The following is a 72089-nucleotide window of genomic DNA, read 5'->3' as shown; positions in this document are numbered from 1 at the left end:
ATGTATTTCTATAGTTTTGTTCAAAGTGTATGGAAAATAACACTGGGCATAATTCATATATTCCAGAATTCGTTGGACCCTCTGCTCATGAGATTCTTTTTATGGTATGTCACAGCAAATTTGGACTTCCATCCCCAATAAACTTTGGGGTTGGAGGACACAAAAAGCTTTTGCTCACACCTAAATTATGTCTGAAAGAAAAGGGTAAATATTATAAGCCCTTTCTAACCTCTCCAAGAGCAGAAATGATTTACAGCTGTGGCATTGAACCCTAATTCCTCGATCTCATTTGAGGAGAGTTCAGTAAGAAACAATGTCTTGATTTTTGTTTGTTTGGTTTCTTCCCTGTTTTCTCATCTTGCTTACCAACAATCCATTGTAATTCCTGAGTTAGTATGGCAGCAGGCTGAGTGTTCCCTGGAGCTCATTAAATGATCTTTTTTTCCTAAAATAACTTTTGTGTCCTTGTTTTCAGCCCCTCTTCTTTCCTCTGCCCTTTACTACAACCAGAGCTCAGCAAAAGCTGACTGGCGTTGTGCAGACCTTACTTAGGGTTAGTCTTTTCTTCATTATTTTATTCATGGCTCCTCCATTTCATTGTTTGCCTTCTCGAAATGTGTTGAAATCTTTCTGTGGTGGATGACTTCCAAAATGTCTTGGCTTTGATTGGTTGATTAAGTTTGGTATTTCTACAGTATTGTTTAAATATGGTTTCAGGAGGAACAGAAAGTGAATATGTTTCCTTGTCTGCCATCTTGAGCTGAAAATCCCTGTGGATTTTAGCATCCAATGTTCCCATGGGAAAAAAACCCAACCTTGGCCTTAATAGATGTGACACTCAAGATTTCAGCTTTTCGTGGGCAATCACTGAGGATTGGAATATGTGGTCATTTCTAAAGGGAAAATAATAACTACCTCATGGAGTAGATTTGAGGATTAAATTAGAGAATGAACATGAAAATGCTTTGTAAGGCTTAAAAGTTTATAAAAATGTTTTTTGTTTTTATTTGATTTGTTGCTATTTCAACTTTACTCGACAGTTGCTTATGACCTTACTTATGTGATAAAATGGCCCCTGGTTTATTGTTTTGAAAGCCAGAATATATTTTTCAATATCTCGATGGAAATGGCATCATTTGTGAAGGTTAAGGGTGAAGGGATAAATGTTTCTTGACACCTATCACTTTACAGTGTTTTCAGGAACTAATTGACACTTGTATTCCTCTTCCAAATTTTGTTGAGCACCTCCTACGAGCCACATGCTTTACATCAGGTGTTGGAAAGCATTTTCTGGATTTTAAATATCTTAGGCTTTGTGGGCCATATACAGCTTCTGTAGCTTCTCCTCTTTCTTCTTCAACAAGCTTTCTAAACGTGAGAACCATTATTAGCTCACAGTCCCACAGATCCAGGCTGAGAGCCTGATTTGATTTGTGGCCATGATTTGCCGATTCCTGCTCTGCGTCCTCACTGAGGAGGGGGACCATGTTTGAGTAATCACTTCTTTGAATCAACTCTTGGTCTTCTGGGGCTTGTCCTTACTCTCCTACACTCTCTAATCAACATGGCATCCAGAGAGATCCTGTTAAAACATAAGTCAGATCATGTCACTGAAATCTCTTCAATGGCTTCTTCACAGAAGAATCAAAGTCCTCAAAGTGCCTCCAGAGCCCTAGAAATGTGGACCTCTGTTTCGTGTCTGACTGTTTCCTTCTCCTCTCCACTTTGCTTGCTCTGTTTTCCACACACTGCCATCCTTTCTGCTCCTTGGGTACTCCAGCCTACTCTAGCCTCATTGACTTTCCATCGGACTGTTCCCTCTACCTGTACTATTCACTTCCCAGATATGCTCCTTGCTCCCTCTTAAATTTTATCTTCCCCAGAAAGTCCTCAGGGATCACTTAGTTTCAGCTAGCAGCCTCCTCCTAGCATCTAGCCATCTCCATCTCCCTTCCCTGCTTGCTGTTTTTCTCCAGCACTTCCCTTATATATTCCCGCACTGTCGCAGCTCAGATTCAGCAAGTGATCATTGCCGCAGCATGGCCTCGGGAACCCTGGCTGCGAACACGATGTCCACACCTGCCTGGTGGCCCCTGCTCGCCTCACGGCCCCTCAGGTGCAGCATGCGCAGGACCCACATTGCAGGCAGAAGACACAGGGCCACTGGCCCCAGCTAGGCAGGCCCCTCGATGCCATGCTCATGTTGGCTCAGACCTCTTTGCTCTCTGCGCTGCGGTTCAAACCTGTGTGCAGCGCTGTGTGGGCGGGGATCGAAGACCTCCGCCCGCTCCTCAGTGTGTCAGCATGCAGCCCCGCCTCCCATGGGGACCCAGCCTGAGGAGCAGGGGCAGGAGATTCGAGACTAGGGTGGCGCGAAAGGTAGGAGGTGTGGAGAGTATGGGGTTTACAAAAAGTGTTTGCTGACTGATCCAAACAAAAGTGAGACATGGTTGTATCAACGCATTTAAAAAGTCATTAAACTGCCGCTAAGTGTCTGTGATCACCCCGCCTAGGAGAGAGCGTGCACTCCGTGAGGGACACATGAAAGGCTGAGTGAACGTCTACCTGTGGTCCGTTACCTGGTGCACGGGTGTGTGAATTTTTGCGGAGAGCTCTTAATTTCTGTTGTCTCTGCTGACTTGACACAGTGGTTGGCAAACAGTGACGTGTTCAGTGTATTCAGGACATGATCATGGATACTAATAATCACTTTGTTTTGCACTGACACCTCCACAGAGAATTTACTACTGAATGTCCACTTTACAGAAGAGAAACTGAGGCGTAGGAAGTGAAGTGACTGAGCAAGAGGAATGACTCAGACAATTGGTGTTAGTAAATTAACCCTGCAGGGGGCCGTTAGACTGTGGTGGCTCTAGTGATGCGGCCGCCTATGTAAAGCAAGGAAAATCTAAGCCTGTCAACGGCTCAGGGTGACGGACACCGCTGAGGACAGCCAGTCACAAACCACCAACTAGGCTTTAAAGCTATAGCAAATCAGTCATTTCCTTGCTTTGCTTCTGCTCTTTTAAAATAAGCATCTCTGCAGCTCCTGTGGCTGGAGTGCTCCTCACCGCTTCCACTTTGGTGGTGCCTGAATTGAATCTAATTTTGCTCACATAAAGTCTTAAAATTTTAAATATGCCTCAGTTTGTCTTTTAGGGCTGGCCGTAGAAGTTGGATTTGTGTCCAGTTTCTAGAACAGTGGTTGTCCTCTGGTCAGGCCTTAGGCGTTCTGTGTACAACGTTCCTCTTCTACCACCACCTTCTGGATGCCTCCGCCCTCTACCATCTCCCGCACATGAGATCCCCTAGATGCTCACATTATAACATCGCAGACACTCCTCTGTCTTCCAGCCAGCGTGTGAACTGAAACATTTCCATTCCTGTTGAAGAGTCTGGTGTGACCACTTTCCCAAACACAGCCACTCCCCAGCTGACCCTGGGTAACCACTCTTCTGAACTTGGTCTCCATCACTGACATGGACATCTTTCTATTTATGCTACATTTTTAAGTATTCATAAACCGCATATAGTATTCTATATTTTGTCTTCTTACTTGCTTTATTTAGTGTTATCTTTGCTAGGTTCATCCATGCTGACACGTAAAGATCTGTCTAGTTCACGTACTTTCCTCGCTATGTAGGATTCCCATGTACGGAAATACAATAATTTATATGTGCTTTTTCCTGTTGATGGATATTTAAATTGTTTCCAATTTTCAGTATGATTTCTTTTAAAAACATGTTTATATACTTTTTAAAGGTTACTTTACATTTACAGTTATTACAAAATATTGCCTATATTCCCTGTGTTGTACAATACATCCTTGAGCCTATTGTGGACCTAGTAGTTTACATCTCTCACTTCCCGACCCCTGTATTGCCCCCTCCTCCCCCTCTGCGCTGGCAACCATTAGTTTGTTCTCTATATCTGTAACTCTCCTTCTGTTTTGTTATATTTGCTAGATAGTTGTATTTTTGAGATTCCATTTATAGGTGATATCCTACAGTATTTGTTTCTGTTTGACTTATTTCACTTACCACAATGCCCTCCAAGGCCATCTATGTTGCTGCAAATGGCAAAGTTTTGTTCTTTTGTAAGGCTGAGTAGTATGCCATTGGTTATATGTACCACATCTTCTTTATCTATTCATCTCTTGATGACACTTAGGTTGCTTCCATATCTTGGTAATTGTACACAAGGATGCTGCGAACATTGGGGTGCATGTATCCTTTCCAGTACATGTTATTGAGAACACGTGTTTTTGGTTTTTTCAGATTTATACCTAAGAGTGGAGTTGCGAGGTCATATAGTAGTTCTCTTTTTAGGTTTTGGAGAACCCTCCATACTGTTTTCCACAGTGGCTGCACCAGTTTACATCCCTACCAACAGTGTACCAGGGTTCCCTTTTCTCTCAAACATTGTAACTTTTCTTCCTAGGGGTAATTGAGATGATAGTTCAATAATAACATAAGATCAGGTGAAGTCTAAAGAAATTTTAGAAAACCTGGATAAAGTAAGAACACATGTGTTCTCTGGCATCTGAATGTTGGAGAGACACCAAGACATGTGGGCCAAGTTGTGGAGAGAAGGGAAACACAGACGCAAGCTTGACATTTGCTGCAGCTTTTCTCCTTGGGGCATTTGCTGATTCAAACGTTACAGCCTAGGAGCTGAAAAGCCAAAGAGTTCAAAAGACTCTAACCACAGAAGCCAAAGAGCAAGAGCCGATTTACATGGATAAAAAGCATTTTAACTATGCCAAAGCAGAAAATGAAAAGAAAGAACTTTGCATTGCATTTAATAAAAGTTTAGGGAGATCTTTGTGGTATATTAGTGAACTTACTGGCGGAAATTTAGCCATGTACATTGTGTTGGAGAGGCACCAAGAGTTCAAGAATTCTCACATTTTGAGTACACAATTACCTTACATGTAGGCCTGGTGGCAGCCATTTACATAACAATGATTTGGAGGATGTGGTGTTAGTCAGCTCTTGCTGTGATAATGCTTTGGAAGAAATCGCCCCAAAACTCAGTTACATAAACAAGAATTTATTTTCCTTGGACCTATGGGCTAGTAGCTGCAGTGGCTCTCTTTTAGACCTCTAGATGGCTGGTTTTGCTCCATGTTTTGGGTCAGTTTGAGGTCTGTCACACACATCTTCCTCTGGAGCCCGAGTGTGAGGCCGCAGCTCCCAGGCCCTGCCTTCTCACAAAGTTCAGTGAAACATAAGAGGTGCATGCAAATAGCAACCATAAGCATGCTGAAGTGGCTATAATAATACCAGAAAATATAGACTTTAAAACAAACAAAAGAGTTACTAGATATGAAAAGGGACATTTTATGATAAAAAAGGGAAGATACCAAAATTTTTAACATATTTGCCCTGAATAAGATAAAACCAAAGTACATGAAGAAGAAAATACCAACACCCATGAAGAATTGAAGGAAGAAATAGATAATTGCACAATATTAGGTAGAGGCTTCAGTACTCCATGGTCAATAATGGATAGAACAATTAGGCAGAAGATCAACAACGTTATAGAAGACTTGGACAAGACTATGAATTAACAAGACCTACTAAACGTCTAGAGAATACTCAACCGAACAGTAAAATGCTCATCCTGCTCAACTACATGTGAAACGTTTCCCAGCATAGACGACATGCTAGGCTGTAAGAAAAGAGATTAAAAGCCACATACATTGCTGGTGGGAATGTAAAATGGCGCGGCCATTTTACAAAACAGCTTGAGAGTTCCTGCAAGTGTTAAACATCGAGTTACCCTATGACCCAGCAGTTCCATTACTAAATATATACCTAAGAGAAATGAAAACTTATGTCTGCACAAAAGCTTGTACGTGAATGTTCAGGGAAACCTATTTCTAAAAACAAAAGGTGGAAATAATTCAAATGTCAATCTGATAAATGAAGAAACAAAATGTGGAATAGCCGTACAATAGAATAGCATTCAGCTCTAAAAAGGCATGAAATATTGATTCATGTTACAACATGAATGAACCATGAAAGCATTATGTAAAGTTAAAGCAGCCAATCACAAAAGATCACATATTGTATGGTGCCATTTATATGAAGTGCCCAGAATAGCCAATCTGTAGAGACAGGAAGTCGATTAGTTGTTGCCTAGGGCTGAGAGGGTTGAGGAGAATGAAAAAACCTTGTTAATGTGTAATGGGTTTTTTGTGAGGGGACACAAATCTACAATTGGACTGTCGTGATGGTTCCACAAGTCTTTTAGTGGTTACACTAAGAACCACTGAATTGTATACATAAAAGAGTTGAAATTATGGTATGTAAATTACATCCCAATAAAGCTGTTAAAATTATGATAATTTTATAGTTATAAATTTGAAAATTCATCCCAAATTACACATTCTTAACAAATGCAACCTAACAAGACTAACCCAACAAAGAAAAAATATCTAAAACACCTGTATCTACTCAAAAAGTTGTTTGTATAGTTAAGTACCTTTACAGAAAATGATTTCCAGGGATAAATGGGTTTCCACGTAACTTCTTCCAAATATTTAGGGAAGAAGTATTGGTAATCTTACATAAAAATCTTCCAGGAAACAGAAAACTATATATTGCTCAAAGTATTTATAAGGCCAACATAAGCTTCAGATCAAAAGTAAAAAGAAGGGCTTCCCTGATGGTGCAGTGGTTAAGAATCCACCTCCCAATGCAGGGGACACGGGTTCGAGCCCTTGTGGGGGAAGATCCCACATGCCGTGGAGCAGCTACGCCCACGTGCCACAACTGCTGAGCCTGCACTCTGGAGCCTGCGGGCCACAACTGCTGAGCCCGTGTGCCGCAACTACTGAAGCCTGCATGCCTAGAACCCGTGCTCCACAACAAGACAGGCCACCGCAAGGAGAAGCCTACTCACCACAACAAAGAATAGCCCCCCGCTCACCACAACTACAGAAAGCTCGCGTGCAACAATGAAGACCCAATGCAGCCACAAATAAATAAATAAAAAATAAAGTATAGGATCTTAAAAACAAAACAAAACAAAATCTATAAAGAATATTACAAGAATAGAATCACAGGCCAGTTTCTCTTTTGAAAATGCATGCAAAATGTGTAAACAGAAGCACAAACTGTACCCATGGTATGTAAAACAATCATATATCAGAATCAAAGTAGCTTTATTTTGGTAATGCCAGGTTGCTTTAATGTTCAAACATGAAATCCATCCCAGGAATGAATTAGAGTGGGAAAAGAAGTCATTTTAAACGAAGCCTTGGGAATTCCCTGGTTTTCCAGTGGTTAGAACTTGGCGCTTTCACTGCTGGGGCCCTGGGGTCCAATCCAAGGTCAGGGAAATAAGATCCTCCAAGACATGAGGCAGGGCCCCGAAAAAAAAAAATAATGAAGTCTTAACCAGGAGAAGCACAAGATCGAATAAACATAACAGATAACACCTTATGAAAAGTAGGTGAAGATTATGGAATATTCTAAAATTTAAAACAAAAAGAAACTTTTAAAGATTCAAAAGGATGTGACTAATATTGTACATAGGCAAAAAATAAAATGAAATAAAATATACAAATGATGGGAGCCCCAGAATCCAGAAGCCCAAGTCATGTCTCTGAAGATTCTCATTCAGTGGGTTCTGGATTTCCTCTGTGTGTCAAAACCTACAGGTGATTCTGATACGACTCACAGACACAATGTAAAGCTTCTGCTTTGCAGGAGAGAATACCAGATTATTCTGTTATTTTATAGTTACACTAACAGGTTGTACTATTGACGGATAAGTCTGATGTCAAAATGCACTCCCCACTAGGGATAAAAAAGGAACTAGTAGTCTCTACTGCTACTTGGTGGCAGCATGCATGTATTGCAAGAGCAATTATTGTAGGAATCCAAATTAGTGGAACATTTTAGAATTGGAAAACTACATACAGATCATCTAGTCAAGCTTCCAACTGTTATAGTTGTAAAAACTAAGGCCCATATAAATGAAATGATTTATCTCCAAAGAGTGTTAGTGAAAGAGTATGAAATAAAAAATATCTCTGAACTTTTAATTTAGTGCTGTTTTTATTAATCTCAAGCACTAGCTTAAACTTCGGTGTGACAGATTTGGGATTGAATTCTTGCTCAGATTTACTGATTGTGTGCCTTTTAGTAAGTTACTAAAACACGCTTTATTTTTTAACAGGTTTATTTATTTATTTATTTTTGGCTGCATAGGCTCTTCATTGCTGTGTGCGGGCTTTCTCTAGTTGCAGTGAGCGGGGGCTACTCTTTGTTGCAGTGCGCAGGCTTCTCATTGGGGTGGCTTCTCGTTGTTGCTGAGCATGGAGTGTAGGTGTGTGGGCTTCAGTAGTTTTGGTTCACGGGCTCTAGAGCGCAGGCTCGGTAGTTGTGGCGCACGGTCTTAGTTGCTCCGTGGCATGTGCAGTCTCATTTGCAGGTTCTGGGGAGGATTAAATGAGCTCATATGATATCCAATTGACTGAGGCAGAGTAGGCTTGGGATGAATCTTTGCTTGGTTTTCATTAGCTGCGGAGAAGAGGATGACAGCTTGGTGCCTCTCCAAATTTCACATGGGTGTGCCTCCCTTGGGGATCTTGTTAAATGCAGGCTGGTATTCAGTAGTTCTGGGTGGGGCCTGGATTCTGTCCTGCTAAGAAGCTCCTAGGTGACGGTGATGCTGAGGGCAAGGGTCCAGCTCCTGCATTTCTCCATTTCCAGAAGAGCAGGACGTCTGCCCCCCGGGAGGAGAAAACATCCACAAAGTGACTACTAGGCCCTACCAGCTTCCCTTACAGGCAAGGGACCTTTACCACTGCTCCCAACCATTGTGTCTGAGGCGCAGCAAGCCAAAACACTGAGATGCTGAGGTTTGCAGCAAAGAGGAGGTTTATTCACAGGGCAGCCATGCGAGGAAGTGATGTGAAAATAGGTCTCCAATCCTCCTTCCCGAAAGCAAGGGGCTTGGGGTATCTGTGGGATAAAGAATAAAGAAGCAGGGCAGTATGGGTCATGGGGAGCTTGAGGCAAGGTGATTGGACAAAGATGTGCTCCTCATTGTTCTGAGCTGGTGTAATAGGCTACAGGGCTCAGCACATTCTCAGGCTGGAGTTTTTGGCCCTCTGATGGCAGAAGGCCAAAAGGCACTTGCCCAGGTGGAAGATCCGTGGTCCTCTCCACTCTAAACCAGCTCCGCCTACCTAGGCACAGCTGATTCCAAGGTCCTGGACAATACCGGGGCAAACATCTTTTTGCTTATGCTACATGCTACTTGGAGGACATGCAAGTGTTCAAGGTACCTTGATGAGTGAAGACAGGATTTCACTAATCATGACGCATGGTTTCACTTCCAGGTGAGCAGAAGAGACCTGTAGGCTGAGTCTGGCTCCTGGCACCTGGAATTGGAGGCAGATGGTTTAAAAACGGGCTCCCCCACCCTCTGTGTGATCTGAGGTAAATAGACTATTGATCCTTTTCTCCAATTAAAATGTGTGACTGGAAACACACTTAGTGGCATGTCTGACACACAGTAGTTATGCTACCGTAGGTCATTCTTGGTAACTGAAGCCGTGGTTTTGAGGGATCATCAAAACGAGTACAATGCTTGCCATGTTTCTCCTTGTTCATCCTGGTGACAAACCTGGTAGACAGAGCTCCATCCTTTCCCACAGGACCACACCCCTAGTACTTAGAGTGAAGTGGTTATGTCTCACTTAAGGCACCTTTTCCTTTTCCTTCCTTCTTTTTTCTTCATTAATCTTCATCCAACTGGCCTTTCTAAATTTTACACAAAACAAAACCATTTCTCAATGGATTCAGATACTACCCCAAGTTAGTATTCCAACCAAGTTCTTGATCTTCCGGGTCTCATCATCAGAAATTTCTGAGCCTAAATCTTCTCTAGTTTCTAGGATCACTCATTTTCTCATTTCTCCCTTCTCCTTTGAGTTCAGAGTCTTGCCAATTTAGTCCCTTCCCTAACCACAACTGATAATAAGGTGACACAGCAAAGTGATGAAAGTCTACACGGTCTGGTTTTACTCCTGGGTTTTTGCCACCTACTTACTGTGTGGCATTAGGCAAGCTATTCAATGTCTCCTGGCCTCAGTTTCCCCCCAAACGTGAATATTATGAATATTACCTGCCGGGCTTCCATAGTGGTGCAGTGGTTGGGAGTCCGCCTGCTGATGCAGGGGGCACGGGTTCATGCCCCGGTCTGGGAGGATCCCACATGCCGTGGAGCGGTTGGGCCCGTGAGCCATGGCCGCTGAGCCCGCGCGTCCAGAGCCTGTGATCGGCAGCGGGAGAGGCCACGACAGTGAGAGGCCTGCGTACCACAAAAAAAAAAAGAACATTACCTGCCTATAGGGTTGCCATTATGAGGAATATGTGGGTTAATATTTGTTAAGAACTTAGAATAGTACTTGTTATAGTCTAAGCACTACAGTTGTGCTTTTTAATAATAATAAATGAAATTGCAAATGTATACCTTACTCAACTTTCTGTCATAACTTTGAAGTGTTGGTCTATCTGTTGGGTCTTGTCAGCCTGTAAAGGAGGTGAGGTGTCCGTAGCTTTGGTGTGAGACGTGCTGCCTGCCGAAGCACAGATGCCCGTCAACGCCGTGACCGCCAGAGCCGTGAACGGGTGCTGGAGAAAGCAGGAGCAGAATGGAAGATGACGGCGTGGGAAGGAGGTGTGGTGTCCATAGGTTCGGGGTCTGAGGTGCTGCCTGCTGAACCACCGATGCCTGCCAAAGCCGTAAATGGGGTGCTGGAGAAAACAGGAGCAGAACGGAAGATGACGGCGTGGGAAGGAGGCGTGGTGTCCATAGGTTCGGGGTCAGACGTGCTGCCTGCTGAAGCACCGATGCCCGGCAAAGGCGTAAATGGGGTGCTGGGGAAAACAGGAGCAGAATGGGAGATGATGGCGTGAGAAGGAGGTGTGATGTCCATGGGTTCCATATCAGAGCTGCTGCGTGCCTGATCTGAGAGCAGAGAGTGACAGTGGGAGAGCTTCTCACTCCTTTTATATCTGACGGCTCCGCCTGCCTCTGTGACATGTCCATTGTACGTGTCACAGAGAAAGGGCGGGCGGGGCAGGGGGTGAGTCAGGGGGCACATGCGAGCCCAGCTGGTGGAGAAACCCCAGCCGAAAGGCAAAAGGCGGGGCCCCTTCTGGACTTTCTAGTGGCTGGGTCTTCTCGCTGTGGGTGGCAGGTGTTTGGCACGGGATGGGCCACCATGCAGAGATTGTTGGGGACTGTGAAGGCCTTCTCCTTCAGAGATCACCCTGCCTGGGCACCGGCTCTGCAGGCCCCTCAGCTGTGCGTATGTATCGGCCAGCCCTTCCCCACTACGGGGCCCAGAGGCCAGAGGCTGCTCAGAGCTGAGGGCAGGAGGCACCCAGAGCTTGCCAGGGTGTGGGCCACCTCCTCCGGGGACCTCCCCAGCTTCTCTGCGAGGCCTGGAGACAGGATCGCCTTCTCCAGGGCTGCTCAGCTGCCAGCATCACCGTGAGCCAGGTGGCGAAGGTTTCTGAGCAGGAGATGCAGAGCCCTGATCCGACTGCATGCTGCACCCCACGATGTCCCTTCCTGGCAGGTAGGTTCTTTCTTCACTTCTTTTTTGAAATTTGGTCAGACAACATTTAAACCTTGCACTGTTCTTCAGGGTATACAGATGGTAGTGGCTTAGCCGGGATTCGAAGCAAGCCTGTGTGATTCCAGAGCTCGTGTTCTGGACTGTGGTGCCCCCTTATCATATATGCTTCATGTGTTCCTTGTTTTTCATTTTTTCTTGTAGTCCTTATGGTACTTAGCCCTAAGTGCCATACCTGTAACGAACAGCTACACTGCCCTGTGGGAGGTCTTCTTCTGTTCAACACGTGAATTGGTCATCCACCGCACTGTGTTCTAATCTCAGAAGATACAGGTCAGGGACCACCAGTTGTCAGCTGGTGCTACCATTGGTGCTGCCATTCCACATGTCTAACTGAGGCTTGAAGGCCGGATTTTCCCTTTGTCTAGTTTGAAGGATCCAGATATGTAAAGATTGTAGTCTAGATAAATCATGGGCTATCCTGAAAGAAATTCACCAGTGAATTGTTCCGTATGGATTAGAAGCCAGTTTCTCTGGCCTTCCTGGAGTATATCCAGCAAGGCGTCTCATTCATGTCTAGAAAGCCAAAATATCCTTTATTGCAACTTCAGCGTGGAGCGATGTATTGGTTTAAAGTACGATCAACACAGTTTGGTCATTGTGAGTAGGCCAGCTGGGTCCACTCTTTATTACACATATGTAACTCGAGAGATTCTTATGCCCAAGAGAGGAGACGTACTCTTGGTTGTCTAGGACGAGGGAAACATGTGTTGTTATTCAGGAGCTGGAAGCTGATGGTCTACACATCACTTGACCTTGTTTAAAACTTGTGTCTTTGGCTTGCTTCATTGGAGTGTTTTCTCTCTCCTGGGGCTGACATTGTGCGTTATGTATCACACAGGTGACATGTAGAAGTTTCAGAACCCAGAATCGTATAGATCAGTCAAAATGTATTTCTATAGTTTTGTTCAAAGTGTATGGAAAATAACACTGGGCATAATTCATATATTCCAGAATTCGTTGGACCCTCTGCTCATGAGATTCTTTTTATGGTATGTCACAGCAAATTTGGACTTCCATCCCCAATAAACTTTGGGGTTGGAGGACACAAAAAGCTTTTGCTCACACCTAAATTATGTCTGAAAGAAAAGGGTAAATATTATAAGCCCTTTCTAACCTCTCCAAGAGCAGAAATGATTTACAGCTGTGGCATTGAACCCTAATTCCTCGATCTCATTTGAGGAGAGTTCAGTAAGAAACAATGTCTTGATTTTTGTTTGTTTGGTTTCTTCCCTGTTTTCTCATCTTGCTTACCAACAATCCATTGTAATTCCTGAGTTAGTATGGCAGCAGGCTGAGTGTTCCCTGGAGCTCATTAAATGATCTTTTTTTCCTAAAATAACTTTTGTGTCCTTGTTTTCAGCCCCTCTTCTTTCCTCTGCCCTTTACTACAACCAGAGCTCAGCAAAAGCTGACTGGCGTTGTGCAGACCTTACTTAGGGTTAGTCTTTTCTTCATTATTTTATTCATGGCTCCTCCATTTCATTGTTTGCCTTCTCGAAATGTGTTGAAATCTTTCTGTGGTGGATGACTTCCAAAATGTCTTGGCTTTGATTGGTTGATTAAGTTTGGTATTTCTACAGTATTGTTTAAATATGGTTTCAGGAGGAACAGAAAGTGAATATGTTTCCTTGTCTGCCATCTTGAGCTGAAAATCCCTGTGGATTTTAGCATCCAATGTTCCCATGGGAAAAAAACCCAACCTTGGCCTTAATAGATGTGACACTCAAGATTTCAGCTTTTCGTGGGCAATCACTGAGGATTGGAATATGTGGTCATTTCTAAAGGGAAAATAATAACTACCTCATGGAGTAGATTTGAGGATTAAATTAGAGAATGAACATGAAAATGCTTTGTAAGGCTTAAAAGTCTATAAAAATGTTTTTTGTTTTTATTTGATTTGTTGCTATTTCAACTTTACTCGACAGTTGCTTATGACCTTACTTATGTGATAAAATGGCCCCTGGTTTATTGTTTTGAAAGCCAGAATATATTTTTCAATAGCTCGATGGAAATGGCATCATTTGTGAAGGTTAAGGGTGAAGGGATAAATGTTTCTTGACACCTATCACTTTACAGTGTTTTCAGGAACTAATTGACACTTGTATTCCTCTTCCAAATTTTGTTGAGCACCTCCTACGAGCCACATGCTTTACATCAGGTGTTGGAAAGCATTTTCTGGATTTTAAATATCTTAGGCTTTGTGGGCCATATACAGCTTCTGTAGCTTCTCCTCTTTCTTCTTCAACAAGCTTTCTAAACGTGAGAACCATTATTAGCTCACAGTCCCACAGATCCAGGCTGAGAGCCTGATTTGATTTGTGGCCATGATTTGCCGATTCCTGCTCTGCGTCCTCACTGAGGAGGGGGACCATGTTTGAGTAATCACTTCTTTGAATCAACTCTTGGTCTTCTGGGGCTTGTCCTTACTCTCCTACACTCTCTAATCAACATGGCATCCAGAGAGATCCTGTTAAAACATAAGTCAGATCATGTCACTGAAATCTCTTCAATGGCTTCTTCACAGAAGAATCAAAGTCCTCAAAGTGCCTCCAGAGCCCTAGAAATGTGGACCTCTGTTTCGTGTCTGACTGTTTCCTTCTCCTCTCCACTTTGCTTGCTCTGTTTTCCACACACTGCCATCCTTTCTGCTCCTTGGGTACTCCAGCCTACTCTAGCCTCATTGACTTTCCATCGGACTGTTCCCTCTACCTGTACTATTCACTTCCCAGATATGCTCCTTGCTCCCTCTTAAATTTTATCTTCCCCAGAAAGTCCTCAGGGATCACTTAGTTTCAGCTAGCAGCCTCCTCCTAGCATCTAGCCATCTCCATCTCCCTTCCCTGCTTGCTGTTTTTCTCCAGCACTTCCCTTATATATTCCCGCACTGTCGCGGCTCAGATTCAGCAAGTGATCATTGCCGCAGCATGGCCTCGGGGACCCTGGCTGCGAACACGATGTCCACACCTGCCTGGTGGCCCCTGCTCGCCTCACGGCCCCTCAGGTGCAGCATGCGCAGGACCCACATTGCAGGCAGAAGACACAGGGCCACTGGCCCCAGCTAGGCAGGCCCCTCGATGCCGTGCTCATGTTGGCTCAGACCTCTTTGCTCTCCGCGCTGCGGTTCAAACCTGTGTGCAGCGCTGTGTGGGCGGGGATCGAAGACCTCCGCCCGCTCCTCAGTGTGTCAGCATGCAGCCCCGCCTCCCATGGGGACCCAGCCTGAGGAGCAGGGGCAGGAGATTCGAGACTAGGGTGGCGCGAAAGGTAGGAGGTGTGGAGAGTATGGGGTTTACAAAAAGTGTTTGCTGACTGATCCAAACAAAAGTGAGACATGGTTGTATCAACGCATTTAAAAAGTCATTAAACTGCCGCTAAGTGTCTGTGATCACCCCGCCTAGGAGAGAGCGTGCACTCCGTGAGGGACACATGAAAGGCTGAGTGAACGTCTACCTGTGGTCCGTTACCTGGTGCACGGGTGTGTGAATTTTTGCGGAGAGCTCTTAATTTCTGTTGTCTCTGCTGACTTGACACAGTGGTTGGCAAACAGTGACGTGTTCAGTGTATTCAGGACATGATCATGGTTACTAATAATCACTTTGTTTTGCACTGACACCTCCACAGAGAATTTACTACTGAATGTCCACTTTACAGAAGAGAAACTGAGGCGTAGGAAGTGAAGTGACTGAGTAAGAGGAATGACTCAGACAATTGGTGTTAGTAAATTAACCCTGCAGGGGGCCGTTAGACTGTGGTGGCTCTAGTGATGCGGCCGCCTATGTAAAGCAAGGAAAATCTAAGCCTGTCAACGGCTCAGGGTGACGGACACCGCTGAGGACAGCCAGTCACAAACCACCAACTAGGCTTTAAAGCTACAGCAAATCAGTCATTTCCTTGCTTTGCTTCTGCTCTTTTAAAATAAGCATCTCTGCAGCTCCTGTGGCTGGAGTGCTCCTCACCGCTTCCACTTTGGTGGTGCCTGAATTGAATCTAATTTTGCTCACATAAAGTCTTAAAATTTTAAATATGCCTCAGTTTGTCTTTTAGGGCTGGCCGTAGAAGTTGGATTTGTGTCCAGTTTCTAGAACAGTGGTTGTCCTCTGGTCAGGCCTTAGGCGTTCTGTGTACAACGTTCCTCTTCTACCACCACCTTCTGGATGCCTCCACCCTCTACCATCTCCTGCGCATGAGATCCCCTAGATGCTCACATTATAACATCGCAGACACTCCTCTGTCTTCCAGCCAGCGTGTGAACTGAAACATTTCCATTCCTGTTGAAGAGTCTGGTGTGACCACTTTCCCAAACACAGCCACTCCCCAGCTGACCCTGGGTAACCACTCTTCTGAACTTGGTCTCCATCACTGACATGGACGTCTTTCTATTTATGCTACATTTTTAAGTATTCATAAACCGCATATAGTATTCTATATTTTGTCTTCTTACTTGCTTTATTTAGTGTTATCTTTGCTAGGTTCATCCATGCTGACACGTAAAGATCTGTCTAGTTCACGTACTTTCCTCGCTATGTAGGATTCCCATGTATGGAAATACAATAATTTATATGTGCTTTTTCCTGTTGATGGATATTTAAATTGTTTCCAATTTTCAGTATGATTTCTTTTAAAAACATGTTTATATACTTTTTAAAGGTTACTCTACATTTACAGTTATTACAAAATATTGCCTATATTCCCTGTGTTGTACAATACATCCTTGAGCCTATTGTGGACCTAGTAGTTTACATCTCTCACTTCCCGACCCCTGTATTGCCCCCTCCTCCCCCTCTGCGCTGGCAACCATTAGTTTGTTCTCTATATCTGTAACTCTCCTTCTGTTTTGTTATATTTGCTAGATAGTTGTATTTTTGAGATTCCATATATAGGTGATATCCTACAGTATTTGTTTCTGTTTGACTTATTTCACTTACCACAATGCCCTCCAAGGCCATCTATGTTGCTGCAAATGGCAAAGTTTTGTTCTTTTGTAAGGCTGAGTAGTATGCCATTGGTTATATGTACCACATCTTCTTTATCTATTCATCTCTTGATGACACTTAGGTTGCTTCCATATCTTGGTAATTGTACACAAGGATGCTGCGAACATTGGGGTGCATGTATCCTTTCCAGTACATGTTATTGAGAACACGTGTTTTTGGTTTTTTCAGATTTATACCTAAGAGTGGAGTTGCGAGGTCATATAGTAGTTCTCTTTTTAGGTTTTGGAGAACCCTCCATACTGTTTTCCACAGTGGCTGCACCAGTTTACATCCCTACCAACAGTGTACCAGGGTTCCCTTTTCTCTCAAACATTGTAACTTTTCTTCCTAGTGGTAATTGAGATGATAGTTCAATAATAACATAAGATCAGGTGAAGTCTAAAGAAATTTTAGAAAACCTGGATAAAGTAAGAACACATGTGTTCTCTGGCATCTGAATGTTGGAGAGACACCAAGACATGTGGGCCAAGTTGTGGAGAGAAGGGAAACACAGACGCAAGCTTGACATTTGCTGCAGCTTTTCTCCTTGGGGCATTTGCTGATTCAAACGTTACAGCCTAGGAGCTGAAAAGCCAAAGAGTTCAAAAGACTCTAACCACAGAAGCCAAAGAGCAAGAGCCGATTTACATGGATAAAAAGCATTTTAACTATGCCAAAGCAGAAAATGAAAAGAAAGAACTTTGCATTGCATTTAATAAAAGTTTAGGGAGATCTTTGTGGTATATTAGTGAACTTACTGGCGGAAATTTAGCCATGTACATTGTGTTGGAGAGGCACCAAGAGTTCAAGAATTCTCACATTTTGAGTACACAATTACCTTACATGTAGGCCTGGTGGCAGCCATTTACATAACAATGATTTGGAGGATGTGGTGTTAGTCAGCTCTTGCTGTGATAATGCTTTGGAAGAAATCGCCCCAAAACTCAGTTACATAAACAAGAATTTATTTTCCTTGGACCTATGGGCTAGTAGCTGCAGTGGCTCTCTTTTAGACCTCTAGATGGCTGGTTTTGCTCCATGTTTTGGGTCAGTTTGAGGTGTGTCACACACATCTTCCTCTGGAGCCCGAGTGTGAGGCCGCAGCTCCCAGGCCCTGCCTTCTCACAAAGTTCAGTGAAACATAAGAGGTGCATGCAAATAGCAACCATAAGCATGCTGAAGTGGCTATACTAATACCAGAAAATATAGACTTTAAAACAAACAACAGAGTTACTAGATATGAAAAGGGACATTTTATGATAAAAAAGGGAAGATACCAAAATTTTTAACATATTTGCCCTGAATAAGATAAAACCAAAGTACATGAAGAAGAAAATACCAACACCCATGAAGAATTGAAGGAAGAAATAGATAATTGCACAATATTAGGTAGAGGCTTCAGTACTCCATGGTCAATAATGGATAGAACAATTAGGCAGAAGATCAACAACGATATAGAAGACTTGGACAAGGCTATGAATTAACAAGACCTACTAAATGTCTAGAGAATACTCAACCGAACAGTAAAATTCTCATCCTGCTGAACTACATGTGAAACGTTTCCCAGCATAGACGACATGCTAGGCTGTAAGAAAAGAGATTAAAAGCCACATACATTGCTGGTGGGAATGTAAAATGGCGCGGCCATTTTACAAAACAGCTTGAGAGTTCCTGCAAGTGTTAAACATCGAGTTACCCTATGACCCAGCAGTTCCATTACTAAATATATACCTAAGAGAAATGAAAACTTATGTCTGCACAAAAGCTTGTACATGAATGTTCAGGGAAACGTATTTCTAAAAACAAAAGGTGGAAATAATTCAAATGTCAATCTGATAAATGAAGAAACAAAATGTGGAATAGCCGTACAATAGAATAGCATTCAGCTCTAAAAAGGCATGAAATATTGATCCATGTTACAACATGAATGAACCATGAAAGCATTATGTAAAGTTAAAGCAGCCAATCACAAAAGATCACATATTGTATGGTGCCATTTATATGAAGTGCCCAGAATAGCCAATCTGTAGAGACAGGAAGTCGATTAGTGGTTGCCTAGGGCTGAGAGGGTTGAGGAGAATGAAAAAACCTTGTTAATGTGTAATGGGTTTTTTGTGAGGGGACACAAATCTACAATTGGTCTGTCGTGATGGTTCCACAAGTCTTTTAGTGGTTACACTAAGAACCACTGAATTGTATACATAAAAGAGTTGAAATTATGGTATGTAAATGACATCCCAATAAAGCTGTTAAAATTATGATAATTTTATAGTTATAAATTTGAAAATTCATCCCAAATTACACATTCTTAACAAATGCAACCTAACAAGACTAACCCAAGAAAGAAAAAAAATATCTAAAACACCTGTATCTACTCAAAAAGTTGTTTGTATAGTTAAGTACCTTTACAGAAAATGATTTCCAGGGATAAATGGGTTTCCATGTAACTTCTTCCAAATATTTAGGGAAGAAGTATTGGTAATCTTACATAAAAATCTTCCAGGAAACAGAAAACTATATATTGCTCAAAGTATTTATAAGGCCAACATAAGCTTCAGATCAAAAGTAAAAAGAAGGGCTTCCCTGATGGTGCAGTGGTTAAGAATCCACCTCCCAATGCAGGGGACACGGGTTCGAGCCCTTGTGGGGGAAGATCCCACATGCCGTGGAGCAGCTACGCCCACGTGCCACAACTGCTGAGCCTGCGCTCTGGAGCCTGCGGGCCACAACTGCTGAGCCCGTGTGCCGCAACTACTGAAGCCTGCATGCCTAGAACCCGTGCTCCACAACAAGACAGGCCACCGCAAGGAGAAGCCTACTCACCACAACAAAGAATAGCCCCCCGCTCACCACAACTACAGAAAGCTCGCGTGCAACAATGAAGACCCAAAGCAGCCACAAATAAATAAATAAAAAATAAAGTATAGGATCTTAAAAACAAAACAAAACAAAATCTATAAAGAATATTACAAGAATAGAATCACAGGCCAGTTTCTCTTTTGAAAATGCATGCAAAATGTGTAAACAGAAGCACAAACTGTACCCATGGTATGTAAAACAATCATATATCAGAATCAAAGTAGCTTTATTTTGGTAATGCCAGGTTGCTTTAATGTTCAAACATGAAATTCATCCCAGGAATGAATTAGAGTGGGAAAAGAAGTCATTTTAAACGAAGCCTTGGGAATTCCCTGGTTTTCCAGTGGTTAGAACTTGGCGCTTTCACTGCTGGGGCCCTGGGGTCCTATCCCAGGTCAGGGAAGTAAGATCCTCCAAGACATGAGGCAGGGCCCCGAAAAAAAAATAATGAAATCTTAAACAGGAGAAGCACAAGATCGAATAAACATAACAGATAACACCTTATGAAAAGTAGGTGAAGATTATGGAATATTCTAAAATTTAAAACAAAAAGAAACTTTTAAATATTCCAAAGGATGTGACTAATACTGTACATAGGCAAAAAATAAAATGAAATAAAATAAACTATACAAATGATGGGAGCCCCAGAATCCAGAAGCCCAAGTCCTGTCTCTGAAGATTCTCATTCAGTGGGTTCTGGATTTCCTCTGTGTGTCAAAACCTACAGGTGATTCTGATACGACTCACAGACACAATGTAAAGCTTCTGCTTTGCAGGAGAGAATACCAGATTATTCTGTTATTTTATAGTTACACTAACAGGTTGTACTATTGACGGATAAGTCTGATGTCAAAATGCACTCCCCACTAGGGATAAAAAAGGAACTAGTAGTCTCTACTGCTACTTGGTGGCAGCATGCATGTATTGCAAGAGCAATTATTGTAGGAATCCAAATTAGTGGAACATTTTAGAATTGGAAAACTACATACAGATCATCTAGTCAAGCTTCCAACTGTTATAGTTGTAAAAACTAAGGCCCATATAAATGAAATGATTTATCTCCAAAGAGTGTTAGTGAAAGAGTATGAAATAAAAAATATCTCTGAACTTTTAATTTAGTGCTGTTTTTATTAATCTCAAGCACTAGCTTAAACTTCGGTGTGACAGATTTGGGATTGAATTCTTGCTCAGATTTACTGATTGTGTGCCTTTTAGTAAGTTACTAAAACACGCTTTATTTTGTAACAGGTTTATTTATTTATTTATTTTTGGCTGCATAGGCTCTTCATTGCTGTGTGCGGGCTTTCTCTAGTTGCAGTGAGCGGGGGCTACTCTTTGTTGCAGTGCGCAGGCTTCTCATTGGGGTGGCTTCTCGTTGTTGCTGAGCATGGAGTGTAGGTGTGTGGGCTTCAGTAGTTTTGGTTCACGGGCTCTAGAGCGCAGGCTCGGTAGTTGTGGCGCACGGTCTTAGTTGCTCCGTGGCATGTGCAGTCTCATTTGCAGGTTCTGGGGAGGATTAAATGAGCTCATATGATATCCAATTGACTGAGGCAGAGTAGGCTTGGGATGAATCTTTGCTTGGTTTTCATTAGCTGCGGAGAAGAGGATGACAGCTTGGTGCCTCTCCAAATTTCACATGGGTGTGCCTCCCTTGGGGATCTTGTTAAATGCAGGCTGGTATTCAGTAGTTCTGGGTGGGGCCTGGATTCTGTCCTGCTAAGAAGCTCCTAGGTGACGGTGATGCTGAGGGCAAGGGTCCAGGTCCTGCATTTCTCCCTTTCCGGAAGAGCAGGACGTCTGCCCCCCGGGAGGAGAAAACATCCACAAAGTGACTACTAGGCACCAGCTTCCCTTACAGGCAAGGGACCTTTACCACTGCTCCCAACCATTGTGTCTGAGGCGCAGCAAGCCAAAACACTGAGATGCTGAGGTTTGCAGCAAAGAGGAGGTTTATTCACAGGGCAGCCATGCGAGGAAGTGATGTGAAAATAGGTCTCCAATCCTCCTTCCCAAAAGCAAGGGGCTTGGGGTATCTGTGGGATAAAGAATAAAGAAGCAGGGCAGTATGGGTCATGGGGAGCTTGAGGCAAGGTGATTGGACAAAGATGTGCTCCTCATTGTTCTGAGCTGGTGTAATAGGCTACAGGGCTCAGCACATTCTCAGGCTGGAGTTTTTGGCCCTCTGATGGCAGAAGGCCAAAAGGCACTTGCCCAGGTGGAAGATCCGTGGTCCTCTCCACTCTAAACCAGCTCCGCCTACCTAGGCACAGCTGATTCCAAGTTCCTGGACAATACCGGGGCAAACATCTTTTTGCTTATGCTACGTGCTACTTGGAGAACGTGCAAGTGTTCAAGGTACCTTGATGAGTGAAGACAGGATTTCACTAATCATGACACATGGTTTCACTTCCAGGTGAGCAGAAGAGACCTGTAGGCTGAGTCTGGCTCCTGGCACCTGGAATTGGAGGCAGATGGTTTAAAAACGGGCTCCCCCACCCTCTGTGTGATCTGAGGTAGATAGACTATTGATCCTTTTCTCCAATTAAAATGTGTGACTGGAAACACACTTAGTGGCATGTCTGACACACAGTAGTTATGCTACCGTAGGTCATTCTTGGAAACTGAAGCCGTGGTTTTGAGGGATCATCAAAACGAGTACAATGCTTGCCATGTTTCTCCTTGTTCATCCTGGTGACAAACCTGGTAGAGAGAGCTCCATCCTTTCCCACAGGACCACACCCCTAGTACTTAGAGTGAAGTGGTTATGTCTCACTTAAGGCACCTTTTCCTTTTCCTTCCTTCTTTTTTCTTCATTAATCTTCATCCAACTGGCCTTTCTAAATTTTACACAAAACAAAACCATTTCTCAATGGATTCAGATACTACCCCAAGTTAGTATTCCAACCAAGTTCTTGATCTTCCGGGTCTCATCATCAGAAATTTCTGAGCCTAAATCTTCTCTAGTTTCTAGGATCACTCATTGTCTCATTTCTCCCTTCTCCTTTGAGTTCAGAGTCTTGCCAATTTAGTCCCTTCCCTAACCACAACTGATAATAAGGTGACACAGCAAAGTGATGAAAGTCTACACGGTCTGGTTTTACTCCTGGGTTTTTGCCACCTACTTACTGTGTGGCATTAGGCAAGCTATTCAACGTCTCTGGGCCTCAGTTTCCCCCCAAACGTGAATATTACGAATATTACCTGCCGGGCTTCCATAGTGGTGCTGTGGTTGGGAGTCCGCCTGCTGATGCAGGGGGCACGGGTTCACGCCCCTGTCCGGGAGGATCCCACATGCCCTGGAGCGGTTGGGCCCGTGAGCCATGGCCGCTGAGCCCGCGCGTCCAGAGCCTGTGATCGGAAGCGGGAGAGGCCACGACAGTGAGAGGCCTGCGTACCATACACAAAAAAAAGAGAACATTACCTGCCTATAGGGTTGCCATTATGAGGAATATGTGGGTTAATATTTGTTAAGAACTTAGAATAGTACTTGTTATAGTCTAAGCACTACAGTTGTGCTTTTTAATAATAATAAATGAAATTGCAAATGTATACCTTACTCAACTTTCTGTCATAACTTTGAAGTGTTGGTCTATCTGTTGGGTCTTGTCAGCCTGTAAAGGAGGTGAGGTGTCCGTAGCTTTGGTGTGAGACGTGCTGCCTGCCGAAGCACCGATGCCCGTCAACGCCGTGACCGCCAAAGCCGTGAACGGGTGCTGGAGAAAGCAGGAGCAGAATGGAAGATGATGGCGTGGGAAGGAGGTGTGGTGTCCATAGGTTCGGGGTCTGAGGTGCTGCCTGCTGAAGCACCGATGCCCGGCAAAGGCGTAAATGGGGTGCTGGAGAAAACAGGAGCAGAACGGAAGATGACGGCGTGGGAAGGAGGCGTGGTGTCCATAGGTTCGGGGTCAGACGTGCTGCCTGCTGAAGCACCGATGCCCGGCAAAGGCGTAAATGGGGTGCTGGGGAAAACAGGAGCAGAATGGTAGATGATGGCGTGGGAAGGAGGTGTGGTGTCCATGGGTTCCATATCAGAGCTGCTGCGTGCCTGATCTGAGAGCAGAGAGTGACAGTGGGAGAGCTTCTCACTCCTTTTATATCTGACGGCTCCGCCTTCCTCTGTGACATGTCCATTGTACGTGTCACAGAGAAAGGGCGGGCGGGGCAGGGGGTGAGTCAGGGGGCACATGCGAGCCCAGCTGGTGGAGAAACCCCAGCCCAAAGGCAAAAGGCGGGGCCCCTTGTGGACTTTCTAGTGGCTGGGTCTTCTCGCTGTGGGTGGCAGGTGTTTGGCACGGGATGGGCCACCATGCAGAGACTGTTGGGGACTGTGGAGGCCTTCTCCTTCAGAGCTCACCCTGCCTGGGCACCGGCTCTGCAGGCCCCTCAGCTGCGCGTATGTATCGGCCAGCCCTTCCCCACTACGGGGCCCAGAGGCCAGAGGCTGCTCAGAGCTGAGGGCAGGAGGCACCCAGAGCTTGCCAGGGTGTGGGCCACCTCCTCCGGGGACCTCCCCAGCTTCTCTGCGAGGCCTGGAGACAGGATCGCCTTCTCCAGGGCTGCTCAGCTGCCAGCATCACCGTGAGCCAGGTGGCGAAGGTTTCTGAGCAGGAGATGCAGAGCCCTGATCCGACTGCATGCTGCACCCCACGATGTCCCTTCCTGGCAGGTAGGTTCTTTCTTCACTTCTTTTTTGAAATTTGGTCAGACAACATTTAAACCTTGCACTGTTCTTCAGGGTATACAGATGGTAGTGGCTTAGCCGGGATTCGAAGCAAGCCTGTGTGATTCCAGAGCTCGTGTTCTGGACTGTGGTGCCCCCTTATCATATATGCTTCATGTGTTCCTTGTTTTTCATTTTTTCTTGTAGTCCTTATGGTACTTAGCCCTAAGTGCCATACCTGTAACGAACAGCTACACTGCCCTGTGGGAGGTCTTCTTCTGTTCAACACATGAATTGGTCATCCACCGCACTGTGTTCTAATCTCAGAAGATACAGGTCAGGGACCACCAGTTGTCAGCTGGTGCTACCATTGGTGCTGCCATTCCACATGTCTAACTGAGGCTTGAAGGCCGGATTTTCCCTTTGTCTAGTTTGAAGGATCCAGATATGTAAAGATTGTAGTCTAGATAAATCATGGGCTATCCTGAAAGAAATTCACCAGTGAATTGTTCCGTATGGATTAGAAGCCAGTTTCTCTGGCCTTCCTGGAGTATATCCAGCAAGGCGTCTCATTCATGTCTAGAAAGCCAAAATATCCTTTATTGCAACTTCAGCGTGGAGCGATGTATTGGTTTAAAGTACGATCAACACAGTTTGGTCATTGTGAGTAGGCCAGCTGGGTCCACTCTTTATTACACATATGTAACTCGAGAGATTCTTATGCCCAAGAGAGGAGACGTACTCTTGGTTGTCTAGGACGAGGGAAACATGTGTTGTTATTCAGGAGCTGGAAGCTGATGGTCTACACATCACTTGACCTTGTTTAAAACTTGTGTCTTTGGCTTGCTTCATTGGAGTGTTTTCTCTCTCCTGGGGCTGACATTGTGCGTTATGTATCACACAGGTGACATGTAGAAGTTTCAGAACCCAGAATCGTATAGATCAGTCAAAATGTATTTCTATAGTTTTGTTCAAAGTGTATGGAAAATAACACTGGGCATAATTCATATATTCCAGAATTCGTTGGACCCTCTGCTCATGAGATTCTTTTTATGGTATGTCACAGCAAATTTGGACTTCCATCCCCAATAAACTTTGGGGTTGGAGGACACAAAAAGCTTTTGCTCACACCTAAATTATGTCTGAAAGAAAAGGGTAAATATTATAAGCCCTTTCTAACCTCTCCAAGAGCAGAAATGATTTACAGCTGTGGCATTGAACCCTAATTCCTCGATCTCATTTGAGGAGAGTTCAGTAAGAAACAATGTCTTGATTTTTGTTTGTTTGGTTTCTTCCCTGTTTTCTCATCTTGCTTACCAACAATCCATTGTAATTCCTGAGTTAGTATGGCAGCAGGCTGAGTGTTCCCTGGAGCTCATTAAATGATCTTTTTTTCCTAAAATAACTTTTGTGTCCTTGTTTTCAGCCCCTCTTCTTTCCTCTGCCCTTTACTACAACCAGAGCTCAGCAAAAGCTGACTGGCGTTGTGCAGACCTTACTTAGGGTTAGTCTTTTCTTCATTATTTTATTCATGGCTCCTCCATTTCATTGTTTGCCTTCTCGAAATGTGTTGAAATCTTTCTGTGGTGGATGACTTCCAAAATGTCTTGGCTTTGATTGGTTGATTAAGTTTGGTATTTCTACAGTATTGTTTAAATATGGTTTCAGGAGGAACAGAAAGTGAATATGTTTCCTTGTCTGCCATCTTGAGCTGAAAATCCCTGTGGATTTTAGCATCCAATGTTCCCATGGGAAAAAAACCCAACCTTGGCCTTAATAGATGTGACACTCAAGATTTCAGCTTTTCGTGGGCAATCACTGAGGATTGGAATATGTGGTCATTTCTAAAGGGAAAATAATAACTACCTCATGGAGTAGATTTGAGGATTAAATTAGAGAATGAACATGAAAATGCTTTGTAAGGCTTAAAAGTCTATAAAAATGTTTTTTGTTTTTATTTGATTTGTTGCTATTTCAACTTTACTCGACAGTTGCTTATGACCTTACTTATGTGATAAAATGGCCCCTGGTTTATTGTTTTGAAAGCCAGAATATATTTTTCAATAGCTCGATGGAAATGGCATCATTTGTGAAGGTTAAGGGTGAAGGGATAAATGTTTCTTGACACCTATCACTTTACAGTGTTTTCAGGAACTAATTGACACTTGTATTCCTCTTCCAAATTTTGTTGAGCACCTCCTACGAGCCACATGCTTTACATCAGGTGTTGGAAAGCATTTTCTGGATTTTAAATATCTTAGGCTTTGTGGGCCATATACAGCTTCTGTAGCTTCTCCTCTTTCTTCTTCAACAAGCTTTCTAAACGTGAGAACCATTATTAGCTCACAGTCCCACAGATCCAGGCTGAGAGCCTGATTTGATTTGTGGCCATGATTTGCCGATTCCTGCTCTGCGTCCTCACTGAGGAGGGGGACCATGTTTGAGTAATCACTTCTTTGAATCAACTCTTGGTCTTCTGGGGCTTGTCCTTACTCTCCTACACTCTCTAATCAACATGGCATCCAGAGAGATCCTGTTAAAACATAAGTGAGATCATGTCACTGAAATCTCTTCAATGGCTTCTTCACAGAAGAATCAAAGTCCTCAAAGTGCCTCCAGAGCCCTAGAAATGTGGACCTCTGTTTCGTGTCTGACTGTTTCCTTCTCCTCTCCACTTTGCTTGCTCTGTTTTCCACACACTGCCATCCTTTCTGCTCCTTGGGTACTCCAGCCTACTCTAGCCTCATTGACTTTCCATCGGACTGTTCCCTCTACCTGTACTATTCACTTCCCAGATATGCTCCTTGCTCCCTCTTAAATTTTATCTTCCCCAGAAAGTCCTCAGGGATCACTTAGTTTCAGCTAGCAGCCTCCTCCTAGCATCTAGCCATCTCCATCTCCCTTCCCTGCTTGCTGTTTTTCTCCAGCACTTCCCTTATATATTCCCGCACTGTCGCAGCTCAGATTCAGCAAGTGATCATTGCCGCAGCATGGCCTCGGGAACCCTGGCTGCGAACACGATGTCCACACCTGCCTGGTGGCCCCTGCTCGCCTCACGGCCCCTCAGGTGCAGCATGCGCAGGACCCACATTGCAGGCAGAAGACACAGGGCCACTGGCCCCAGCTAGGCAGGCCCCTCGATGCCATGCTCATGTTGGCTCAGACCTCTTTGCTCTCTGCGCTGCGGTTCAAACCTGTGTGCAGCGCTGTGTGGGCGGGGATCGAAGACCTCCGCCCGCTCCTCAGTGTGTCAGCATGCAGCCCCGCCTCCCATGGGGACCCAGCCTGAGGAGCAGGGGCAGGAGATTCGAGACTAGGGTGGCGCGAAAGGTAGGAGGTGTGGAGAGTATGGGGTTTACAAAAAGTGTTTGCTGACTGATCCAAACAAAAGTGAGACATGGTTGTATCAACGCATTTAAAAAGTCATTAAACTGCCGCTAAGTGTCTGTGATCACCCCGCCTAGGAGAGAGCGTGCACTCCGTGAGGGACACATGAAAGGCTGAGTGAACGTCTACCTGTGGTCCGTTACCTGGTGCACGGGTGTGTGAATTTTTGCGGAGAGCTCTTAATTTCTGTTGTCTCTGCTGACTTGACACAGTGGTTGGCAAACAGTGACGTGTTCAGTGTATTCAGGACATGATCATGGATACTAATAATCACTTTGTTTTGCACTGACACCTCCACAGAGAATTTACTACTGAATGTCCACTTTACAGAAGAGAAACTGAGGCGTAGGAAGTGAAGTGACTGAGCAAGAGGAATGACTCAGACAATTGGTGTTAGTAAATTAACCCTGCAGGGGGCCGTTAGACTGTGGTGGCTCTAGTGATGCGGCCGCCTATGTAAAGCAAGGAAAATCTAAGCCTGTCAACGGCTCAGGGTGACGGACACCGCTGAGGACAGCCAGTCACAAACCACCAACTAGGCTTTAAAGCTATAGCAAATCAGTCATTTCCTTGCTTTGCTTCTGCTCTTTTAAAATAAGCATCTCTGCAGCTCCTGTGGCTGGAGTGCTCCTCACCGCTTCCACTTTGGTGGTGCCTGAATTGAATCTAATTTTGCTCACATAAAGTCTTAAAATTTTAAATATGCCTCAGTTTGTCTTTTAGGGCTGGCCGTAGAAGTTGGATTTGTGTCCAGTTTCTAGAACAGTGGTTGTCCTCTGGTCAGGCCTTAGGCGTTCTGTGTACAACGTTCCTCTTCTACCACCACCTTCTGGATGCCTCCGCCCTCTACCATCTCCCGCACATGAGATCCCCTAGATGCTCACATTATAACATCGCAGACACTCCTCTGTCTTCCAGCCAGCGTGTGAACTGAAACATTTCCATTCCTGTTGAAGAGTCTGGTGTGACCACTTTCCCAAACACAGCCACTCCCCAGCTGACCCTGGGTAACCACTCTTCTGAACTTGGTCTCCATCACTGACATGGACATCTTTCTATTTATGCTACATTTTTAAGTATTCATAAACCGCATATAGTATTCTATATTTTGTCTTCTTACTTGCTTTATTTAGTGTTATCTTTGCTAGGTTCATCCATGCTGACACGTAAAGATCTGTCTAGTTCACGTACTTTCCTCGCTATGTAGGATTCCCATGTACGGAAATACAATAATTTATATGTGCTTTTTCCTGTTGATGGATATTTAAATTGTTTCCAATTTTCAGTATGATTTCTTTTAAAAACATGTTTATATACTTTTTAAAGGTTACTTTACATTTACAGTTATTACAAAATATTGCCTATATTCCCTGTGTTGTACAATACATCCTTGAGCCTATTGTGGACCTAGTAGTTTACATCTCTCACTTCCCGACCCCTGTATTGCCCCCTCCTCCCCCTCTGCGCTGGCAACCATTAGTTTGTTCTCTATATCTGTAACTCTCCTTCTGTTTTGTTATATTTGCTAGATAGTTGTATTTTTGAGATTCCATTTATAGGTGATATCCTACAGTATTTGTTTCTGTTTGACTTATTTCACTTACCACAATGCCCTCCAAGGCCATCTATGTTGCTGCAAATGGCAAAGTTTTGTTCTTTTGTAAGGCTGAGTAGTATGCCATTGGTTATATGTACCACATCTTCTTTATCTATTCATCTCTTGATGACACTTAGGTTGCTTCCATATCTTGGTAATTGTACACAAGGATGCTGCGAACATTGGGGTGCATGTATCCTTTCCAGTACATGTTATTGAGAACACGTGTTTTTGGTTTTTTCAGATTTATACCTAAGAGTGGAGTTGCGAGGTCATATAGTAGTTCTCTTTTTAGGTTTTGGAGAACCCTCCATACTGTTTTCCACAGTGGCTGCACCAGTTTACATCCCTACCAACAGTGTACCAGGGTTCCCTTTTCTCTCAAACATTGTAACTTTTCTTCCTAGGGGTAATTGAGATGATAGTTCAATAATAACATAAGATCAGGTGAAGTCTAAAGAAATTTTAGAAAACCTGGATAAAGTAAGAACACATGTGTTCTCTGGCATCTGAATGTTGGAGAGACACCAAGACATGTGGGCCAAGTTGTGGAGAGAAGGGAAACACAGACGCAAGCTTGACATTTGCTGCAGCTTTTCTCCTTGGGGCATTTGCTGATTCAAACGTTACAGCCTAGGAGCTGAAAAGCCAAAGAGTTCAAAAGACTCTAACCACAGAAGCCAAAGAGCAAGAGCCGATTTACATGGATAAAAAGCATTTTAACTATGCCAAAGCAGAAAATGAAAAGAAAGAACTTTGCATTGCATTTAATAAAAGTTTAGGGAGATCTTTGTGGTATATTAGTGAACTTACTGGCGGAAATTTAGCCATGTACATTGTGTTGGAGAGGCACCAAGAGTTCAAGAATTCTCACATTTTGAGTACACAATTACCTTACATGTAGGCCTGGTGGCAGCCATTTACATAACAATGATTTGGAGGATGTGGTGTTAGTCAGCTCTTGCTGTGATAATGCTTTGGAAGAAATCGCCCCAAAACTCAGTTACATAAACAAGAATTTATTTTCCTTGGACCTATGGGCTAGTAGCTGCAGTGGCTCTCTTTTAGACCTCTAGATGGCTGGTTTTGCTCCATGTTTTGGGTCAGTTTGAGGTCTGTCACACACATCTTCCTCTGGAGCCCGAGTGTGAGGCCGCAGCTCCCAGGCCCTGCCTTCTCACAAAGTTCAGTGAAACATAAGAGGTGCATGCAAATAGCAACCATAAGCATGCTGAAGTGGCTATAATAATACCAGAAAATATAGACTTTAAAACAAACAAAAGAGTTACTAGATATGAAAAGGGACATTTTATGATAAAAAAGGGAAGATACCAAAATTTTTAACATATTTGCCCTGAATAAGATAAAACCAAAGTACATGAAGAAGAAAATACCAACACCCATGAAGAATTGAAGGAAGAAATAGATAATTGCACAATATTAGGTAGAGGCTTCAGTACTCCATGGTCAATAATGGATAGAACAATTAGGCAGAAGATCAACAACGTTATAGAAGACTTGGACAAGACTATGAATTAACAAGACCTACTAAACGTCTAGAGAATACTCAACCGAACAGTAAAATGCTCATCCTGCTCAACTACATGTGAAACGTTTCCCAGCATAGACGACATGCTAGGCTGTAAGAAAAGAGATTAAAAGCCACATACATTGCTGGTGGGAATGTAAAATGGCGCGGCCATTTTACAAAACAGCTTGAGAGTTCCTGCAAGTGTTAAACATCGAGTTACCCTATGACCCAGCAGTTCCATTACTAAATATATACCTAAGAGAAATGAAAACTTATGTCTGCACAAAAGCTTGTACGTGAATGTTCAGGGAAACCTATTTCTAAAAACAAAAGGTGGAAATAATTCAAATGTCAATCTGATAAATGAAGAAACAAAATGTGGAATAGCCGTACAATAGAATAGCATTCAGCTCTAAAAAGGCATGAAATATTGATTCATGTTACAACATGAATGAACCATGAAAGCATTATGTAAAGTTAAAGCAGCCAATCACAAAAGATCACATATTGTATGGTGCCATTTATATGAAGTGCCCAGAATAGCCAATCTGTAGAGACAGGAAGTCGATTAGTTGTTGCCTAGGGCTGAGAGGGTTGAGGAGAATGAAAAAACCTTGTTAATGTGTAATGGGTTTTTTGTGAGGGGACACAAATCTACAATTGGACTGTCGTGATGGTTCCACAAGTCTTTTAGTGGTTACACTAAGAACCACTGAATTGTATACATAAAAGAGTTGAAATTATGGTATGTAAATTACATCCCAATAAAGCTGTTAAAATTATGATAATTTTATAGTTATAAATTTGAAAATTCATCCCAAATTACACATTCTTAACAAATGCAACCTAACAAGACTAACCCAACAAAGAAAAAATATCTAAAACACCTGTATCTACTCAAAAAGTTGTTTGTATAGTTAAGTACCTTTACAGAAAATGATTTCCAGGGATAAATGGGTTTCCACGTAACTTCTTCCAAATATTTAGGGAAGAAGTATTGGTAATCTTACATAAAAATCTTCCAGGAAACAGAAAACTATATATTGCTCAAAGTATTTATAAGGCCAACATAAGCTTCAGATCAAAAGTAAAAAGAAGGGCTTCCCTGATGGTGCAGTGGTTAAGAATCCACCTCCCAATGCAGGGGACACGGGTTCGAGCCCTTGTGGGGGAAGATCCCACATGCCGTGGAGCAGCTACGCCCACGTGCCACAACTGCTGAGCCTGCACTCTGGAGCCTGCGGGCCACAACTGCTGAGCCCGTGTGCCGCAACTACTGAAGCCTGCATGCCTAGAACCCGTGCTCCACAACAAGACAGGCCACCGCAAGGAGAAGCCTACTCACCACAACAAAGAATAGCCCCCCGCTCACCACAACTACAGAAAGCTCGCGTGCAACAATGAAGACCCAATGCAGCCACAAATAAATAAATAAAAAATAAAGTATAGGATCTTAAAAACAAAACAAAACAAAATCTATAAAGAATATTACAAGAATAGAATCACAGGCCAGTTTCTCTTTTGAAAATGCATGCAAAATGTGTAAACAGAAGCACAAACTGTACCCATGGTATGTAAAACAATCATATATCAGAATCAAAGTAGCTTTATTTTGGTAATGCCAGGTTGCTTTAATGTTCAAACATGAAATCCATCCCAGGAATGAATTAGAGTGGGAAAAGAAGTCATTTTAAACGAAGCCTTGGGAATTCCCTGGTTTTCCAGTGGTTAGAACTTGGCGCTTTCACTGCTGGGGCCCTGGGGTCCAATCCAAGGTCAGGGAAATAAGATCCTCCAAGACATGAGGCAGGGCCCCGAAAAAAAAAAATAATGAAGTCTTAACCAGGAGAAGCACAAGATCGAATAAACATAACAGATAACACCTTATGAAAAGTAGGTGAAGATTATGGAATATTCTAAAATTTAAAACAAAAAGAAACTTTTAAAGATTCAAAAGGATGTGACTAATATTGTACATAGGCAAAAAATAAAATGAAATAAAATATACAAATGATGGGAGCCCCAGAATCCAGAAGCCCAAGTCATGTCTCTGAAGATTCTCATTCAGTGGGTTCTGGATTTCCTCTGTGTGTCAAAACCTACAGGTGATTCTGATACGACTCACAGACACAATGTAAAGCTTCTGCTTTGCAGGAGAGAATACCAGATTATTCTGTTATTTTATAGTTACACTAACAGGTTGTACTATTGACGGATAAGTCTGATGTCAAAATGCACTCCCCACTAGGGATAAAAAAGGAACTAGTAGTCTCTACTGCTACTTGGTGGCAGCATGCATGTATTGCAAGAGCAATTATTGTAGGAATCCAAATTAGTGGAACATTTTAGAATTGGAAAACTACATACAGATCATCTAGTCAAGCTTCCAACTGTTATAGTTGTAAAAACTAAGGCCCATATAAATGAAATGATTTATCTCCAAAGAGTGTTAGTGAAAGAGTATGAAATAAAAAATATCTCTGAACTTTTAATTTAGTGCTGTTTTTATTAATCTCAAGCACTAGCTTAAACTTCGGTGTGACAGATTTGGGATTGAATTCTTGCTCAGATTTACTGATTGTGTGCCTTTTAGTAAGTTACTAAAACACGCTTTATTTTTTAACAGGTTTATTTATTTATTTATTTTTGGCTGCATAGGCTCTTCATTGCTGTGTGCGGGCTTTCTCTAGTTGCAGTGAGCGGGGGCTACTCTTTGTTGCAGTGCGCAGGCTTCTCATTGGGGTGGCTTCTCGTTGTTGCTGAGCATGGAGTGTAGGTGTGTGGGCTTCAGTAGTTTTGGTTCACGGGCTCTAGAGCGCAGGCTCGGTAGTTGTGGCGCACGGTCTTAGTTGCTCCGTGGCATGTGCAGTCTCATTTGCAGGTTCTGGGGAGGATTAAATGAGCTCATATGATATCCAATTGACTGAGGCAGAGTAGGCTTGGGATGAATCTTTGCTTGGTTTTCATTAGCTGCGGAGAAGAGGATGACAGCTTGGTGCCTCTCCAAATTTCACATGGGTGTGCCTCCCTTGGGGATCTTGTTAAATGCAGGCTGGTATTCAGTAGTTCTGGGTGGGGCCTGGATTCTGTCCTGCTAAGAAGCTCCTAGGTGACGGTGATGCTGAGGGCAAGGGTCCAGCTCCTGCATTTCTCCATTTCCAGAAGAGCAGGACGTCTGCCCCCCGGGAGGAGAAAACATCCACAAAGTGACTACTAGGCCCTACCAGCTTCCCTTACAGGCAAGGGACCTTTACCACTGCTCCCAACCATTGTGTCTGAGGCGCAGCAAGCCAAAACACTGAGATGCTGAGGTTTGCAGCAAAGAGGAGGTTTATTCACAGGGCAGCCATGCGAGGAAGTGATGTGAAAATAGGTCTCCAATCCTCCTTCCCGAAAGCAAGGGGCTTGGGGTATCTGTGGGATAAAGAATAAAGAAGCAGGGCAGTATGGGTCATGGGGAGCTTGAGGCAAGGTGATTGGACAAAGATGTGCTCCTCATTGTTCTGAGCTGGTGTAATAGGCTACAGGGCTCAGCACATTCTCAGGCTGGAGTTTTTGGCCCTCTGATGGCAGAAGGCCAAAAGGCACTTGCCCAGGTGGAAGATCCGTGGTCCTCTCCACTCTAAACCAGCTCCGCCTACCTAGGCACAGCTGATTCCAAGGTCCTGGACAATACCGGGGCAAACATCTTTTTGCTTATGCTACATGCTACTTGGAGGACATGCAAGTGTTCAAGGTACCTTGATGAGTGAAGACAGGATTTCACTAATCATGACGCATGGTTTCACTTCCAGGTGAGCAGAAGAGACCTGTAGGCTGAGTCTGGCTCCTGGCACCTGGAATTGGAGGCAGATGGTTTAAAAACGGGCTCCCCCACCCTCTGTGTGATCTGAGGTAAATAGACTATTGATCCTTTTCTCCAATTAAAATGTGTGACTGGAAACACACTTAGTGGCATGTCTGACACACAGTAGTTATGCTACCGTAGGTCATTCTTGGTAACTGAAGCCGTGGTTTTGAGGGATCATCAAAACGAGTACAATGCTTGCCATGTTTCTCCTTGTTCATCCTGGTGACAAACCTGGTAGACAGAGCTCCATCCTTTCCCACAGGACCACACCCCTAGTACTTAGAGTGAAGTGGTTATGTCTCACTTAAGGCACCTTTTCCTTTTCCTTCCTTCTTTTTTCTTCATTAATCTTCATCCAACTGGCCTTTCTAAATTTTACACAAAACAAAACCATTTCTCAATGGATTCAGATACTACCCCAAGTTAGTATTCCAACCAAGTTCTTGATCTTCCGGGTCTCATCATCAGAAATTTCTGAGCCTAAATCTTCTCTAGTTTCTAGGATCACTCATTTTCTCATTTCTCCCTTCTCCTTTGAGTTCAGAGTCTTGCCAATTTAGTCCCTTCCCTAACCACAACTGATAATAAGGTGACACAGCAAAGTGATGAAAGTCTACACGGTCTGGTTTTACTCCTGGGTTTTTGCCACCTACTTACTGTGTGGCATTAGGCAAGCTATTCAATGTCTCCTGGCCTCAGTTTCCCCCCAAACGTGAATATTATGAATATTACCTGCCGGGCTTCCATAGTGGTGCAGTGGTTGGGAGTCCGCCTGCTGATGCAGGGGGCACGGGTTCATGCCCCGGTCTGGGAGGATCCCACATGCCGTGGAGCGGTTGGGCCCGTGAGCCATGGCCGCTGAGCCCGCGCGTCCAGAGCCTGTGATCGGCAGCGGGAGAGGCCACGACAGTGAGAGGCCTGCGTACCACAAAAAAAAAAAGAACATTACCTGCCTATAGGGTTGCCATTATGAGGAATATGTGGGTTAATATTTGTTAAGAACTTAGAATAGTACTTGTTATAGTCTAAGCACTACAGTTGTGCTTTTTAATAATAATAAATGAAATTGCAAATGTATACCTTACTCAACTTTCTGTCATAACTTTGAAGTGTTGGTCTATCTGTTGGGTCTTGTCAGCCTGTAAAGGAGGTGAGGTGTCCGTAGCTTTGGTGTGAGACGTGCTGCCTGCCGAAGCACAGATGCCCGTCAACGCCGTGACCGCCAGAGCCGTGAACGGGTGCTGGAGAAAGCAGGAGCAGAATGGAAGATGACGGCGTGGGAAGGAGGTGTGGTGTCCATAGGTTCGGGGTCTGAGGTGCTGCCTGCTGAACCACCGATGCCTGCCAAAGCCGTAAATGGGGTGCTGGAGAAAACAGGAGCAGAACGGAAGATGACGGCGTGGGAAGGAGGCGTGGTGTCCATAGGTTCGGGGTCAGACGTGCTGCCTGCTGAAGCACCGATGCCCGGCAAAGGCGTAAATGGGGTGCTGGGGAAAACAGGAGCAGAATGGGAGATGATGGCGTGAGAAGGAGGTGTGATGTCCATGGGTTCCATATCAGAGCTGCTGCGTGCCTGATCTGAGAGCAGAGAGTGACAGTGGGAGAGCTTCTCACTCCTTTTATATCTGACGGCTCCGCCTGCCTCTGTGACATGTCCATTGTACGTGTCACAGAGAAAGGGCGGGCGGGGCAGGGGGTGAGTCAGGGGGCACATGCGAGCCCAGCTGGTGGAGAAACCCCAGCCGAAAGGCAAAAGGCGGGGCCCCTTCTGGACTTTCTAGTGGCTGGGTCTTCTCGCTGTGGGTGGCAGGTGTTTGGCACGGGATGGGCCACCATGCAGAGATTGTTGGGGACTGTGAAGGCCTTCTCCTTCAGAGATCACCCTGCCTGGGCACCGGCTCTGCAGGCCCCTCAGCTGTGCGTATGTATCGGCCAGCCCTTCCCCACTACGGGGCCCAGAGGCCAGAGGCTGCTCAGAGCTGAGGGCAGGAGGCACCCAGAGCTTGCCAGGGTGTGGGCCACCTCCTCCGGGGACCTCCCCAGCTTCTCTGCGAGGCCTGGAGACAGGATCGCCTTCTCCAGGGCTGCTCAGCTGCCAGCATCACCGTGAGCCAGGTGGCGAAGGTTTCTGAGCAGGAGATGCAGAGCCCTGATCCGACTGCATGCTGCACCCCACGATGTCCCTTCCTGGCAGGTAGGTTCTTTCTTCACTTCTTTTTTGAAATTTGGTCAGACAACATTTAAACCTTGCACTGTTCTTCAGGGTATACAGATGGTAGTGGCTTAGCCGGGATTCGAAGCAAGCCTGTGTGATTCCAGAGCTCGTGTTCTGGACTGTGGTGCCCCCTTATCATATATGCTTCATGTGTTCCTTGTTTTTCATTTTTTCTTGTAGTCCTTATGGTACTTAGCCCTAAGTGCCATACCTGTAACGAACAGCTACACTGCCCTGTGGGAGGTCTTCTTCTGTTCAACACGTGAATTGGTCATCCACCGCACTGTGTTCTAATCTCAGAAGATACAGGTCAGGGACCACCAGTTGTCAGCTGGTGCTACCATTGGTGCTGCCATTCCACATGTCTAACTGAGGCTTGAAGGCCGGATTTTCCCTTTGTCTAGTTTGAAGGATCCAGATATGTAAAGATTGTAGTCTAGATAAATCATGGGCTATCCTGAAAGAAATTCACCAGTGAATTGTTCCGTATGGATTAGAAGCCAGTTTCTCTGGCCTTCCTGGAGTATATCCAGCAAGGCGTCTCATTCATGTCTAGAAAGCCAAAATATCCTTTATTGCAACTTCAGCGTGGAGCGATGTATTGGTTTAAAGTACGATCAACACAGTTTGGTCATTGTGAGTAGGCCAGCTGGGTCCACTCTTTATTACACATATGTAACTCGAGAGATTCTTATGCCCAAGAGAGGAGACGTACTCTTGGTTGTCTAGGACGAGGGAAACATGTGTTGTTATTCAGGAGCTGGAAGCTGATGGTCTACACATCACTTGACCTTGTTTAAAACTTGTGTCTTTGGCTTGCTTCATTGGAGTGTTTTCTCTCTCCTGGGGCTGACATTGTGCGTTATGTATCACACAGGTGACATGTAGAAGTTTCAGAACCCAGAATCGTATAGATCAGTCAAAATGTATTTCTATAGTTTTGTTCAAAGTGTATGGAAAATAACACTGGGCATAATTCATATATTCCAGAATTCGTTGGACCCTCTGCTCATGAGATTCTTTTTATGGTATGTCACAGCAAATTTGGACTTCCATCCCCAATAAACTTTGGGGTTGGAGGACACAAAAAGCTTTTGCTCACACCTAAATTATGTCTGAAAGAAAAGGGTAAATATTATAAGCCCTTTCTAACCTCTCCAAGAGCAGAAATGATTTACAGCTGTGGCATTGAACCCTAATTCCTCGATCTCATTTGAGGAGAGTTCAGTAAGAAAAAATGTCTTGATTTTTGTTTGTTTGGTTTCTTCCCTGTTTTCTCATCTTGCTTACCAACAATCCATTGTAATTCATGAGTTAGTATGGCAGCAGGCTGAGTGTTCCCTGGAGCTCATTAAATGATCTTTTTTTCCTAAAATAACTTTTGTGTCCTTGTTTTCAGCCCCTCTTCTTTCCTCTGCCCTTTACTACAACCAGAGCTCAGCAAAAGCTGACTGGCGTTGTGCAGACCTTACTTAGGGTTAGTCTTTTCTTCATTATTTTATTCATGGCTCCTCCATTTCATTGTTTGCCTTCTCGAAATGTGTTGAAATCTTTCTGTGGTGGATGACTTCCAAAATGTCTTGGCTTTGATTGGTTGATTAAGTTTGGTATTTCTACAGTATTGTTTAAATATGGTTTCAGGAGGAACAGAAAGTGAATATGTTTCCTTGTCTGCCATCTTGAGCTGAAAATCCCTGTGGATTTTAGCATCCAATGTTCCCATGGGAAAAAAACCCAACCTTGGCCTTAATAGATGTGACACTCAAGATTTCAGCTTTTCGTGGGCAATCACTGAGGATTGGAATATGTGGTCATTTCTAAAGGGAAAATAATAACTACCTCATGGAGTAGATTTGAGGATTAAATTAGAGAATGAACATGAAAATGCTTTGTAAGGCTTAAAAGTCTATAAAAATGTTTTTTGTTTTTATTTGATTTGTTGCTATTTCAACTTTACTCGACAGTTGCTTATGACCTTACTTATGTGATAAAATGGCCCCTGGTTTATTGTTTTGAAAGCCAGAATATATTTTTCAATAGCTCGATGGAAATGGCATCATTTGTGAAGGTTAAGGGTGAAGGGATAAATGTTTCTTGACACCTATCACTTTACAGTGTTTTCAGGAACTAATTGACACTTGTATTCCTCTTCCAAATTTTGTTGAGCACCTCCTACGAGCCACATGCTTTACATCAGGTGTTGGAAAGCATTTTCTGGATTTTAAATATCTTAGGCTTTGTGGGCCATATACAGCTTCTGTAGCTTCTCCTCTTTCTTCTTCAACAAGCTTTCTAAACGTGAGAACCATTATTAGCTCACAGTCCCACAGATCCAGGCTGAGAGCCTGATTTGATTTGTGGCCATGATTTGCCGATTCCTGCTCTGCGTCCTCACTGAGGAGGGGGACCATGTTTGAGTAATCACTTCTTTGAATCAACTCTTGGTCTTCTGGGGCTTGTCCTTACTCTCCTACACTCTCTAATCAACATGGCATCCAGAGAGATCCTGTTAAAACATAAGTCAGATCATGTCACTGAAATCTCTTCAATGGCTTCTTCACAGAAGAATCAAAGTCCTCAAAGTGCCTCCAGAGCCCTAGAAATGTGGACCTCTGTTTCGTGTCTGACTGTTTCCTTCTCCTCTCCACTTTGCTTGCTCTGTTTTCCACACACTGCCATCCTTTCTGCTCCTTGGGTACTCCAGCCTACTCTAGCCTCATTGACTTTCCATCGGACTGTTCCCTCTACCTGTACTATTCACTTCCCAGATATGCTCCTTGCTCCCTCTTAAATTTTATCTTCCCCAGAAAGTCCTCAGGGATCACTTAGTTTCAGCTAGCAGCCTCCTCCTAGCATCTAGCCATCTCCATCTCCCTTCCCTGCTTGCTGTTTTTCTCCAGCACTTCCCTTATATATTCCCGCACTGTCGCGGCTCAGATTCAGCAAGTGATCATTGCCGCAGCATGGCCTCGGGGACCCTGGCTGCGAACACGATGTCCACACCTGCCTGGTGGCCCCTGCTCGCCTCACGGCCCCTCAGGTGCAGCATGCGCAGGACCCACATTGCAGGCAGAAGACACAGGGCCACTGGCCCCAGCTAGGCAGGCCCCTCGATGCCGTGCTCATGTTGGCTCAGACCTCTTTGCTCTCCGCGCTGCGGTTCAAACCTGTGTGCAGCGCTGTGTGGGCGGGGATCGAAGACCTCCGCCCGCTCCTCAGTGTGTCAGCATGCAGCCCCGCCTCCCATGGGGACCCAGCCTGAGGAGCAGGGGCAGGAGATTCGAGACTAGGGTGGCGCGAAAGGTAGGAGGTGTGGAGAGTATGGGGTTTACAAAAAGTGTTTGCTGACTGATCCAAACAAAAGTGAGACATGGTTGTATCAACGCATTTAAAAAGTCATTAAACTGCCGCTAAGTGTCTGTGATCACCCCGCCTAGGAGAGAGCGTGCACTCCGTGAGGGACACATGAAAGGCTGAGTGAACGTCTACCTGTGGTCCGTTACCTGGTGCACGGGTGTGTGAATTTTTGCGGAGAGCTCTTAATTTCTGTTGTCTCTGCTGACTTGACACAGTGGTTGGCAAACAGTGACGTGTTCAGTGTATTCAGGACATGATCATGGTTACTAATAATCACTTTGTTTTGCACTGACACCTCCACAGAGAATTTACTACTGAATGTCCACTTTACAGAAGAGAAACTGAGGCGTAGGAAGTGAAGTGACTGAGTAAGAGGAATGACTCAGACAATTGGTGTTAGTAAATTAACCCTGCAGGGGGCCGTTAGACTGTGGTGGCTCTAGTGATGCGGCCGCCTATGTAAAGCAAGGAAAATCTAAGCCTGTCAACGGCTCAGGGTGACGGACACCGCTGAGGACAGCCAGTCACAAACCACCAACTAGGCTTTAAAGCTACAGCAAATCAGTCATTTCCTTGCTTTGCTTCTGCTCTTTTAAAATAAGCATCTCTGCAGCTCCTGTGGCTGGAGTGCTCCTCACCGCTTCCACTTTGGTGGTGCCTGAATTGAATCTAATTTTGCTCACATAAAGTCTTAAAATTTTAAATATGCCTCAGTTTGTCTTTTAGGGCTGGCCGTAGAAGTTGGATTTGTGTCCAGTTTCTAGAACAGTGGTTGTCCTCTGGTCAGGCCTTAGGCGTTCTGTGTACAACGTTCCTCTTCTACCACCACCTTCTGGATGCCTCCACCCTCTACCATCTCCTGCGCATGAGATCCCCTAGATGCTCACATTATAACATCGCAGACACTCCTCTGTCTTCCAGCCAGCGTGTGAACTGAAACATTTCCATTCCTGTTGAAGAGTCTGGTGTGACCACTTTCCCAAACACAGCCACTCCCCAGCTGACCCTGGGTAACCACTCTTCTGAACTTGGTCTCCATCACTGACATGGACGTCTTTCTATTTATGCTACATTTTTAAGTATTCATAAACCGCATATAGTATTCTATATTTTGTCTTCTTACTTGCTTTATTTAGTGTTATCTTTGCTAGGTTCATCCATGCTGACACGTAAAGATCTGTCTAGTTCACGTACTTTCCTCGCTATGTAGGATTCCCATGTATGGAAATACAATAATTTATATGTGCTTTTTCCTGTTGATGGATATTTAAATTGTTTCCAATTTTCAGTATGATTTCTTTTAAAAACATGTTTATATACTTTTTAAAGGTTACTCTACATTTACAGTTATTACAAAATATTGCCTATATTCCCTGTGTTGTACAATACATCCTTGAGCCTATTGTGGACCTAGTAGTTTACATCTCTCACTTCCCGACCCCTGTATTGCCCCCTCCTCCCCCTCTGCGCTGGCAACCATTAGTTTGTTCTCTATATCTGTAACTCTCCTTCTGTTTTGTTATATTTGATAGATAGTTGTATTTTTGAGATTCCATATATAGGTGATATCCTACAGTATTTGTTTCTGTTTGACTTATTTCACTTACCACAATGCCCTCCAAGGCCATCTATGTTGCTGCAAATGGCAAAGTTTTGTTCTTTTGTAAGGCTGAGTAGTATGCCATTGGTTATATGTACCACATCTTCTTTATCTATTCATCTCTTGATGACACTTAGGTTGCTTCCATATCTTGGTAATTGTACACAAGGATGCTGCGAACATTGGGGTGCATGTATCCTTTCCAGTACATGTTATTGAGAACACGTGTTTTTGGTTTTTTCAGATTTATACCTAAGAGTGGAGTTGCGAGGTCATATAGTAGTTCTCTTTTTAGGTTTTGGAGAACCCTCCATACTGTTTTCCACAGTGGCTGCACCAGTTTACATCCCTACCAACAGTGTACCAGGGTTCCCTTTTCTCTCAAACATTGTAACTTTTCTTCCTAGTGGTAATTGAGATGATAGTTCAATAATAACATAAGATCAGGTGAAGTCTAAAGAAATTTTAGAAAACCTGGATAAAGTAAGAACACATGTGTTCTCTGGCATCTGAATGTTGGAGAGACACCAAGACATGTGGGCCAAGTTGTGGAGAGAAGGGAAACACAGACGCAAGCTTGACATTTGCTGCAGCTTTTCTCCTTGGGGCATTTGCTGATTCAAACGTTACAGCCTAGGAGCTGAAAAGCCAAAGAGTTCAAAAGACTCTAACCACAGAAGCCAAAGAGCAAGAGCCGATTTACATGGATAAAAAGCATTTTAACTATGCCAAAGCAGAAAATGAAAAGAAAGAACTTTGCATTGCATTTAATAAAAGTTTAGGGAGATCTTTGTGGTATATTAGTGAACTTACTGGCGGAAATTTAGCCATGTACATTGTGTTGGAGAGGCACCAAGAGTTCAAGAATTCTCACATTTTGAGTACACAATTACCTTACATGTAGGCCTGGTGGCAGCCATTTACATAACAATGATTTGGAGGATGTGGTGTTAGTCAGCTCTTGCTGTGATAATGCTTTGGAAGAAATCGCCCCAAAACTCAGTTACATAAACAAGAATTTATTTTCCTTGGACCTATGGGCTAGTAGCTGCAGTGGCTCTCTTTTAGACCTCTAGATGGCTGGTTTTGCTCCATGTTTTGGGTCAGTTTGAGGTGTGTCACACACATCTTCCTCTGGAGCCCGAGTGTGAGGCCGCAGCTCCCAGGCCCTGCCTTCTCACAAAGTTCAGTGAAACATAAGAGGTGCATGCAAATAGCAACCATAAGCATGCTGAAGTGGCTATACTAATACCAGAAAATATAGACTTTAAAACAAACAACAGAGTTACTAGATATGAAAAGGGACATTTTATGATAAAAAAGGGAAGATACCAAAATTTTTAACATATTTGCCCTGAATAAGATAAAACCAAAGTACATGAAGAAGAAAATACCAACACCCATGAAGAATTGAAGGAAGAAATAGATAATTGCACAATATTAGGTAGAGGCTTCAGTACTCCATGGTCAATAATGGATAGAACAATTAGGCAGAAGATCAACAACGATATAGAAGACTTGGACAAGGCTATGAATTAACAAGACCTACTAAATGTCTAGAGAATACTCAACCGAACAGTAAAATTCTCATCCTGCTGAACTACATGTGAAACGTTTCCCAGCATAGACGACATGCTAGGCTGTAAGAAAAGAGATTAAAAGCCACATACATTGCTGGTGGGAATGTAAAATGGCGCGGCCATTTTACAAAACAGCTTGAGAGTTCCTGCAAGTGTTAAACATCGAGTTACCCTATGACCCAGCAGTTCCATTACTAAATATATACCTAAGAGAAATGAAAACTTATGTCTGCACAAAAGCTTGTACATGAATGTTCAGGGAAACGTATTTCTAAAAACAAAAGGTGGAAATAATTCAAATGTCAATCTGATAAATGAAGAAACAAAATGTGGAATAGCCGTACAATAGAATAGCATTCAGCTCTAAAAAGGCATGAAATATTGATCCATGTTACAACATGAATGAACCATGAAAGCATTATGTAAAGTTAAAGCAGCCAATCACAAAAGATCACATATTGTATGGTGCCATTTATATGAAGTGCCCAGAATAGCCAATCTGTAGAGACAGGAAGTCGATTAGTGGTTGCCTAGGGCTGAGAGGGTTGAGGAGAATGAAAAAACCTTGTTAATGTGTAATGGGTTTTTTGTGAGGGGACACAAATCTACAATTGGTCTGTCGTGATGGTTCCACAAGTCTTTTAGTGGTTACACTAAGAACCACTGAATTGTATACATAAAAGAGTTGAAATTATGGTATGTAAATGACATCCCAATAAAGCTGTTAAAATTATGATAATTTTATAGTTATAAATTTGAAAATTCATCCCAAATTACACATTCTTAACAAATGCAACCTAACAAGACTAACCCAAGAAAGAAAAAAAATATCTAAAACACCTGTATCTACTCAAAAAGTTGTTTGTATAGTTAAGTACCTTTACAGAAAATGATTTCCAGGGATAAATGGGTTTCCATGTAACTTCTTCCAAATATTTAGGGAAGAAGTATTGGTAATCTTACATAAAAATCTTCCAGGAAACAGAAAACTATATATTGCTCAAAGTATTTATAAGGCCAACATAAGCTTCAGATCAAAAGTAAAAAGAAGGGCTTCCCTGATGGTGCAGTGGTTAAGAATCCACCTCCCAATGCAGGGGACACGGGTTCGAGCCCTTGTGGGGGAAGATCCCACATGCCGTGGAGCAGCTACGCCCACGTGCCACAACTGCTGAGCCTGCGCTCTGGAGCCTGCGGGCCACAACTGCTGAGCCCGTGTGCCGCAACTACTGAAGCCTGCATGCCTAGAACCCGTGCTCCACAACAAGACAGGCCACCGCAAGGAGAAGCCTACTCACCACAACAAAGAATAGCCCCCCGCTCACCACAACTACAGAAAGCTCGCGTGCAACAATGAAGACCCAAAGCAGCCACAAATAAATAAATAAAAAATAAAGTATAGGATCTTAAAAACAAAACAAAACAAAATCTATAAAGAATATTACAAGAATAGAATCACAGGCCAGTTTCTCTTTTGAAAATGCATGCAAAATGTGTAAACAGAAGCACAAACTGTACCCATGGTATGTAAAACAATCATATATCAGAATCAAAGTAGCTTTATTTTGGTAATGCCAGGTTGCTTTAATGTTCAAACATGAAATTCATCCCAGGAATGAATTAGAGTGGGAAAAGAAGTCATTTTAAACGAAGCCTTGGGAATTCCCTGGTTTTCCAGTGGTTAGAACTTGGCGCTTTCACTGCTGGGGCCCTGGGGTCCTATCCCAGGTCAGGGAAGTAAGATCCTCCAAGACATGAGGCAGGGCCCCGAAAAAAAAATAATGAAATCTTAAACAGGAGAAGCACAAGATCGAATAAACATAACAGATAACACCTTATGAAAAGTAGGTGAAGATTATGGAATATTCTAAAATTTAAAACAAAAAGAAACTTTTAAATATTCCAAAGGATGTGACTAATACTGTACATAGGCAAAAAATAAAATGAAATAAAATAAACTATACAAATGATGGGAGCCCCAGAATCCAGAAGCCCAAGTCCTGTCTCTGAAGATTCTCATTCAGTGGGTTCTGGATTTCCTCTGTGTGTCAAAACCTACAGGTGATTCTGATACGACTCACAGACACAATGTAAAGCTTCTGCTTTGCAGGAGAGAATACCAGATTATTCTGTTATTTTATAGTTACACTAACAGGTTGTACTATTGACGGATAAGTCTGATGTCAAAATGCACTCCCCACTAGGGATAAAAAAGGAACTAGTAGTCTCTACTGCTACTTGGTGGCAGCATGCATGTATTGCAAGAGCAATTATTGTAGGAATCCAAATTAGTGGAACATTTTAGAATTGGAAAACTACATACAGATCATCTAGTCAAGCTTCCAACTGTTATAGTTGTAAAAACTAAGGCCCATATAAATGAAATGATTTATCTCCAAAGAGTGTTAGTGAAAGAGTATGAAATAAAAAATATCTCTGAACTTTTAATTTAGTGCTGTTTTTATTAATCTCAAGCACTAGCTTAAACTTCGGTGTGACAGATTTGGGATTGAATTCTTGCTCAGATTTACTGATTGTGTGCCTTTTAGTAAGTTACTAAAACACGCTTTATTTTTTAACAGGTTTATTTATTTATTTATTTTTGGCTGCATAGGCTCTTCATTGCTGTGTGCGGGCTTTCTCTAGTTGCAGTGAGCGGGGGCTACTCTTTGTTGCAGTGCGCAGGCTTCTCATTGGGGTGGCTTCTCGTTGTTGCTGAGCATGGAGTGTAGGTGTGTGGGCTTCAGTAGTTTTGGTTCACGGGCTCTAGAGCGCAGGCTCGGTAGTTGTGGCGCACGGTCTTAGTTGCTCCGTGGCATGTGCAGTCTCATTTGCAGGTTCTGGGGAGGATTAAATGAGCTCATATGATATCCAATTGACTGAGGCAGAGTAGGCTTGGGATGAATCTTTGCTTGGTTTTCATTAGCTGCGGAGAAGAGGATGACAGCTTGGTGCCTCTCCAAATTTCACATGGGTGTGCCTCCCTTGGGGATCTTGTTAAATGCAGGCTGGTATTCAGTAGTTCTGGGTGGGGCCTGGATTCTGTCCTGCTAAGAAGCTCCTAGGTGACGGTGATGCTGAGGGCAAGGGTCCAGGTCCTGCATTTCTCCCTTTCCGGAAGAGCAGGACGTCTGCCCCCCGGGAGGAGAAAACATCCACAAAGTGACTACTAGGCACCAGCTTCCCTTACAGGCAAGGGACCTTTACCACTGCTCCCAACCATTGTGTCTGAGGCGCAGCAAGCCAAAACACTGAGATGCTGAGGTTTGCAGCAAAGAGGAGGTTTATTCACAGGGCAGCCATGCGAGGAAGTGATGTGAAAATAGGTCTCCAATCCTCCTTCCCAAAAGCAAGGGGCTTGGGGTATCTGTGGGATAAAGAATAAAGAAGCAGGGCAGTATGGGTCATGGGGAGCTTGAGGCAAGGTGATTGGACAAAGATGTGCTCCTCATTGTTCTGAGCTGGTGTAATAGGCTACAGGGCTCAGCACATTCTCAGGCTGGAGTTTTTGGCCCTCTGATGGCAGAAGGCCAAAAGGCACTTGCCCAGGTGGAAGATCCGTGGTCCTCTCCACTCTAAACCAGCTCCGCCTACCTAGGCACAGCTGATTCCAAGTTCCTGGACAATACCGGGGCAAACATCTTTTTGCTTATGCTACGTGCTACTTGGAGAACGTGCAAGTGTTCAAGGTACCTTGATGAGTGAAGACAGGATTTCACTAATCATGACACATGGTTTCACTTCCAGGTGAGCAGAAGAGACCTGTAGGCTGAGTCTGGCTCCTGGCACCTGGAATTGGAGGCAGATGGTTTAAAAACGGGCTCCCCCACCCTCTGTGTGATCTGAGGTAGATAGACTATTGATCCTTTTCTCCAATTAAAATGTGTGACTGGAAACACACTTAGTGGCATGTCTGACACACAGTAGTTATGCTACCGTAGGTCATTCTTGGAAACTGAAGCCGTGGTTTTGAGGGATCATCAAAACGAGTACAATGCTTGCCATGTTTCTCCTTGTTCATCCTGGTGACAAACCTGGTAGAGAGAGCTCCATCCTTTCCCACAGGACCACACCCCTAGTACTTAGAGTGAAGTGGTTATGTCTCACTTAAGGCACCTTTTCCTTTTCCTTCCTTCTTTTTTCTTCATTAATCTTCATCCAACTGGCCTTTCTAAATTTTACACAAAACAAAACCATTTCTCAATGGATTCAGATACTACCCCAAGTTAGTATTCCAACCAAGTTCTTGATCTTCCGGGTCTCATCATCAGAAATTTCTGAGCCTAAATCTTCTCTAGTTTCTAGGATCACTCATTGTCTCATTTCTCCCTTCTCCTTTGAGTTCAGAGTCTTGCCAATTTAGTCCCTTCCCTAACCACAACTGATAATAAGGTGACACAGCAAAGTGATGAAAGTCTACACGGTCTGGTTTTACTCCTGGGTTTTTGCCACCTACTTACTGTGTGGCATTAGGCAAGCTATTCAACGTCTCTGGGCCTCAGTTTCCCCCCAAACGTGAATATTACGAATATTACCTGCCGGGCTTCCATAGTGGTGCTGTGGTTGGGAGTCCGCCTGCTGATGCAGGGGGCACGGGTTCACGCCCCTGTCCGGGAGGATCCCACATGCCCTGGAGCGGTTGGGCCCGTGAGCCATGGCCGCTGAGCCCGCGCGTCCAGAGCCTGTGATCGGAAGCGGGAGAGGCCACGACAGTGAGAGGCCTGCGTACCATACACAAAAAAAAGAGAACATTACCTGCCTATAGGGTTGCCATTATGAGGAATATGTGGGTTAATATTTGTTAAGAACTTAGAATAGTACTTGTTATAGTCTAAGCACTACAGTTGTGCTTTTTAATAATAATAAATGAAATTGCAAATGTATACCTTACTCAACTTTCTGTCATAACTTTGAAGTGTTGGTCTATCTGTTGGGTCTTGTCAGCCTGTAAAGGAGGTGAGGTGTCCGTAGCTTTGGTGTGAGACGTGCTGCCTGCCGAAGCACCGATGCCCGTCAACGCCGTGACCGCCAAAGCCGTGAACGGGTGCTGGAGAAAGCAGGAGCAGAATGGAAGATGATGGCGTGGGAAGGAGGTGTGGTGTCCATAGGTTCGGGGTCTGAGGTGCTGCCTGCTGAAGCACCGATGCCCGGCAAAGGCGTAAATGGGGTGCTGGAGAAAACAGGAGCAGAACGGAAGATGACGGCGTGGGAAGGAGGCGTGGTGTCCATAGGTTCGGGGTCAGACGTGCTGCCTGCTGAAGCACCGATGCCCGGCAAAGGCGTAAATGGGGTGCTGGGGAAAACAGGAGCAGAATGGTAGATGATGGCGTGGGAAGGAGGTGTGGTGTCCATGGGTTCCATATCAGAGCTGCTGCGTGCCTGATCTGAGAGCAGAGAGTGACAGTGGGAGAGCTTCTCACTCCTTTTATATCTGACGGCTCCGCCTTCCTCTGTGACATGTCCATTGTACGTGTCACAGAGAAAGGGCGGGCGGGGCAGGGGGTGAGTCAGGGGGCACATGCGAGCCCAGCTGGTGGAGAAACCCCAGCCCAAAGGCAAAAGGCGGGGCCCCTTGTGGACTTTCTAGTGGCTGGGTCTTCTCGCTGTGGGTGGCAGGTGTTTGGCACGGGATGGGCCACCATGCAGAGACTGTTGGGGACTGTGGAGGCCTTCTCCTTCAGAGCTCACCCTGCCTGGGCACCGGCTCTGCAGGCCCCTCAGCTGCGCGTATGTATCGGCCAGCCCTTCCCCACTACGGGGCCCAGAGGCCAGAGGCTGCTCAGAGCTGAGGGCAGGAGGCACCCAGAGCTTGCCAGGGTGTGGGCCACCTCCTCCGGGGACCTCCCCAGCTTCTCTGCGAGGCCTGGAGACAGGATCGCCTTCTCCAGGGCTGCTCAGCTGCCAGCATCACCGTGAGCCAGGTGGCGAAGGTTTCTGAGCAGGAGATGCAGAGCCCTGATCCGACTGCATGCTGCACCCCACGATGTCCCTTCCTGGCAGGTAGGTTCTTTCTTCACTTCTTTTTTGAAATTTGGTCAGACAACATTTAAACCTTGCACTGTTCTTCAGGGTATACAGATGGTAGTGGCTTAGCCGGGATTCGAAGCAAGCCTGTGTGATTCCAGAGCTCGTGTTCTGGACTGTGGTGCCCCCTTATCATATATGCTTCATGTGTTCCTTGTTTTTCATTTTTTCTTGTAGTCCTTATGGTACTTAGCCCTAAGTGCCATACCTGTAACGAACAGCTACACTGCCCTGTGGGAGGTCTTCTTCTGTTCAACACATGAATTGGTCATCCACCGCACTGTGTTCTAATCTCAGAAGATACAGGTCAGGGACCACCAGTTGTCAGCTGGTGCTACCATTGGTGCTGCCATTCCACATGTCTAACTGAGGCTTGAAGGCCGGATTTTCCCTTTGTCTAGTTTGAAGGATCCAGATATGTAAAGATTGTAGTCTAGATAAATCATGGGCTATCCTGAAAGAAATTCACCAGTGAATTGTTCCGTATGGATTAGAAGCCAGTTTCTCTGGCCTTCCTGGAGTATATCCAGCAAGGCGTCTCATTCATGTCTAGAAAGCCAAAATATCCTTTATTGCAACTTCAGCGTGGAGCGATGTATTGGTTTAAAGTACGATCAACACAGTTTGGTCATTGTGAGTAGGCCAGCTGGGTCCACTCTTTATTACACATATGTAACTCGAGAGATTCTTATGCCCAAGAGAGGAGACGTACTCTTGGTTGTCTAGGACGAGGGAAACATGTGTTGTTATTCAGGAGCTGGAAGCTGATGGTCTACACATCACTTGACCTTGTTTAAAACTTGTGTCTTTGGCTTGCTTCATTGGAGTGTTTTCTCTCTCCTGGGGCTGACATTGTGCGTTATGTATCACACAGGTGACATGTAGAAGTTTCAGAACCCAGAATCGTATAGATCAGTCAAAATGTATTTCTATAGTTTTGTTCAAAGTGTATGGAAAATAACACTGGGCATAATTCATATATTCCAGAATTCGTTGGACCCTCTGCTCATGAGATTCTTTTTATGGTATGTCACAGCAAATTTGGACTTCCATCCCCAATAAACTTTGGGGTTGGAGGACACAAAAAGCTTTTGCTCACACCTAAATTATGTCTGAAAGAAAAGGGTAAATATTATAAGCCCTTTCTAACCTCTCCAAGAGCAGAAATGATTTACAGCTGTGGCATTGAACCCTAATTCCTCGATCTCATTTGAGGAGAGTTCAGTAAGAAACAATGTCTTGATTTTTGTTTGTTTGGTTTCTTCCCTGTTTTCTCATCTTGCTTACCAACAATCCATTGTAATTCCTGAGTTAGTATGGCAGCAGGCTGAGTGTTCCCTGGAGCTCATTAAATGATCTTTTTTTCCTAAAATAACTTTTGTCTCCTTGTTTTCAGCCCCTCTTCTTTCCTCTGCCCTTTACTACAACCAGAGCTCAGCAAAAGCTGACTGGCTTTGTGCAGACCTTACTTAGGGTTAGTCTTTTCTTCATTATTTTATTCATGGCTCCTCCATTTCATTGTTTGCCTTCTCGAAATGTGTTGAAATCTTTCTGTGGTGGATGACTTCCAAAATGTCTTGGCTTTGATTGGTTGATTAAGTTTGGTATTTCTACAGTATTGTTTAAATATGGTTTCAGGAGGAACAGAAAGTGAATATGTTTCCTTGTCTGCCATCTTGAGCTGAAAATCCCTGTGGATTTTAGCATCCAATGTTCCCATGGGAAAAAAACCCAACCTTGGCATTAATAGATGTGACACTCAAGATTTCAGCTTTTCGTGGGCAATCACTGAGGATTGGAATATGTGGTCATTTCTAAAGGGAAAATAATAACTACCTCATGGAGTAGATTTGAGGATTAAATTAGAGAATGAACATGAAAATGCTTTGTAAGGCTTAAAAGTCTATAAAAATGTTTTTTGTTTTTATTTGATTTGTTGCTATTTCAACTTTACTCGACAGTTGCTTATGACCTTACTTATGTGATAAAATGGCCCCTGGTTTATTGTTTTGAAAGCCAGAATATATTTTTCAATAGCTCGATGGAAATGGCATCATTTGTGAAGGTTAAGGGTGAAGGGATAAATGTTTCTTGACACCTATCACTTTACAGTGTTTTCAGGAACTAATTGACACTTGTATTCCTCTTCCAAATTTTGTTGAGCACCTCCTACGAGCCACATGCTTTACATCAGGTGTTGGAAAGCATTTTCTGGATTTTAAATATCTTAGGCTTTGTGGGCCATATACAGCTTCTGTAGCTTCTCCTCTTTCTTCTTCAACAAGCTTTCTAAACGTGAGAACCATTATTAGCTCACAGTCCCACAGATCCAGGCTGAGAGCCTGATTTGATTTGTGGCCATTATTTGCCGATTCCTGCTCTGCGTCCTCACTGAGGAGGGGGACCATGTTTGAGTAATCACTTCTTTGTATCAACTCTTGGTCTTCTGAGGCTTGTCCTTACTCTCCTACACTCTCTAATCAACATGGCACCCAGAGAGATCCTGTTAAAACATAAGTCAGATCATGTCACTGAAATCTCTTCAATGGCTTCTTCACAGAAGAATCAAATTCCTCAAAGTGCCTCCAGAGCCCTAGAAATGTGGACCTCTGTTTCATGTCTGAATCTTTCCTTCTCCAATCAGTTTGCTTGCTCTGATTTCCACACACTGACATCCTTTCTCCTCCTTGGGTACTCCATGTCTACTCTTGCCTCATTGACTTTCCATCTGACTGATCCCTCTACTTGTACTTTTCACTTCGCAGATATGCTCCTTGCTTCCTCTTAAATTTTATTTTCCCCAGAAAGCCCTCAGGGATCCCTTAGCTTCAGCTTGCAGCCTCCTCCAAGCAGCTAACAACCTCCATCTCCCTTCCCTGCTTGGTGTTTTTCTCCAGCACTTCCCTGATATATTCCTGCACTGTTGCGCCTCAGCTTCACCAAGTGATCATTGCCAGAGCGTGGCCTCCGGGACGCTGGCTGCGGACACAATGTGCACACCTGCCTGTGGGCCCTCGCTCACTTCCCGTCTCCTCAGGTGCAGCGTGTGCAGGACCTGCTTTGCAGGCAGAAGCCACAGGGCCACTGGCCCGATGGAGGCAGACCCCTCGATGCCGCGCTCACGTTGGCTCAGATATCTTTTCTCTCCACGCTGAAGTTCAAGCCCTCGGGTGGCACAGTCGGGGCAGGGCTCGAAGACGTATGCCCTGTCCGCTGTGCGTCAGCATGCAGCCTCGACTCCCATGGGGACCCAGCCTGAGGAGCAGGGGTGGGAGCTTCGAGACTAGGGTGGCTGGTAAGGTAGGAGGTGTGGAGAGTTTGGGGTTTACAAAAAGTGTTTGCTGACTGATCCAAACAAAAGTGAGACATGGTTGTATCAACGCATTTAAAAAGTCATTAAACTGCCGCTAAGTGTCTGTGCTCGCCCCGTCCAGGAGAGAGCGTGCACTCCGTGTGGGACACATGAAAGGCTGAGTGAACGTCTTCCCGTGATCTATTACCTGGTGCACGGGTGTGTGAATTTTTGCAGAGAGCTCTTAATTTCTGTTCTCTGCTGATTTGACACGGTTGTTACCAACGGTGACATGTTCAGTGTATTCAGGACATGATCGTGGTTACTAATAATCAATTTGTTTTGTAATGACACCTCCACAGACGGTGAAAATGCCCATGGTGGCAGTTCTCATAGTGACAGTTCTTGTGACAGTGCTCACGGTGGCAGTGCTCGTGGTGATAGTACTCTTGGTGAGAGTGCTCATGGTGGCAGTGCCCATGATGAGACTACCGATGGTGACACTGCCCATGGTGACAGTGCACATGGTCATGGTGCATCTGGTGGCAGTGCAAAATAGAGTGCCCATGGTGATATTGCTCATGGTGATAGTGCCCATGGTGAGAGTGCCCATGGTTACAGTGCTCTTGGTGACAGTGCCTATGTTGACAGTGCCCCTGGTGACAGTGCACACCGTGAGAGTGCCCATGGTGTCCGTGCCCATGGTGACAGTTCTTATCATGAGAGTGTTCACGGTAGCAGTGTTCATGGTAATAGTGATCACGGCGGCAGTGCCCACAATGAGAGTGCCCATGGTGAGAATACTGACTCTGACAGTGCCCATGGATACTTTTCTCTCTGTGACAGTGCCCTTGAGGACAGTTAGCTTGGTGAGATTTCTCACGGTGATAGTGCCCATTGTTTCAGTGCTCACAGTGACAAGATCCATAGCGCCAATGCCCATTATGGCATTGCTCATGGTGATAGTGCTCACGGTGACAGTGCCCATGGTGACAGTGGAATGGTGAGAGTGCTCACTGTGGTAGTGCTCACAGTAATAGTGCTCATGGTGACAGTGTCAATGGTGATAGTGCCCATGGTGAGACTCCGCACGTTGATAGTGCCCATGGTGGCAGTTCCCATTGTGAAAGTGCTCATGATGACAGTGCCCATGTTGGTAGTTCCCATGGTGACAGTGCTCATGTTGATAGTGACCACCGTAATAGTGCACATGTTGGCCGTGCCCTTGGTGACAGTACCCATGATGACAGAACGCATGGTGACAGTTCTCACAATGAGAGTGTCCATGGTGACATTGCACATGGGAGCAGTGTAAAATGGTGGCAGTGCCCATGTTGACAGTTCTCATGGTGAGAGTGCACAGGGTGACAACCCATGCAGACATTACTCACGGTGACAGTTCTCATGTTTGCAGTACCCATGGTGACACTGCTCACAGTGATAGTGCCCATGGTGGCAGTGCCCATGGTGACAGTGCCCATGGTGACACTGCCCATGATGACAGTGCCCATGGTGACAGTGCCCATGGCGTGATTCCCTATGGAGACAGTTCTCATGGTAACAGTTCCCATGGTGACAGTGACGATGGTGAGAGTGCTCACAGTGATGGTGCCCATGGTGACAGGGCTCATGGTGCCAGTCCGCATTGTGCCAGTAACCATGGCAACAGTGGTCATGGTGAAAGTGACCACAGTGTGAGTGCTCACGGTGATAGTGCTCAGGGTAATAGTGCTCATGCTGACAGTGAAAATGGTGACAATACACATGGTGACAGTACTCATGTTCAAAATACCCATGGTGGCAGTTCTCATAATGACAGTTCTCATGGTGACAGTGCTCATAATAGCAGTGCCCAAGGTGGCAGAGCTGGTGGAGACAGTGCTAATGGTGACAGTGCTCTTGGTGGCAGTTCCCATCGGGACAATACTGATGGTGACACTGTGCATTGTTACAGTGCCCATGGTAACCGTGCTCACGGTGATAGTGCACATTGTGACAGTGCCCATGGTGGTAGTTCACCTGGTGACAGTGCACATGCTGACAGTGCTCACGGTGATAGTGCCCATGGTGACAGTGCACACGGTGATAATGGGCATTGTTACAGAGTTCATGGTGACAGAGCACACGGTGGCAGTGGCCATGGTGACAGTGCCCACAATGACAGTGCCCATGGTGACAGTGCTGACAGTGACAGTGCCCATGGTGACACTTCTCACGGTGACAGTGCCCATGGGGAGAGTTAGCATGGTGAGATTTCTCACGGTGGTAGTGCCCGCTGTGACAGTGCTCACAGTGACAATGCCCATGGTGCCAGTGCCCATAGGGACATTCTGCACGGTCACAATTTGCACGGTGAAAGTGACCCATGCTCCATGACAATTCTGATAACAATGTTGCATGCTATTGTCATCACAATTCTTCATGCAATTGTCATCGCAGTGTTCCATGACCACTCTCATAGCAAGCTCCATGCGCTTGTCATCACAATGCTTAATGACATTGTCATCACAAAACTCCATGACACATGTCATCAGAATGCTCCATGGCCTTCTCATCACAATGCTCCATGCCCTTGTCATCACAATGCTCCAAGTCCCCTGTAATCACAATGCTCCATGCCCCTTTTTTATAGAATGCTCCATGAGAATTGTCACCACAAGGCTCCATGGTCTAATCATCACAATACTCCAGGACATTGTCATCACAATGCTCCATTCACTTGTCATCACAATGCTCCATGAACACTGTCATCACAATACTCCATGAATATATTCAGCTGAATGTTCCATGAAATTCTCATCACATTGCTCCATGATCCCTGTCACCACAATGCTCCATGACCACTGTCATCACAAGGCTCCATGACCCCTGACATAAAAATGTTCCATAACCCCTGTCATAACAATACTCCAAACCCTTGTCATCACAATGCTCCATTACCTTTGTCATCACAATCCTCCATGACACTTGGCATCACAGAGCTCCATGCCATTGTCATCACAATGGACCATGATATATGTCATCACAATACTCCCTGACACCTGTCTTCACAATACTCCATGACTTTGTCATCACAATGCTCCATGCCCTTGTCATCACAATGTTCCATGCCCACTCTCATCACAATAATCCATGAAACTTGTCAGACCAATGCTCCATGCCCTTGTCATCACAATGCTCCATTACCCCAGTCATAACAATGCTCCATGACCCCTGCCATCACAATGTTCCACGGCCTTGTCATCACAAGTCTCCATAAACCCTGTCATCACAATGCACCATGCCCATCATCATAATGTTTCATGCTATTGTCATCACAATGAAATCAAAATGCTCCATGACGTCTGTCATCACAATGCTCCAAATTCTTGTGATCACAATGTTCCATAACACTTGTCATAACAACGCCCCATGACGCTCGTCATCACAATTATCCATGGACTTCTCATCACAATGCTCCATGAACTTTGTCATCACAATGCTCAATACACTTGTCATCACAATGCTCCCTGACACTTGTCGTCAGTATGCTCCTTGAACCCTGTCATGACAAGGCTCCATGCCTTTTTCATCACAATGATCCATGCCCTATTCATCACAATGCTCCAAGACCCCTGTAATCACAATGCTCCATGCTCTTGTCATCAGAAAGCTCCATGACGCATGTCATCAGAATGCTCCATGGCCTTCTCATCACAATGCTCCATGCCCTTGTCATCACAATGCTCCAAGACCCCTGTAATCACAATGATCCATCCTCCTTTTCATCAGAATGCTCCATGAAACTTGTCATCACAAGTCTCCATGGTCTTCTCATCAAAATGCTCCAGGACCTTGACATCACAATGCTCCATTCCCTAGTCATCACAAAGCTCCATGACCCCTGTCATCACAATACTCCATGAACAATTTCAGCCCAATGCTCCATGACCTTCTCATCACAATGCTCCATCAACCCTGTCATCACAATGCTCCATGACCGCTTTCATCACAACACTCCATGACCCCTGACAACACAATGATCCGGGACTCTTGTCATCAAAATGCTACATGGCACTTGTCCTCACAATGCTCCATGCCTTTGTCAGCAAAATGCTACATGACCTTGTCATAACAATGCTCCATGCGCTTTTCATAAAAATACTCCATTACCATTTTCATCACAATCCTCTATGAAACTTGGGATCACATTGCTTCATGCCCTTGTCATCAAATTGCTCCATGCTTCTTGAAATCAAAATGATCCATGACCTCTGTCATCACAATGACCCAAACCCTTGTGATCACAATGTTCCATAACACTTGTCATCACAACGCTCCATGATGCTTGTCATCACCATACTGCATGCCCTTGTCGTCACAGTGCTCCATGACCTGTGTCATCAAAATGCTCAATACACTTGTCATCACAATGCTCCCTGACACTTGTCGTCAGAATGCCCCTTGAACCCTGTCATCTAAAAGCTCCATGCCTTTTTCATCACAATGATCCATGCCCTTTTCATCACAATGCTCCATTCCATTGTCATCACAATACTCCACAAGCTTGTCATCAGAATGCTCCATAACACTTGTCATCACAATGCTCCATGACGCCTGTCATCACAATGCTCCATGACGCCTGTCATCACAATGCTCCATGACCCTTGTCATTACAGTGCCCCATGACGCTTGTCATCACAATTATCCATGGTCTTCTCATCACAATGCTCCACGTTCTTGCCATCACAATGCTCCATGCCCTGGATATCACAATGCTCAATGTCCCTTGTCATCACACTGCGCCATGCCCATTGTCATTGCAATAATCCATGAAACTTGTCAGACCAATGCTCCGTGCCCCTGTCATCACAATGCTCCGTGCCCTTGTCATCACAATACTCCATGACCCTTGTCATCACAATGCTCCATGACCCGTGTCATCACAGTGCTCGATGCCCCTTCTCATTACAGTGCTCCATGATGCTCATCGTCACAATTACCCATGGTCTTCTCATCACAATGCTCCACGGTCTTGCCATCACAAGGCTCCATGCCCTGGTCATCACAATGCTCCATGTCCCTTGTCATCAGAATTCTCCACGTCCTTGTCATCAGAATGCTCCATGACACTTCTCATCACAATGTTACATGCTGTTGTCATCACAATTCTCCAGGCACTTTTCATCACTATGATCCAAGACACCTGTAATCACAATGCTCCATGCCCCTTTTCATCTCAATGCTCCATGAACCCTGTCATCACAGTGCACCATGCCCATCATCATAATGTTTCATGCTTTTGTTATCACAATGAAATCAAAGTGCTCCATGACCTCTGTCATCACAATGCTCCAAACCCTTGTGATCACAATGTTCCATAACACTTGTCATCACAACGCCCCATGACGCTTGTCATCACAATTATCCATGGTCTTCTCATCACAATGCTCCATGACATTTGTCATCACAATGCTCCCTGACACTTGCCATCAGTATGCTCCTTGAATCCTGTCATGACAAGGCTCCATGCCTTTTTCATCACAATGCTCCAAGACCCCTGTAATCACAATGCTCCATGCCCCTTTTCATCAGAATGCTCCATGAGACTTGTCATCACAAGGCTCCATGGTCTTCTCATCAAAAGGCTCGAGGAACTTGTAATCACAATGCTCCATTCCGTAGTCATCACAATGCTCCATGACCCCTGTCATCACAATGCTCCATGACACCTGTCATGACAATGTTCGATGCTCCTTCTCATTACAGTGCTCCATGATGCTCATCATCACAGTTACCCATGGTCTTCTCATCACAATACTCCACGGTCTTGCCATCACAGTGCTCCATGTCCCTTGTCATCAGAATTCTCCACGTCCTTGTCATCACAATGCTCCATGACACTTCTCATCACAATGTTACATGCTCTTCTCATCACAATTCTCCAGGCACTTTTCATCGCAATGCTCCATGACCCCTGTCATAGCAAGTGTCATGCGCTTGTCCTCACAATGTTTCACGACCTTGCCATCAAAATTCTCAATGGCCCTTGTCATCACAATGCTCCATGCCCTTGTGATCACAATGCTCCTTTACCTTTGTCATCACAATCCTCCATGAGACTTGGCATCACAATGCTCCATGCCATTGTCATCAAAATGGACCATGATATATGTCATCACAATGCTGCCTGACACATGTCTTCACAATAATCCATGACCTTGTCATCACAATGCTCCAAACCCTTGTGATCACTATGTTCCATAACACTTGTCATCACAACGCTCCATGATGCCTGTCATCACAATACTCCATGCCCTTGTAATCACAATGCTCCATGACCCCTGTCATCACAATGCTCCATGACCCCTGTCATTCCAATGCTCCGTCACTCCAGTCATCACAATGCTCCATGACCCATGTCATCACAATGCACCATGCGCTTGTCATCACAATGCTCCATAAACCTTGTCATCACAATGCTCCATGCACTTCTCATCAAAATGCTCTGTCACCACTGATATCACAATGCTCCATTACTAGTCATCATAATACTCCTTCACCCCTGTCATCACAATATCCATGATCCCTGTCATCAAAATGCTACATGCCCTTATCATCACAATGCTCCATGACCCCTGACATCACAATGTTCCATAACCCCTGTCACCAATATGCTCCATGGCCCTTTTCATCAAATTGCTCCATGACCCTGTCATCACAATGCTCCCTGCCCTTCTCATCACAATGCACCACGCCCTTGTCATCAAAATGCTCCATGACCCCTGTCATCACAATGCTCCATGACCACTGTCATCACGATGCTCCATTACCCCTGACAACACAATGATCTGGGACTCTTGTCATCAAAATGCTCCATGACCCTTGTCATCACAATGCTCCATGCGCTTGCCATCACAATACTCCATTACCATTGTCATCACAATCCTCCATGAACATTGGGATCACATTGCTTCATGCTCTTGTCATCACAATGCTCCATGCTCCTTCAAATCAAAATGATCCATGACCTCTGTCATCACAGTGCTCCAAACCCTTGTGATCACAATGTTCCAAAACACTTGTCATCACAACGCTGCATGATGCCTGTCATCACAATACTCCATGCCCTTGTCATCACAATGCTCCATGACCTTTGTCATCACAATGCTCAATACACTTGTCATCACAATGCTCCCTGACATTTCTTGTCAGAATGCTCCTTGAACCCTATCATGAAAAGGCTCCATGCCTTTTTCATCACAATGCTCCATGCCTTTTTCATCACAATCCTCCATGCCATTGTCATCACAATACTCCACAAGCTTGTCATCAGAATGCTCCATGACCCTTGTCATCACAATGCTCCATGTCCCCTGTCATCACAATGCTCCATGACACCTGTCATCACAATGCTTCATGCCCCTTGTCATTACAGTGCTCGATGATGCTCGTCATCACAATTATCCATGGACTTCTCATCACAATGCTCCACGGTCTTGCCATTACAATGTTCCATGCCCAGGTCATCACAATGATCCATGTCCCTTGTCATCACAATTCTCCACGTCCTTGTCATCAGAATGCTTCATGACACTTCTCATCACAATGTTACATGCTCTTGTCATCACAATTCTCCATGCACTTGTCATCAAAATGCTCCATGACTCCTGTCATAACAAGCTCCATGTGCTTGTCATCACAATGCTCCACGACCTTGTCATCAGATTTCTCAATGGCCCTTGTCATCACAATGCTCCATGACCCTTGTCATCACACTGCTCCAAGCCCTTGCCATCACAATGCTCCATTACATTTGTCATCACGTTCCTCCATGACCTTGTCATCACAATGGTCCATGCCCTCATCATCACAAGGGTCTCTGACCTTTGTCACCACAGTGGTCCTTGAACTTTTCATCACAATGCTCTGTGACAGTTGTCATCACAATGCTCCATGCCTTTGTCAGCACAATGCTCCATAACCCTTGTCATCACAATGCTCAATGACCCCTGTCATCACAATGCTCCAAGAACCCTGTAATCACAATGCTCCACGCCCTTGTCATCACAAATCTCCATGACGCATGTCATCACGATGCTCCATGACCTTTGTCATCACAATGCTCAATACACTTGTCATCACAATGCTCCCTGACACTTGCCGTCAGTATGCTCCATGAACCCTGTCATGACAAGGTTCCATGCCTATTTCATCACAGTGATCCATGCCCTTTTCATCACAATGCTCCAAGATACCTATGATCACAATGCTCCATGTCCTTGTCATCACAAAGCTCCATGACTCATGTCTTCAGAATGCTCCATGGCCTTCTCATCACAATGCCTCATGCCCTTGTCATCACAAATCTCCATGACGCATGTCATCACAATGCTCCATGACCTTTGTCATCACAGTGCTCCACGACCTTGTCATCAGATTTCTCAATGGCCCTTGTCATCACAATGCTCCATGACCCTTGTCATCACACTGCTCCAAGCCCTTGTCATCACAATGCTCCATTACATTTGTCATCACATTCCTCCATGACCTTGTCATCACAATGGTCCATGCCCTCATCATCACAAGGGTCTCTGACCTTTGTCACCACAATGGTCCTTGAACTTTTCATCACAATGCTCTGTGACAGCTGTTATCACAATGCTCCATGCCTTTGTCAGCACAATGCTCCATAACCCTTGTCATCACAACGCTCCATGACCACTGTCATCGTAACGCACCATGACCCCGACAACACAATGATCTGGGACTCTTGTCATCAAAATGCTCCATGATAATTGTCATCACAATGATCCATGCCCTTGTCATTACAGTGCCCCATGACGCTCGTCATCACAATTATCCATGGACTTCTTATCACAATGCTCCACAGTTTTGCCATCACAGTGCTCCATGCCCTGGTCATCACAATGCTCCATGTCCCTTTTCTTCACAATTCTCCACGTCCTTGTCATCACAATGCTCCACGCCCTTGTCATCACAATGCACCATGCCTGCTCTCATCGCAATAATCCATGAAACTTGTCAGACCAATGCTCCGTGCCACTGTCATCACAAAGCTCCATGACCCCTGTCATCACAATGCTCCATGACACCTGTCATGACAATGTTCGATGCTCCTTCTCATTACAGTGCTCCATGATGCTCATCATCACAGTTACCCATGGTCTTCTCATCACAATACTCCACGGTCTTGCCATCACAGTGCTCCATGTCCCTTGTCATCAGAATTCTCCACGTCCTTGTCATCACAATGCTCCATGACACTTCTCATCACAATGTTACATGCTCTTCTCATCACAATTCTCCAGGCACTTTTCATCGCAATGCTCCATGACCCCTGTCATAGCAAGTGTCATGCGCTTGTCCTCACAATGTTTCACGACCTTGCCATCAAAATTCTCAATGGCCCTTGTCATCACAATGCTCCATGCCCTTGTGATCACAATGCTCCTTTACCTTTGTCATCACAATCCTCCATGAGACTTGGCATCACAATGCTCCATGCCATTGTCATCAAAATGGACCATGATATATGTCATCACAATGCTGCCTGACACATGTCTTCACAATAATCCATGACCTTGTCATCACAATGCTCCAAACCCTTGTGATCACTATGTTCCATAACACTTGTCATCACAACGCTCCATGATGCCTGTCATCACAATACTCCATGCCCTTGTAATCACAATGCTCCATGACCCCTGTCATCACAATGCTCCATGACCCCTGTCATTCCAATGCTCCGTCACTCCAGTCATCACAATGCTCCATGACCCATGTCATCACAATGCACCATGCGCTTGTCATCACAATGCTCCATAAACCTTGTCATCACAATGCTCCATGCACTTCTCATCAAAATGCTCTGTCACCACTGATATCACAATGCTCCATTACTAGTCATCATAATACTCCTTCACCCCTGTCATCACAATATCCATGATCCCTGTCATCAAAATGCTACATGCCCTTATCATCACAATGCTCCATGACCCCTGACATCACAATGTTCCATAACCCCTGTCACCAATATGCTCCATGGCCCTTTTCATCAAATTGCTCCATGACCCTGTCATCACAATGCTCCCTGCCCTTCTCATCACAATGCACCACGCCCTTGTCATCAAAATGCTCCATGACCTTTGTCATCACAAATCTCCATGACCCCTGGCATCACAATGCTCCATGCCATTGTCATCACAATGCTTCATGAACCCTCTCAGCACATTGCTCCATGCCCTTGTCATCACAAAGCTCCATGACCTTTTTCATCACAATGCTCGATGCCCTTCTCATCACAGTGCTCCATGCCCTTGTCATTACAATCCACCATGACCCCTGTATCACAGAGTTCCGTGCCCTTGTCATCACAATGCTCCATGGCCACTGTCATCACAATAATCCATGAAACTTTTCAGTCCAATGCTCCATGCCCTTGTCATCACAATGCTCTATTGCCCCTGGCAAAACAATGCTCCATGACCCCTGCAGTCACAATGTTCCACGGCCTTCTTATCACAATGCTCCATGACACCTGTCATCACAATGCTCCCTGCCCCGTGTCATTACAGTTCTCCATGACACTCGTCATCACAATTATCCATGGTCTTCTCATCACAATGCTCCACGGTCTTGCCATCACAATGCTCCATGCGCTGGTCATCACAATACTCCATGTCCCTTGTCATCACAATTCTCCACGTCCTTGTCATCACAATGCTCCATGACAATTCTCATCACAATGTTACATGCTGCTTTCATCACAATTCTCCATGCGCTTGTCATCGCAATGCTCCATGACCTCTGTCATAGCAAGCTCCATGCACTTGTTATCGCAATGTTTCACGACCTTGTCATCAAAATTCTCAATGGCCCTTTTCATCACAATGCTCCTTGCCCTTGTCATCACAATGCTCCATGACCCTTGTCATCACAATGTTCCAAACCCTTGTCATCACAATGCTCCATTTCCTTTGTCATCACAATCCTCCATGACACTTGGCATCACAATGCTCCATGCCATTGTCATCAAATGGACCATGACATATATCATCACAGTGCTCCCTGACACCTGTCTTCACAATACTCCATGACCTTGTCATCACAATGCTCCATGCCCTTGTCATCACAGTGCACCATGCCCACTGTCATCACAATAATCCTTGAAACTTGTCAGACCAATGCTCCATGCCCCAGTCATCACAATGCTCCATGACCCCTGTCATTCCAATGCTCCGTGACTCCAGTCATCACAATGCTTCATGACCTGTGTCATCACAATGTTCCATGTCCTCATCATCACTAGGCTCTGTGACCTTTGTCACCACAATGCTCCATGAACTTTTCATCACAATGCTCTGTGACCCTTGTCATCACAATGCTCGATGCCCTTCTCATCACAATACTCCATGCCCTTGTCATTACAATGCTCCATGCGCTTGTCAGCACATTGCTCCATGACCCCTGACATCAAAATGTTCCATAACCACAGTCATCAAATTGCTCCATGACCCTGTCATCACAATGCGCCCTGCCCTTCTCATCACAATGCACCATGCCCTTGTCATCAAAATGCTCCATGACATTTGTCATCACAAAGCTCCATGACCCTTGGCATAACAATGTTCCAAGCCTTTGTCATCACAATGCTTCGTTACCTTTGTCATCACAATCCTCCATGACACTTGGCATCACAATGCTCCATGCCATTGCCATCACAATGGACCATGACATATGTCATCACAATGCTCCCTGACACCTGTCTTCACAATACTCCATGCCCTTGTCATCACAGTGCACCATGCCCACTGTCATCACAATAGTCCATGAAACTTGTCAGACCAATGCTCCATGCTCCTGTCATCACAATGCTCTGTGACTCCCGTCATCACAATGCTTCATGACCTTTGTCACCACAATGCTCCATGAACTTTTCATCACAATGCTCTGTGACCCTTGTCATCACAGTGCTCAATGCCCTTCTCATCACAATGCTCCATGGCCTTGTCATTACAATGCTCCATGCGCTTGTCAGCACAATGCTCCATGACCCATGTCATCACAATGTGCCATGCGCTTGTCATCACAATGCTCGTCAACGTTGTCATCACAATGCTCCATAAACCTTGGCATCACAATGCTCCATGCACTTCTCATCAAAATGCTCTCTCTCCACTGATATCACAAGATTCCATCACTAGTAATCACAGTACTCCCTCACACCTGTCATCACAATGTTCCATGACCCCTGTCATCACGATGCTACATGCCCTTATCATCAAAATGGTCCATGACCCCTGACATCACAATGTTCCATAACCACTGTCATCAAATTGCTACATGACCCTGTCATCACAATGCACCCTGCCCTTCTCATCACAATGCACCATGCCCTTGTCATCAAAATGCTCCATGACATTTGTCATCACAAAGCTCCATGACCCTTGGCATAACAATGCTCCAAGCCTTTGTCATCACAATGCTTCATTACCTTTGTCATCACAATCCTCCATGACACTTGGAATCACAATGCTCCATGCCATTGTCATCACAATGGACTATGACATATGTGATCACAATGCTCCCTGACACCTGTCTTCACAATGCTCCATGCCCTTGTCATCACAATGCTCCATGCCCTTGTCATCACAATGCGCCATGCCCACTGTCATCACGATAATCCATGAAACTTGTCAGACCGATGCTCCATGCCCCTGTCATCACAATGCTCCATGCCCTTGTAATCACAATGCTCCATGACCCCTGTCATCACAGTGCTCCATGACTCCAGTCATCACAATGCTTCATGACCTGTGTCATCACAATGGTCCATGCCCTTGTCATCACAAGGCTCTCTGACCATAGTCACCATAATGCTCTATGAACTTTTCATCACAATGTTCTGTGACGCTTTTCATCACAGTGCTCCATGCCTTTGTCAGCACAATGCTCGAGGACCCTTGTCATCACAATGCTCCATGTGCTTGTCAGCACAATGCTCCAAGACCCATGTCATCACAGTGCGCCATGAGATTCTCATCACAATGCTCGACAACCTTGTCATCACAATGCTCCATAAACCTTGTCATCACAATGCTCCATGCACTTCTCATCAAAGTGTTCTCTCACCACTGATATCATAATATTCCATCACTAGTCATCACAGTACTCCCTCACTCCTGTCATTACAATGTTCCCTGACCCCAGTCATCACAATGCTACATGCACTTATCATCACAATGCTCCATGCCCTTATCATCACCAAGCTCCATGACCCCTGACATCACAATGTTCCATAACCACTGTCATCAAATTACTCCATGACCCTGTAATCAAAATGGGCCCTACACTTCTCATCACAATACACCATGCCCTTGTCATCAAAATGCTCCATGACATTTGTCATCACAAATCTAAATGACCCTTGGCATCACAATGCTCCATAACATTGTCATCACAATGCTCCATGAACCCTCTCATCACATTGCTCCATCCCCTTGTCATCACAAATCTCCGTGACGCTTGTCATCACAATGCTCGATGCCCTTCTCATCACAATGTTCCATGCACTATTCATTACAATCCTCCATGACCCATGTATCACAGTGTTCCGTGCCCTTGTCATCACAATGCTCCATGCCCATTTCCATCACAATAATCCATGAAACTTTTCAGACCAATTGTCCATGCCCTTGTCATCACAATGCTCCATTACCCCTGTCATAACAATGCTCCATGACCCATGCCACCACAATGTTCCACGGCCTTGTCATCACAAGGCTCCATGACCCTTGTCATCACAATGCTCCAAGACCCCTGTAATCAAAATGCTCCATGTCCTTGTCATCACAAAACTCCATGACGCATGTCATCAGAATGCTCCATGGCCTTCTCATCACAATGCTCCTTGCCCTTGTCATCACAATGCTCCAAGACCCCTGTAATCACAATGCTCCATGCCCTTGTCATCACAAAGCTCCATGACGCATGTCATCAGAATGCTCCATGGCCTTCTCATCACAATGCTCCAAGACTGCGGTAATCACAACGCTCTTTGCCCCTGTGTATCTCAATGCTCCATGAACCCTGTCATCACAATGCACCTTGCCCATCATCATAATGCTTCATGCTATTGTCATCACAATGAAATCAAAATGCTCTCTGATTTCTGTCATCACAATGTTCCAAACCCTTGTGATCACAATGTTCCATAACACTTGTCATCACAACGCCCCATGACGCTCATCATCACAATTATCCATGGTCTTCTCATCACAATGCTCCATGCCCTTGTCATCAAAATGCTCCAAGTACCCTGTAATCACAATGCTCCATGCCCTTTTTCTTCAGAATGCTCCATGAGACATGTCATCACAAGGCTCCATGGTTTTCTCATCACAGTGCTCCAGGATCTTGTCATCACAATGCTCCATGACCCCTGTCATCACAATACTCCATGAATATTTTCAGCCCAATGCTCCATGACCCCTGTCATCACAATGCTCCATGACCACTGTCATCACAACACTCCATGACCCCTGACAACACAATGATCCGGGACTCTTGTCATCAAAATGCTCCATGACCCTTGTCATCACAATGATCCATGCCCTTGTCATCCCAATGCTCCATGACCCCTGTAATCACAGTGCTCCATGACACTTGTCATCACAATGCTCCATGCCTTTGTCAGCAAAATGTTACATGACCTTTTCATCACAATGCTCCATGCGCTTGTCATCACAATACCCCATTAACATTGTCATCAAAGTTCCACATGAACATTGGGATCACATTGCTTCATGCCCTTGTCATCACAATGCTCCATGCTCCTTGAAATCAAAATGATCCATGACCTCTTTCATCACAATGCTCCAAACTCTTGTGATCACAATGTTCCATAACACTTGTCATCACAACGCTGCATGATGCCTGTCATCACCATACTCCATGCCCTTGTCATCACAATGCTCCATGACCTTTGTCATCACAATGCTCAATACAATTGTCATCACAATGCTCCCTGACACTTGTCGTCAGAATACTCCTTGAACCCTGTCATGAAAAGGTTCCATGCCTTTTTCACCACAATGCTCCATGCCCTTTTCAATACAATGCTCCATGCCATTGTCATCACAATACTCCACAAGCTTGTCATCAGAATCCTCCATGACCCTTGTCATCAGAATGCTCCATGACAGCTGTCATCACAATGTTCCAAGACACCTGTCATCACAATGCTCCCTGCCCCATGTCATTACAGTCCTCCATGACTCTCGTCATCACAGTTATCCATGGTCTTCTCATCACAATGCTCCACGGTCTTGCCATCACAATGCTCCATGTCCTGGTCATCACAATGCTACATGTCCCTTGTCATCACAATTCTCCACGTCCTTGTCATCACAATGCTCCATGACAATTCTCATCACAATGTTACATGCTGCTTTCATCACAATTCTCTATGTACTTGTCATCGCAATGCTCCATGACCCCTGTCATAGCAAGCTCCATGCGCTTGTTATCACAATGTCTCACGACCTTGTCATCAAAATTCTCAATGGCCCTTTTCATCACAATGCTGCTTGCCCTTGTCATCACATTACTCCATGACCCTTGTCATCACAATGCTCCAAACCCTTGTCATCACAATGCTCCATTTCCTTTGTCATCACAATCCTCCATGACACTTGGCATCACAATGCTCCATGCCATTGTCATCACAATGGACCATGACATATGTCATCACAATGCTCCCTGACACCTGTCTTCACAATACTCCATGACCTTGTCATCACAATGCTCCATGCCCTTGTCATCACAGTGCGCCATGCCCACTGTCATCACAATAATCCATGAAACTTGGCATCACAATGCTCCATGACCCCTGTCATCACAATGCTCCGTGACTCCAGTCATCACAATGCTTCATGACCTGTGAGATCAAAATTGTCCATGCCCTCATCATCACTAGGCTCTGTGACCTTTGTCACCAAAATGCTCCACGAACTTTTTATCACAATGCTCGGTGACCCTTGTCATCACAATGCTCCATGCCCTTGTCATTACAATGCTCCATGCACTTTTCAGCACAATGCTCCATGACCCATGTCATCACAATGCGCCATGTGCTTGTCATCACAATGCTCGTCAACGTTGTCATCACAATGCTCCACAAACCTTGACATCACAATGCTCCATGCACTTCTCATCAAAATGCTCTCTCTCCACTGATATCACAATATTCCATCACTAGTAATCACAGTACTCCCTCACACCTGTCATCACAATGTTCCATGACCCCTGTCATCACGATGCTACATGCCCTTATCATCAAAATGGTCCATGACCCCTGACATCAAAATGATCCATAACCCCTGTCATCAAAATGCTCCATGACACATTTCATCACAATGCTCTGTGACCCCTGACATCAAAATGTTCCATAACCACTGTCATCAGATTGGTCCATGACCCTGTCATCACAATGCACGTGCCCTTCTCATCACAATGCACCATGCCCTTGTCATCAAAATGCTCCATGACATTTGTCATCACAAAGCTCCATGACCCTTGGCATAACAATGCTCAAAGCCTTTGTCATCACAATGTGTTATTAGCTTTGTCATCACAATCCTCCATGACACTTGGCATCACAATGCTTCATGCCATTGTCATCACAATGGACCATGACATATGTCATCACAATGCTCCCTGACACCTGTCTTCACAATACTCCATGACCTTGTCATCACAATGCTCCATGCCCTTGTCATCACAATGCGCCATGCCCACTGTCATCACAATAATCTATGAAAATTGTCAGACCAATGCTCCATGCCCCTGTCATCAAAATGATCCATGCCCTTGTCATCACAATGCTTCATGACCCCTGTCATCACAGTGCTCCTTGACTCCAGTCATCACAATGATTCATGACCTGTGTCATCACAATGGTCCATGCCCTCGTCATCACAAGGCTCTGTGACCATAGTCACCATAATGCTCCATGAACTTTTCATCACATTGCTCTGTGACGCTTTTCATCACAATGCTCCATGCCTTTGTCAGCACAATGCTCGAGGACGTTTGTCATCACAATGCGCCATGCACTTGTCATCACAATGCTCAACAACCTTGTCATCACAATGCTCCATAAACCTTGTTATCACAATGCTCCATGCACTTCTCATCAAAATGCTCTCTCACCACTGATATCACAATATTCCATCACTAGTCAACACAGTACTCCCTCACCTCTGTGATTACAATGTTCCCTGACCCCATTCATCACAATGCTACATGCACTTAACATCACAATGCTCCATGTCCCCTGACATCACAATGTTCCACAACCACTGTCATCAAAATGCTCCATGACACATTTCATCACAATGCTCCATGACCCCTGACATCACAATGTTCCATAACCACTGTCATCAAATTTCTCCATGACCCTGTCATCACAATGCGCCCTGACCTTCTCATCCCAATACACCATGCCTTTGTCATCAAAATGCTCCATGACATTTGTCATCACAAAGCTACATGACCCTTGGCATCACAATGCTCCATAACATTGTCATCACAATGCTCCATGAACCCTCTCATCACATTGCTCCAAGCCCTTGTCTTCAGAAAGCTCCATGACCTTTTTCATCACAATGCTCGAGGCCCTTCTCATCACAATGTTCCCGGCCCTTGTCATTACAATCCTCCATGACCCATGTATCACAGTGTTCCGTGCCCTTGTCATCACAATGCTCCATGCCCACTCTCATCACAATAATCCATGAAATGTTTCAGAGCAATGCTCCATGCCCTTGTCATCACAATGCTCCATTAACCCTGTCATAACAATGCTCCATGACCCCTGCCATGACAATGTTCCACAGCCTTGTCATCACAAGGCTCCATGACACTTGTCATCACAGTGCTCCAAGACCCCTGTAATCACAATGCTCCATGCCCTTGTCATCACAAAGCTCCATGACGCATGTCATCAGAATGCTCCATGGCCTTCTCATCACAATGCTCCTTGCCCTTGTCATCACAATTCTCCAAGACCCCTGTAATCACAATGCTCCATGCCCCTTTTCATCAGAATGCTCCATGAGACTTGTCATCACAATGATCCATGCCCTTGTCATCACAATGCTCCATGTCCCCTATCATCACAATACTCCATGAACATTTTCAGCCCAATGCTCCATGACCTTCTCATCACAATGCTCCATGTCCCTTGTCATCACAATTCTCTACGTCCTTGTCATCACAATGCTCCATGACACTTCTCATCACAATGTTACATGCTTTTCTCATCACAATTCTCCATGCACTTGTCATTGCAATGCTCCATGGTCCCTGTCATCACAATGCTCCGTGACTCCACTCATCACAATGCTTCATGACCTTTGTCATCACAATGTTTCATGCCCTCGTCATCACAAGGCTCTGTGACCTTTGTCACCACAATGCTCCCTGAACTTTTCATTACAATGCTCCGTGACCCTTGTCATCACAATGCTCCATGCCTTTGTCAGCACAGTGCTTCATGACCCTTGTCAGCACAATGCTCCATGTGCTTGTCAGCACAATGCTCCATGAACCATTTCAACACAATGCACCATGCGCTTGTCATCAGAAGGCTCCACAACCTTGTCATCACAAAGCTCCTTAAACCTTGTCATCACAATGCTCCATGCACTTCTCATCAAAATGCACCCTCACCCCTGTCATCACAATGTTCCATGACCCCTGTCATCACAATGCTACATGCCCTTATCATCACAATGCTCCATGACCCCTGACATCACAATGTTCCATAACCCCTGTCATCAAAGTGTTCCATGACCATTTTCATCAAATTGCTCCATGCCCCTGTCATCACAATTCTCCATGCCCTTCTCTTCACAATGCTCCATGACCCGTGTCATCACAATGCTCCGTGAATCCAGGCATCCCAATGCTTCATGACCTTGGTCATCACAATGGTACATGCCCTCATCATCAAAAGGCTTTGTGACCTTTGTCACCACAATGCTCCATGAACTTTTCATCACAATGTTCCATGACCCTTGTCATCACAATGCTCCATGACCCCTGACATCACAATGTTCCATAACACCTTTCATCAAAATGTTCCATGACCCTTTTCATCAAATTGGTCCATGACCCTGTCATCACCATGCTGCCTGCCCTTCTCATCACAATGCACCACCCACTTGTCAACATAATGCTCCATGACATTTGTCATCACAAAGCTCCATGACCCTTGGCATCACAATGCTCCATGACCTCTGTCATCACAATGCTCCAAACCCTTGTGATCACAATGTTCCATAAATCTTGTCATCACAACGCCCAATGACACTCGTCATCACAATTATCCATGGTTTTCTCATCACAATGCTCCATGACTTTGTTATCAAAATGCTCATTACACTTGTCATCACAATGCTCACTGATATCACAATGTTCAATCACTTGTC

Source organism: Mesoplodon mirus (genome assembly GCF_964341445.2).
Source record: "Mesoplodon mirus genome assembly, contig: SUPER_3_unloc_1, whole genome shotgun sequence".
Lineage (NCBI taxonomy): Eukaryota > Metazoa > Chordata > Mammalia > Artiodactyla > Ziphiidae > Mesoplodon > Mesoplodon mirus.
This window is presented reverse-complemented; position numbering follows the sequence as displayed.